This window comes from Nymphaea colorata, chromosome 4, assembly GCF_008831285.2.
Source record: "Nymphaea colorata isolate Beijing-Zhang1983 chromosome 4, ASM883128v2, whole genome shotgun sequence".
NCBI lineage: Eukaryota > Viridiplantae > Streptophyta > Magnoliopsida > Nymphaeales > Nymphaeaceae > Nymphaea > Nymphaea colorata.
In genome coordinates, this window is record NC_045141.1 from 23903737 (window position 1) to 23964684 (window position 60948).

The 60948-nt window shown below is 39.6% G+C and overlaps 4 protein-coding genes across 5 annotated transcripts; 3 read left to right on the forward strand and 1 right to left on the reverse strand.

The window, feature by feature from the left end:
- Nucleotides 1-2961: 2961 nt before the first annotated feature.
- LOC116252850 (protein NRT1/ PTR FAMILY 6.3-like) lies at nt 2962-6336 on the forward strand. Its single transcript, XM_031627439.2, has 4 exons — nt 2962-3174; nt 3290-3507; nt 4070-4641; nt 5121-6336. The coding sequence occupies exons 1-4, from the start codon at nt 3051-3053 to the stop codon at nt 6001-6003; spliced, it is 1797 nt and encodes a 598-aa protein (XP_031483299.1). The 5' UTR covers nt 2962-3050; the 3' UTR covers nt 6004-6336.
- A 15761-nt stretch (nt 6337-22097) lies between these two features.
- On the forward strand, nt 22098-25870 carry LOC116253037 (protein NRT1/ PTR FAMILY 6.3-like). The gene is made up of 4 exons (XM_031627758.1): nt 22098-22387; nt 22515-22732; nt 23321-23895; nt 24650-25870. Exons 1-4 carry the CDS (start codon nt 22267-22269, stop codon nt 25527-25529), a joined length of 1794 nt encoding a protein of 597 aa, XP_031483618.1. The 5' UTR covers nt 22098-22266; the 3' UTR covers nt 25530-25870.
- Nucleotides 25871-35838: 9968 nt separating this feature from the next.
- Nucleotides 35839-40323, forward strand: LOC116253139 (kinetochore protein SPC25 homolog). Of its 2 annotated transcripts, none has more exons than XM_050077508.1 (9): nt 35839-36050; nt 36201-36266; nt 36752-36898; nt 37423-37536; nt 37626-37715; nt 37834-37956; nt 38695-38945; nt 39454-39515; nt 40088-40323. In XM_050077508.1, the coding sequence occupies exons 1-8, from the start codon at nt 35906-35908 to the stop codon at nt 39472-39474; spliced, it is 957 nt and encodes a 318-aa protein (XP_049933465.1). In that variant the 5' UTR covers nt 35839-35905; the 3' UTR covers nt 39475-39515; nt 40088-40323. The 2 variants fall into 2 exon arrangements, with proteins under 2 accessions (XP_049933465.1, XP_031483777.1); XM_031627917.2 differs by having other exon boundaries at nt 40103-40323.
- Nucleotides 40324-44733: 4410 nt separating this feature from the next.
- On the reverse strand, nt 44734-58597 carry LOC116252663 (histone-lysine N-methyltransferase TRX1-like). The gene is made up of 25 exons (XM_031627081.2): nt 57839-58597; nt 57300-57351; nt 57125-57199; nt 56660-56870; nt 56190-56313; nt 55841-55945; nt 55460-55653; nt 55184-55276; nt 54922-55019; nt 53354-53521; nt 52268-52411; nt 51991-52038; nt 51665-51782; nt 51510-51575; nt 51287-51348; nt 51102-51158; nt 49630-49698; nt 49328-49520; nt 48838-49122; nt 47565-47626; nt 47397-47474; nt 47005-47100; nt 46696-46799; nt 46490-46631; nt 44734-45199 (listed from the first exon to the last, which is right to left on the reverse strand). The coding sequence occupies exons 1-24, from the start codon at nt 58399-58401 to the stop codon at nt 46547-46549; spliced, it is 3150 nt and encodes a 1049-aa protein (XP_031482941.1). The 5' UTR covers nt 58402-58597; the 3' UTR covers nt 44734-45199; nt 46490-46546.
- Between the last annotated feature and the right edge of the window lie 2351 nt (nt 58598-60948).

Genomic DNA, 60948 nt, shown 5'->3' on the forward strand with positions numbered 1-60948 from the left:
GTCAGCAAAGAGTGGACAATCGTGACGCAAGGATGTTGGCTACACCTTTAGCGTGAAAAGCAAAATGTCATTCAATTTGTTGGTAGGTGGATTGGCCATATGGAGCGGCCTCGTTGGGCTAGTTACTTGATTGACTGGATCTCCTTCTAGAAATATATATGCAGATTAGGGTTTACGTCTCTCTCTCTCTCTCTCTCTCTCTCTCTCTCTATATATATATATATATATATATATTATTCAGTGTTCCACCACCAGAGCTTTCGTGACACTTGGTGCATAACGAGGGGAGTCTGCTCTAGCACACCACCCAGCCGTTGTGCTCCCTTCCTTTTAGACCACCGAAACCGTTTTCTTCCCAACCACGCCGCCGCAGATTTGCTTTTGAACGGTTTCGAAAGATCGGATGAAAAATAACTGAGAGTATTATTTTTGAACGAAAAAGTTGAAAGAACAATAAATCAAGCGTGTCAAAGCATGCAACTTCATCCTCAAAACTGTAGTCATTGACATTGCTATGTTTCGACCGTGTAGTGTGTGGCAAACATTGTCAACTAACTTATTGGCATCCCAAAACTGCTTGAAAACCAATAAAAAGCGGGCCTCCAAATAACTTGTAGTGTCCCTAATTCCATAAATTTGAAAACAACGGCTCCACCAACGCAAATAATTAACTCGTGCCGCAATTTTTATGCCTTGCCAATTTCAAATAATAGACACACACACATACACATATATATATATATATATATATAACGTTCGTCAACCATCATAGTTTATGAGATTACGAACTTACAACTTACAAAAAATGCACTATTCAGTAGCGGAAACGAAAAAGAAATGGTGTCATTTGAAGCCCAGTTCGTTCAATCACCCATTAGATCATATGTGCAGTACCAAAAAAACAGTTGGGATTCCCAAGTCATTGTGCAAATGCATTTACTGGATTCCAACTCTTATAAAATATATTTTCCTTTTCATGTAGACCAACCAAGAGTTGCTGTCCTAAACAGTAGGTGTCGTCAAGCCCCAACTGTACCTAGCTTCCTCCTATTCACAACTTATCTCATACTATTGAATTACAACTTTTGTTGTGAGAGATAAAACGTTTAAGTTCATCCTGCCATATTTATTGGAGATCAAATGCCAAATGTGGGAAGGAAATATTTCTCCTTACTCATCCTTTCAAAAACACGCTTGTCCTTCCGACGGGTGTAATGATTTAATATGATTTAACTTTCATTCAAACGCGCTACTTAAGTAAACCTCTTATTAAATGAAAGAAATTGAAGCATTGAGCACCGGAAGTTTGGGACTGCTTGTTCCACTTTCTTTTGGACTTTCCGGAACGCCGTAGGTGGGTACACCAAATCCGGTTATCTTCCAGGTGTAGCTATTTTTATTTACAGTGGCAGCATGTTTATTCAACAGTACATTCGCGATCGTCAAAGTTTGACGCAACCGATCCATCAAGATATTTCTCCTCCTTCCACGAACCCCAGTCGGTTTCTCTTCTTCCGAAATGGCACCACCTGGCTCCCTCTAAATCTCATCGACGTTGAAGCTGCTTGCTCCGCCGAATCAGATTGTGAGTCAGCAAGAACGATACTCTCTCCGTGTAAATTATTCAAAAACTAACAGTAATGAAAGTAGTTAAAAGATCGAGCCCTCGCATTTTTCATTCGTAAAACGTTGGTTTCACTTATACTGTAAAAAATATCATTTCAGGGAGCGCCTCCCTGTCTATAAGACGAAAGGGAACGGCCTAGACGGAGGAGCACCATTATTGGTGGTGGAACTGGTGGAGGAGAGGCGGCCCTCGGTTGACTGGTGGGAAACACGTCGGTGCCCTTCGTCTGAACCGGGAAACGGCCAAAACAACGAATGACACAACGAGGGACGGAGGAGTCGGGTCTCACTCGATATGACCGGAATCTGGTGATATCGTTCGAGGGAAGCCCAAGTGTCGGCGGCGATGGAAGAGGACGAAGGGTTGACGTCTCCCCCCACGGGGACGGACGCGTGGATGGTCCTCATCCTGATTCGGCTCACCACGCGGGATCGGTCCACCGTCCCCGCTCCCTGCGGGCCGTCCATCTCCGAGATGCACGGCTCTCGGATGTATCCGTGAAAATGATTGACCCTTGGTTGGGCGATCCGCGTACGCAAGTCCTTGAAATCGAAAGAGAGAGGAGATGAGGCTTTGGAGAAGGAAAAGGACCAATCATTATATTAGTTCTATAAGGCCGTTCGAAACAAGCGAGGTTCAGGGTTCAAATCTCACTGCGCTCAGGCGGCTCGATCCGCTCTAGCTTCCACTCAACCACATGCGGACTTTCGAGCCAACTGTGATCGAATAGAAAGTTTAGTGAGCTTTCCTTTGGTAAACGTTGATTAGCCATGTAATGTTTGATGATCCTTCATTTCATTTTATGCACATGTCGTGCCCCGAACACAGACACTTGGCACACATCCGATGGATTAGTGTATGGTCTGCGCGGGCTGCCGATAGAACGACACGTGCATAGTTTTCGTTGGTGGGTAGCACAAACCCCACATAATTTTTGATACAACAAAAAAGTGGATCGGGGATCCGGTGATTGCCAAGGCCCGATCAGGTGATATCCAGCCAACCTATCCTGGCCCCTTATCATGCAAGTTCGATTCAGAACCTCACGATTAAGAAACAAAAAAAAAAAAGTTGGGTATTTTCATGAGTCCAGTTTGAAGGCCATGACCTAACCTGCTCTTTGGCGTTGTGTCTGATGTGGAGGAAAGTTGGATCACTTGAAGGATGTGATTTGATAGAATCCGCCATTGCCCAAGCCTATATGCATCCCATAATCCGTTTATCAAAAGATTAACTCCAAACCCAACAATTTAAAATATTAATATTATAACATATCACTGTCGCTGGTTCCCCTATATAAGGAGCCGCCCGACACTCCCCTCGACTCACCCCTTTCTCGCATCCGAGGCAGGAGAGAAGTTGCTGTTTTACCTTCCCTCCCCACCCCGCCCTCACCAAACCAGAAGAGGGGGGAAAAAAAAAAATGGCGCCATCTGAACATGATGATGATGGTAGCAATAGGGTAGTGAGCGACGCATGGGATTACAGAGGTAATCCTGCTACAACCGAACGAACTGGAGGATGGTTCAGTGCTGCTTCAATTCTAGGCATGACTCTCTCTCTCTTCTCTTTCACCTTATTTCTTTTCTTGCTGCTATGGGCAAGAGAGACACTGTTGATTGAGGAACATGGGTTGATGGTGTTTGTGATTAATCTCAACAGGTGTGGAACTCACCGAAAGGCTTACAACACTAGGAATTGCAGTGAATCTAGTGACGTACTTGACCGGCGTCATGCATCTGGGAAGTGCCCGGTCGGCCAATATGGTCACCAACTTCTTGGGCACATCCTTCCTGCTGTGCCTTTTTGGTGGTTTCATTGCCGACACCTACTTGGGCAGATACCTCACCATTGCCATCTTCACAACTGTTCAAGCCACGGTACTTAAAGGCCTCCGCTTCTTCGTCCCTTTCTGCTCTTAGGATTCGGGTTCAACAGCTTTCGTGTTGTTTTCCTCAAAAGCAAACTGGTTTCCATTTTCTCACCTGTTGTTAATGGCGATCCGTGCACAGTTTGAGATAAAATTGGTCAAATGAAAACGAGGAGGAAGGGGATTTTCAATCATAAGTGGCTTATTGAGCTATAATGGGTTTTGGCAGTCACGCTTGGTAGTTCTGCATTCTAATTTTAAAAGGACACTGCACATGCCATTCATTGTTTTGGAGCAATTCGTTGTTTCGGAACACATGCGTTTCAGTTATTTTATTGATATATTCCTTTTCTTTCAATAAATTCTTGACCGATTAACCCAAGGAAAACACATTTCTTTCCTCCTTTTTTTGAATTTTCTGTTTGGTGAACTGAGCTTGGTCAGATTCGTGTCAAAGTCATGCCAAGAGATGCATCAGAGACTGGCTTTTTTGGCCGTCTTCTTAATTTCAAGGCCTTGTTTTTCTTCTTCTCTTTCTCCACCATGCTTAAGATTCTTTCTCTGTTTCTCAGGGAGTGACCGTTCTTACCGTGTCGACCATGGTGCCGGGATTGAGGCCACCACACTGCACTACGGTTGACTCATGCATCAAGGCAAACGGCACACAGCTCTCTGTTCTGTACCTTGCTCTTTACCTCACTGCCCTGGGCACCGGAGGCCTCAAGTCTAGCGTCTCCGGCTTGGGCTCCGACCAATTCGACGAGTCGTCGCCCAGGGAGAAAAGCAAGATGATCTCCTTCTTCAGTTGGTTCTTCTTCCTCATCAACATCGGCTCCCTTGCTGCAGTCACAGTGCTCGTGTACATACAGGACAACCTCGGGAGAAAATGGGGCTATGGCATCTGTGCCTGCGCCATCCTGGTTGCACTGATCCTGTTTCTTAGCGGAACGAGGAAATACCGCTTCAAGAAGCTAGCAGGAAGTCCCATAACTCGGGTTGCCAGGGTCATCTCCACGGCATGGAGGAACAGGCACAGAGATCTGCCTTCTGATCCCACGCTTCTTTACCAGGGCGATATGACCTGTGTCAACGGCGATGCTTACAAGAGAACAATCACCACTGTGGCACATACCAAACGGTTCAGGTATAAAATGCTCGTCCACCTCTTTCCTTATGAGGTTTTACTAATTGAACAGTCTTAAAATAATTCACACACGGACCAGAGAATCGCTTTATTATTCTTAAATGGCAGGTCTAAGTTAAACTCGATAAGGATAAGTATCTTCTTTTTTCTTTTTCCTTTTTTTAATGGACAAGGTCCAGAAGGACCATACTGCAGAGCAGGCCTGTTTAAAGGGCCAAACAATTTGTTAGATATAGCTGCTCATTTCAAATTAGATACCACCAATTTTCTATTGTGAGCCGAGAAGAGCTCCATCCTTCTCTGTTGAACTTCCAAGTTTTACTTGGGTATATTCAACCTGCTTAAATTTATGATTAGTACCGTCCCCATCAAATTAATAGCAACACATGAAAAGAGTAGCTGGCAGAGCAATTTGATGTTAATAATTGTACCAAGCGAGGGGTTTGGTAACAGAACTGTTATGGTGGCGCCCCGTGCAGGTTTCTTGATAAGGCCGCCATTATTGTAGATGATCACGGCATGGACCCTGAGAAGAAGAGCGAGAGGAACATAATTTCACTGGCACAGGTCGAGGAAGTGAAACTGGTGTTGAGCATGATGCCCATATGGGCCACAACCATAATTTTTTGGACAGCTTACGCTCAAATGACGACGTTTTCTGTGCAACAAGCCACAACTATGGACAGGCGCCTGGTCGGATCCTTCCAAATCCCCGCCGCGTCTCTCACCGTCTTCTTCGTCGGAAGCGTGCTCGTAGTCGTTCCGATCTACGACCGCGCCGTGGTCCCGATCGCCCGGCGGTTCACGGGCCGGCGAGAGGGGATCACTACCCTCCAAAGGATCGGAGTCGGCCTGGTTCTGAGCATCTTGGCCATGGTTGCCTCGGCTCTGACCGAGATAAAGAGGCTAAGTGTGGCCCACGCCACTCCTAGCCCAAGCGGCACCGTGCCTCTGAGCGTCTTCTGGCTGGTGCCTCAGTTCTTCCTGGTGGGTGCGGGAGAGGCCTTCACCTACATCGGGCAGCTTGACTTTTTCCTGAGGGAGTGCCCTGCGGCGATGAAGACCATGAGCACAGGGATGTTCCTTAGCACCCTGTCCCTTGGCTTCTTCTTCAGCTCCGCCCTTGTCGCCATTGTCCATATGGTGACTTCAGGACACGGGACAAGTGGGTGGATAACGGACAACCTGAACAAGGGGAAGCTCTATAACTTTTACTGGCTCCTGGCCGCCCTCAGTGTGCTGAACTTTGCCGTCTACCTCTACTGTGCTAAATGGTACGTGTACAAGGAGCAGAGGATCTCCACGACCAATCTTGAGGAAGAAGAGAAGGTGATTGAGTTGGAAGCTTGTTGCCAAGCGTAAGAGGCAAAAGGCGAAAGAATCGTCTGTTATGTGAAGCACCATTGTGATGACTCATGAGAGGTGAAATAGGTTGAATCTCATCTTGTCTTAGTGTGTGAGGGTCCCAATAGCAGACAAGGCCGAAGGTCGAGTAGTTTGTGGAAAGGGGCTTTTTTTTTTCTTCTTCTTCTTCTCCTTTTTAGTGTTCCAAATTGCTCAACACTCGTGGAAAGGTGTTTTCAATTTTTCTTCTTTTTTTGGGAAAATATAGTATATGGCAAATTGTACATTATGTAGAAGGTTTTGTGGCATTTTCCTTGTCATAAGAATAAATGCTTTGTCTTCTTATTGTCAGAGAGAGATACCCATACTCCTTAATGAAGCCAGGCAAGAGAAAGGCTGTCACAGCTAATTGAACTATTACGCTTCTTAACCTATATGGTTCATTATTGCCTTGAGTCAGCAGAAGGTGCGGGCTATAAATGAATATTGGACAGAACGACAAAGACGAGAACCTCCAACTAAAAGGAGAAACCATGATAACGGGAAGAAAGAAAAAAAAAAAAATCCGCAACTGAACCTTGGAAACAAGGATGAAAGCTATATGAACATATATATAATAAAAGAACACGACTATTCTTCTATTCAATACCCTTAAAAGTAATTAATGGTCGACTGTATTTTAAGTTGACAGTCTCTATAACAGCAGAAAATCAGCATTCATTGGCCAATTGAAACTGGTGCATTACGCGTTATAGGTGCTCTAATGAGCGTGCACCGAGAAGCGATAGGGACGACTCGATGTAATTTGTAAAGCCCCCACCTTCAAAAGTAAAAAAAAAAAAGTTACAATGGAGTGGTTTTTTCTCATCACAAGATGAGCATGGGTTAATTGAACTTGGCAGGACTTCTGCTGTGGCTCGAACCTGGAAGGAGAAGTACTGTAGGGAAGGGAAGGAGATTTTTGATAGAGAAGGACGAGAAGGTAGACGAGGGCATGGTAAATATGCGAAAAGGGCTGTAGGGAGGGAGGGTTTTTAATAGCGAAGGACGAGAAGGCAGAAGAGGGCATGGTAAATATGCATCTTCCCCTCCGGCAGCCCTGACACGTCCGGCAACCTCGATGTTCTCCTTGTTGTGGGAAAAGCCGGCAGACCGGACCTGCCATTCTCGTCCACTGGTGCCGTCCACCGACCACCGTCCCCAGCTACTGGCGTTACATCACCAGCCAGCTGCATGCTAACTGGCCTACGCGGCTTCGACATCGCTACGTACGTCACTGAAGTCTCCCCTTCTTCTGTGTAATTTTCATATGGTAAACTTTTGGTTGGGGCCATAGCCGCTGCCGAACCCCCACACCTTAACCGCAATTTGTCCCTTCTTTATACCTATTACATTTATCATACATTCATGTCCTCCTCCTCATACCTTCTGATAAGTTTTCCAGGGTTTTACCGCACTTAACAGTGAGTTCTGTAAATGATTTAGCCCTTGTCTTGCTTTTGTAATATCATTTCTTATTGTAATGGCAAATTAGGCACTAATGATCCCTTATCAACTATGAAAATCAGTAAGCCTTTCTGAGGTTCTCTATTATTGGTCTATTTAATAGTTTTATTTCCATGATGGAGGTTTGCTTAGCTTGCTGGGCAGGTCACGTATATGTTTATTTTAATTGTCTATCAATCCACTACAAGATTTGCCAAATTAATCTTGTGTCTGTGAATACACTACTAGAGTTTGGTCACGCACCTAGCACAAGATTCACCATATCTTTCGTATAATTGTTCCTTTTGAGATTGAACCAAGCAAGATATTCGCGCTAAAATTCACTCCAAGAAGAACTTCGAGGCAATTAAGCTTTGGAATAAATCCTTGCAATGTGTGTTACAGTCATGTTTAACTCGCTTGCCGAAGCGTATGGCGTCTAGCAGCAGGTGATAATGCATGTTTTTTTTTTCCTCCCCATATTTGAGAGTTTATGAATAATATTCTATCTAAATCAAGGCCACAAATACCTAAGCCCAATTGTCTAGCACTCTCTAAAACGTGAAACAAAAGCAAGTTTAAATTTATGGAACAAAGTACATGACAAGCCAGGCTACCTGATCAGCCTTGAAGTGTTACCTTACATTATTTATCTAAATCTTCATTATTTATTTATGTGACAAAATGTCCTTCACTTCTTAATATGGAGCCCTTTGAAAGCAAGACTAGGGATAATTACTTTGTGCCGACTTGCCACTAGAATGATTGGGAACCCTAACAAGAGACGGGCTTATCTGCAAATTAGCATATAACAGGGGCTATCTTGAAATTTTTATATTGGAACATTTTCGGCTAAACTTTGTTACAAAATAAATCCGCACCACCACCACAGCAGATGTTTTTCAGGTCAGTGAAGAAATTTCACCACCAATAAAGTTTCCTTTCCTTTTTTTGATTCCTTCAAGGTTCAGGGCTGCTTTTAGTATTTTAGGATAGCATCTCTCTATGCTTTAACTTGTATAACGGTGCTTTTATTTGCAATATAGATAGATAGATAGTAGACATCAATGGTGCTTTTATTTGCAATATAGATAGATAAATAGTAGACACCAATGGTGCTTTTACTGGCAAGATAGATAGGTAGTAGACACTAATGAAATTTGAAATGTATGACAAAAGCAGTTGACCTTGCTTCCTGAAACTAAGGAGGGAAGTCTAAGAACTTTACTCCTTCTAAGATATTCCAGGTATTTCGTACGTGGGTAAGATAATATCTTATTACCTATTGATATTCATTAAGTCGGAATCTAGAAATATATAATTGAATCTTAGTAGATGCAGTTTCGTAATTAAATCTGAAAACCAGAGACTAGAATCTGATTAAGATCTGACCCGATCACAGTGGTCAGATTTGGATCAGCTAAATAATATCACAGCCAAGAAGAGGAAACAACCCCCAAATGTGAGTCCAATCCTTCTTGCGCCCCGAAAGGGAGGCACTGTGGGCATGATGCATTGTGTGCCCTTCCATTATTGCGCCTAGCATGATTTGCTCCAACCTCAGAACTCCATATTTAAAAAATCACAAAGGTACAACGACTCAACAAGTTGGCCTTGTTTTCCTATGTCAAGGGGGCTGCATTGAGTCGGTTGTTAAAGATCCCCTGGGTGAGCTTCCTCGTTTTATCTAATCGAAGATGCGGATTGAAATCATTTTAAAACTTACGCATGAAGAGAAAGAGATGGATCGGTTGATTGATTTTCACTTTTTCTTCTTTCTTTTTTTTTTTTCCTTTGGCGCGTTTGACAAAGATTGACCAGTGGGGAGAACAAAGCTTCTTCAATTTTCATGGAGGGAGGGGCCGTGGATTGTTTAATGGCTGAGCGCCATGGGAGCAAAAAGTTTAAGGGGACCCTCACGTGGTGTTGCAGAGAAAGATCACGGGCTCTGCATTGGCCTTTGACTTATTTATTGTTGCTGTTCCTTCTGTTGCAGATACTTTCTCTGCTGCGCAGAACTGCGCCACCGTAACTCTGCTTGCCTCTTCCAAAAGATGCTAGCCAGCCGCATCAAGCTCAGATAGAATTAAGAACTCCCCGTGTCTCCTTGTATATCTGATTGTGTTCGACTGGATGGTAAGCGTGCCTACCGAATCTATTGTTTGTCCTTTTCTTCTTCTTCTTTGATGAATCTGGCAAGCCACTGCCATATAGCTTTCTTCGTTTCTTGATAACTTTGAACTGTATTGATGTTGTGATTCTTATTCCATTAAAAAATTAGGAACCCACTTCTTTTTTCAGAGAAAAAAAAAAACATCAGAAGCCATGGCTAATTAAATTAGTTCTCCTCAGATTTGTCTGAATGGTTTGTGGATCGGCAAAAACCGCTACTCTATACATTCATTTTCAAAAAATAAATTTGAATAGTATATTTACAAAATTACGAATAAAATGTATTAAGATACTTAAAATAATAATACCGAAGAATCGAATGCGTTATGTGGCTCATTTGTATTGAGGGTGTATAGGGTTTTGAGAGGACAGAATAGCAGCTGAAAAAATGAACTTGTAGCAAAAACTGCATCAGGGACGCCGATTTAACCTGTATCTTGCCTTCCCAATAATAAAAAATCTTTTGTGAAAGACCAAGTTTTTCAGAAGACCAGGAGGAGTTGGTGTGGCTGGTGGGACAGGCCTTTGCTTTTGAGAGGCTGGGTTGTTTTTATTCCATGGGCCCAGTGGCGGAGTCAAGGGGGTCCGCATGGGCCTTGGTTCCACTTCAAATTCTTTTAAAAAAGTTTACTTGTTTTGTATAAAAATTTTGAAAAATGATATTTCAGTGCATGTAAAAATTTAGAAACTTTAATTCGGTCTCGGTCGTTAAACATTTCATTTCTAATTTCACCCTTACATGAGCACAAATTCTCATAGACACCAGTATTCACCTAAACTGTTCTTTGAGAATGCTGAAACAAAGTGTTCTGTGTTCTTTTGCCTAGTGCAGTAGGGGCAGGGAAGGCCTATATGAATTGGCTGTCAACTTTGGAATGGGTTGACTGGAGGAACCCTTCCACTTGACATTGAAGGAGTCGAGTTTGACATAGGAGTAGGTCAGGAGCTAGGGAGGGCCTGCCCATACTGGACTCAGATCTCCTAGCGACCACTTTCATGTCAAGGCGGAGCATGGGCCCATTTTAGCCCATACTTAGTCCCCGATGCCCACATCATCAGATCTATGTAAAGGTAAAGCAAAATCATCTGAACCCACAAGAGACCCTTTGTGTTTCTGGTTTTGCATCTGTGTGCGTGTGTGTGTGCGCGTGCCTGTGTTTGCACACGTGCGCATGTCTTGACAGGTTAAATGTACATCCCCAGTTCGCTGGGTCCGGCCTCGATCAGTGGCGCAGACTTGTAAACATGGATCATGCATCTCATTTAAAAGGTCCAGTTATGCACTGTCCAGCACATTGATGGCCTAATTCACATGTTTGATGTGGTTGTGGCCACCAAGTTAAAAAATCTCCCTCATTAAGTTATGATCTAATCTTTAGTGTTGATCATTCACAAAAAAACCATTAAAAACTCAGACTTAGACATTTTTCCAAGTAACAAGTATCCAAGTACTTGGATACAATTTCACTGAAATGTTAACTCTATCGCTTTTGCAACCACTTGTTCTTTCGCTTCTTGTTTGCGGAGTGGGATATTATTCCGCTCACCTGACTGGACGTGGCCCTTGTAAGTGGAAGGATTCAGCTTACAGGATAAGGACAACGGTTGCTTGAAAATATCACCAGGTTGATGGCAGGTCACGAGTTCGAAACAGTGGTGGAGCCAAGATTTTTCTTCCGTGGGGCACTTGCATTGACGACACAACTTTGGTGTGGCCATTGCATAAACTTTTAGAGTCATAACAATGTGAATTTAACACAATATAAAGAATTTTTTTATGGACAGGCGTGGGCCCACCCCAAACAACAAGTAGCTCCACTACTGGTTCTAAACCCACGAAGTATTCACCTCTCAACTTCACTTTCCCTTTCTCAATAATGGATGGGAAAACTACAGCCCTGGATGCTTTTTAGGGTGTCTGTTTCATTGTAGAAATAAGATCTGCAGTAGGATCTGAAATCAGTGTATTTCAGGTCTGTCCTCATCCCCATTCAATATATATATATATATATATATATATATAATTAAGATTCATGCTGCTAAGATCATCTTTTGTTTAAGTCAAAGATCTTTCAATGCACACTTTTTAGTGCAGCATGAGATTTGAGATCTGAAGCTATTGAACACTACCTCAAGCGCAACAATAGGACCTCTTGGTCGTGTTTGAAAGGGCCAAATCTCAAACCTAAACACCAGGAAACGCATGTGTCCAAGAGGAGTGGATTATAATACTCCAAGTATATATGCGAAGAAAGGTTCACAAACACGGAAAAATTTTGAGATCTGCATACTTGTATGTAATACAACTATTTGCTAGGGTCTTCAGTTTTCTAGTTGGGAACCAAAGTGAGCTATAAATTGAGTTGAGATATGGCCAACCAGAGGGCAGGCCAGTTTTTTCTTTAGAGTTGGGTCATCAATCTTGGGATCAAAGCCTAAGTTCAAAAAGTAAAACTTGAGGTCTTGTATACTAAGACGCATGTTTAAGAAGAACCTAAAAAAAACATTGGCATGGGCGCCATCTCTTGAATGGCCCCAAAGGTTCAAAATGGATACTGAATGCCTACCAAGCCCGGCCCCAACTGTTAGACCATCCCCTCGGGATTGGCATGTATGCGATGAATATGCCCATTATCTCTTATGCACATGAAGCAAAGAATGCGTGTTCCTTTTAGTTTTCATTGCGTGTTCTCAACATTTTATGCACCAAACTATAGATTATATGTTGCTGATCATATTTTGGATGCATTATGAGGTCCTGATGAAGGGAATCCTCTAAAGACAGGACTGCCCAGTGGGCCAGCGAGTGGGTCTTGCCTTTACATCAAAGCTCCGTCGGTGATGATATGTAATTGAACTCAAATGTACATTGTGAGCGTCGATCATCACGTCCGTATCGGTCCCTGAATATTGGCCAATTGATGCGAGTCATACTTAATTGTTTGAATGTGGAGAAAAGAAAGAAAGTTTATCTTTTTAAGGGTGTCGGCCCGATATTATTGGGCCAATTCGATGTGTATCGACCAATACGAATCGATGATGACAAAAGTTTAATAATTTCATTTCGCAATCATTAATCGTAAGAAGAAAAAGAAAACTACATATTTTATCGAGGGAGGGAAAAGAAACAGGAGTCACAAGATATAGACCTTATTGAGTCCCGATCGGACCCTGCTTGCCTTGCCCGATCCAAAATGGGCGTTTAAATGAACCGGACCACTCTTTTGGGGACCCGATTCATGAATGCCCGAAATTTTTTCTTTTTCTTTTTCTGTATACGCAACAATTTCCATCACTCGCTGTTTTGTGTCGACCAGAGGGTCAATTGCAAATTCTCAAAATAGAAGCACATGGTTTACGAATTTTTCAAAAAAAATTACAACTTTTTTAGTAAATGAGTCTCACTATATCTTCACTTCTTTGAGGTTGTGTTTGATGGCTTTCGATCTAAGATCCAAAAACCACCCTGAATGAAACTTTTGTCATGTAACAAAGATTCTGATAAGGAGCATGTGGCCACCAAGCATGATTGCCATTGGCCGCTACCTTTATCCTCTCTTATAAAAACACTGCCCATGTGCGCCCTCTTGCCCGCACTCAGATATGCTGTATATATATATATATATATATATATATATATATAGCATGCCACTATTGGAGGGGACCCTGTTCAGTAAATATCTTTCATGATCAGTATTAATTTCATATGCTTGACCATGATATGAATTCAACCAAGGTTCAACATTATTATGGAGTCGGTGTACATATAGACTCAAAGGTCAATAGTGCCATATTGTGTTAATGTACCAAACACGATAAATTTAATTAGGAAAATAGTTTGGTTTCTTGGGATACATAATGCAGAAGCACTTAGGGAAAGAACGCTCCTCTAGCAAACATTGAATGGTCTATAGACAGGCTCCTCTCACACCTAGCTTGCCCTATTACTCCACACTTGCGCCCAACCTTAGTGGGTGGCAACAGCCTGGTTCCAGCCACGACTTGTGTTGTGTTCTCTTTTGGAAAATAAAATGGTGGTACTCTTGCTTCTGATAGATACGCCGCCTGTACCTATTCCGGCGAGCCCAAACTCATGAGCTCCAGAATTTGTGGCCCCCCAGTTCAAGGCTTTAAGCTCCAAATGATCTGACCGGGCACCGGGTCGTCGGAGGCTCGAACCTCATGGGCATCCAAATTCCGGCCACCCGGCACAGCAAAAGTATTTAATTTATTCATATGCAAACAGTTTAAGAAAGAAAGAAAGAACCCGAAAATTAAAATGTGTTGCTACATCGTTACCGGCGAACCAGAAATAATTTCCAAAACCCCCCAAGTTGACTCCAAAATTTATTCATATGCCTACTGCCCGCATCAGGCCACAGGAGGAAAGCGATCGGAATTTGGCTGTTCCATCTTCCATGCAGGGGCCGACATAATTTTGTTCGTCTTCTTCTAATTGTCAAACGAAGATGGTGGTCGCATGTGAAACCTGATTGCTGCACGATAATTACAAGCATTCTTTAATTACCCGTTTGGATGCACCTTAAGATCACGCTGGAATCCCGTTTTTTCTTTCAAAATCGGTCGAGAAAAAGCTGTTTGGGCCCTGAAATCAGGTTTCTGCCGTGACGTTAGCACGCATTATCTAATCTTGATTAGATGCATGATTCTACTCTATGACGAAGATTGCAATCTATCGATAAGAGATTGGTATTGATGGATAAAGAAGACTTTCGAAGGAGATAAATGAACATGCATGCAAGCGTCAGAAATTTATATAAAACTACCAACAAGATAAGAAATAAGAGTTTTGATTCAAAAAGCATCCACAGAAATGGAGCCCGTTATCCCGCTTCTGTACATATGTATAATCTGTTGATGTTGCTGATCTTCCATTGACATTTATGACGCTTTTTCTTTTTTACTTTTAGTTTCGTACAATTTTCTTCCAATTGTTAATTGGTGTGAACTCCTTAACTAAGCGTCCTTCCTTTTAAGATCAGTTTGCATTTGGATCAGTCAAATCACAAAATTTGGGGAAGAGATCCAACTTAGATCAAGTTCTGTGCAACTAAAGAGAAGTTTAAAACCTCAAGTGCACGAGAAACAGAGAAATCAAATTTTGAGATAATCCAAGCGACCAAAGAAAATTAAAAGCATACAAACTATAAACCAAACTGTTCGATCAAATTCAAGATAGACAGAAAACAAGAACAGTCGGGAATGAGTGATGTCAATATATCCAATTTAGGTCGAATATTAGACTGAACTGTTTCAAAAAAATCGGACATGAAAAAAAAAAGAAATTAATATTCAATTAAAAAATCGGATCAAAACTGGACTTAAGAAATGACATCTCATCGCATTTGGATTTGGATTCAGATATAAATAAATATCTTATCTGATTCGGATACTGCTTTGGATCAGATTTATCTTTAAACAAATATCCTTTATATAATGTTCTTATTTTGAAATCAGTCAAATTCGGTTCAAAATTCAGATTTAGATATGAATGTAAATTGGATGTGGATCATATTCAGATTGTGAAATCGCATTCAGATTCGAAATCTGATTGGGATACGATTTTTATTTGTTCATATTATAACCCGAATTTGAAATATCTGAAAAAGCAAATACGGCTAAAGATATATTCGATTCGAATCTAATCCGTGACATCCCTAATTTGGAAACCAACTCGTTAGACTACCAACAATTTTTCGCACGCTTTTCTGCATCTCTTTCAAGGATGCGCACTTGATCTCCAACAAATCTATCTATCTGAATCCGTGGAGCCCTTTATTAGGTTTTATGTTCCACATCTAACTAATTCAACGATTTTGCTTTTCTTTTTGTTAAAGAGAACCAAGAGAGAACCATGCACGAAGCAGCATATCACCGTCGGGGAGGTTTTGCCTTAGTCCAGCATCTGGAAACCAGTAAAATATTCCAAAGCATGCAGTTTCTCGAAACGAAGAGACACTACTAAGCATGTCATTTATTAAGGCCGATTTCCCTTCATAACAGTTGTAACTTTCAGCTTGATTATTGGAGTATATTCTTCATTTTATATACAGGAACCCACTCGCGTGCAGCTTCGCGCACTAAAAGGGAAGAAAGGACAAGCAGTAATCACTTCGACAAGTGAAAAGCAAGATAGATTGGAACCTTATCTGAACTATCGATGGTGATTCCTTTAAAAGGTACATCATCTCATCGATTAGTTTATGATTATGAACTACCGGTTCTCCTTTAACTACAGTTTAAGGTAGAACCAGGGGCGGTGGCAAGTGTAGGCATGGTGTGGGCAATTGCCCACACAGGCTCATAAAAAAATATATTTATTGTCATATTGAAACGTCATTGCATTGTAGTTTTTCTCATTTACTTAAAAGCGCCCTTAAAAATTTTAAATTATGCAACTAGTCTCACGTAACCAGAATTTTCTGGGTCCTTCCCTGGTAAAAACTTCCCCAGAAAATATCTTCATTTCGCTTTGTGGTCTTGAAACAATTGTACGTTCGCAATTGCGAAGAACATGTGATAATGGAACTTTTTTGTTGTTTTGTGTTATTTGTAGCTCTATGATGTGCTCTTCTTTGTGCGTCATTTATTTTTTATTCTCCCGCAGCCGGAGAACACTTTCTCATGTTTGGTCTCATTTGCATTTCCTCAACCTTTTTTCCCCACCTTGTTGTTACAAGTTAACATCAAGTTGGGTGCCTGTCCGGGGGCATGCAAGACTCATGAGAGACCAGACCAATGGAGGTTAGGATCGGATGATACAGCACAAGTTTGGTCTTCATAATTTGCGAAGTCTAGTGAGGAGATCTAGAATCAAATTTCACAAGTTGATCAAAGTTGTTCTTCGATGCCTTCAACGGACTTGGATCATGTTGATCGAACAAAGCCAAAACAAGCATGAACTAAGTTCGTATCGGATTGATCAAACTGATGGTTTGAGTCGATTGCTATTGTGTATTGGATAATTTAATGGGTCTTTTTAAAAGCTTTCCTGCATGTGATCTGGATATTTCACTAGGTGGACCAATTTAGAGCTCCAAGTTAAAAGGATGTCTACAGTTCAGTACCTGTCAAGATCGTTTTCTACCACCTGGTTCGAGCAGGGGCCTGGATCTTTATGACGATTTGACATGCCTAAATTAGTGACTTATGTGAAGTCCCTGATTTGGTAGAGATGACATCGATCCACTTTGGACTTTGGACTTTCAGAAGTTGAAAAAAATGGGTGGTTTGGGTTATGAAACTTTGGTTGGAAAATTACATACCTGGTTGATTTCGAGTATGAAAAGTCTTGGTTAGGTAAGAATTTTTGCTAGCTGCTATATACTGGAGCAGGTGGGTTTCGGGTTGCTTGAAGTGCATCTGCTGGCGTCAGGTCCTCCAAATCTGGTATGAATAGATTAAATGTGTAGAGGGAGCAGCTTTGCATGTTCAAACTGTTTTTCACAGGCTCGGTGTGCAGAGGCTTAAAGGGGAAAGTGGAATGAATTGAGTCGGTTTTAGTGTGAACCAGGTTGTGTCCAAACAGATTTTCTCAAATGGAAGGCACAATAACCAGCAAGTGGGACTCTCCGGCCACCCTTGTCTGGTGGGCAGTTGCCGGACTAAGCCCTGATAGCAGCCGGAAAATGCGTTCCCGGGAAGCTGCCATGGTCTTCAAACATGGTGTGCAGCCATTGGGCACAGGCGGCCAGCACAACCAAAGGATGGCTTGACTTAGTTTGGGTACTTGTCATGCTTCACAATTATTTGGTTGAATTTTCTGTAGTGCAGGAGTCCTTATTGAAACCTAAAACCTGTGAAATTTCTATAAAACTAGACATCCAACTGTAATTATTAGCTATGAAACGAAAGCATTTTGAAAAAATAGTGCCAAAATTAAACTGTTATGAAAAGTGGAAGCAAAATCAAGAAATTAACCTGGAAAAGAAGATTCCAACTGACTAATGTTCTAGATTTTCCAACCATTTATTGGCGTCAATTTCTAATATCCTTAACAAATTTATGATTCGTTCATGAAAAACAGTTCAATTATGAAAACTTTTCCTATTCTAGTTGTTCTCAGGAATGACCGTCTCAGAAATCCCAAGTGAAAGGAACTCATATATTTTCATACGCTTTCAAGTCACTTTAATTGAAGATTTTTTTTTTTTCCTTTCGCTAATCGAACTTCCAAGCACCGCATTATTGTCTTATCAACAGCCTTAAATGTCTTCGTTATTCCTTGGAATTGCTATACTTTCACTTTACTATATCCTTTATCATTTTCATATTTATGCCAACGTGTGCGCCTTTCTTCTAGATGTAGAGTTTCCTGTTGAGCCTCAGATCATGAAGAAAGCAACTCCAAAAAGTCGATCAACCAGGCTTTATGAACAATTAATTTCCAAGAAGACGTGAGATACTGTTTTAGGGCTCCACCAACTCTATATGGATCCAGGAAATCAGGCACAATAGCGGACCCTGTAAACTACCCCAACCATCGATTGTCTGCCCAACGATTAAAAGGAAAGAGTGCAGAAGCTGTCTGGGTGCAAGCACGAAGCTAGTGATGGAATTTCAATGCTGCAATCTACAAAGAACTTCATAATACAAGTACTTTTGTTTTCTCCTTTTCAATAATGAACAACTTTAGTCCACTTAAGCAGACAGCCTCCTACACGGTAAGCCATGGGTGTGAACACAATACAGAGTAACGACATCAACTGATCTTAGACCGGATGCATGTTTGAATAACACACACATATATATATATATATCAAAGAGAGAGAGAGAGAGAGATTAATAAGTGGTAGATTACTTGGATGTTAGACATAAATACTGAACAATCTCAGCTTTCAAACTTTTTCAAATTAGGGGTTCAAGGAAAAACAATGAGAAAAAAGTGCAAACTACTAACAGTGGATGATAAAATTGCCCATCACATTTTTCTTTTTGTTTTTTCTCAACAATCTTTGAAAAGATAAATAACTGACTTTGTTCCTCATCTGTCTAGCATATAAATATCTAGTACCTATTAATCTCTCTCTTTCTCTCTCTCTCTCTCTCTCTCTCTCTCTCTCTCTCTATATATATATATATATATATATATATATATATATATATATATATATATATATATATATATATATATATATATATATAGACACACACACATTTAACCACAGATTAGGTGGGTTTGACCATGATCCCTTCACATCAAGGCCAATTTGAAACCACTTGATGGTGATAAATACTTGTTTACAAAAAACCAATATAGCTATAAGAGTAATCCTGAGGTTTGTCACGTAACAAAGATTCAAAAGCTGCATCACCAGAAAGTAGAGTCGCACGGCAGCCCCGCTTAGCAGTAAACCTAACTTCTCTGACTCGTCACAACAACCCAATTAGATGCTGTGCTTCTTTACCTTTCTTTCCTTTTCACCAAAGCCAAAAGAAAATCTCTTTCAATCTTTTAGAGATACAATTCAAAAGATGAATCTTACTTTCGCCGAACAAAACGTGAGCCTAACAAGCTCTTCGTACGTTCTTCTTTTGATCATACGCATGGTTGTGAAACTTGCTCAGTTGACTCACTCGGCAATTCAATGACTGCCGCGATGTGGAAAGCAGGTGGAAACAATTAGTTGGTGAAAGTCGTTTTCATCACAGATCATGGTTCAATCCATGAAGTATAATTTACAGAAAGCAAATGACGATTCGCTCCTTTAAAGGAAGATAATAGATCGGGTGTTATATATAATTTTCTTATGTACAATACATATACAAACTCACCCTCACCCACCCACACACACACACACACACACACATCGTGAAACAATATGCAAACGATCATGAGTGGTAAACTTTTCCGGTTGCCACTTCAAAACTAATGCTATAATGGAAATGGCGATCACAACGTGGGCCAAAAGATCGATGTGAGAGCAAAGAAAACGAGATTAGAGGGTACTTTTCATCATCTTCTCTGTTGGAGAGAGTCAGAGAAATTACTTTTATCAGCATACCGCTAGTCCTGGGGTGCCCTTGAATGCCCAGTTCAACTTCATCTTCTCATTCATATTAACTTTTAGGCTTGTCGCCTCAGCTGACTAAACAAATTCTTTATATATATATATATGTATATAAGGGCGGCCGGAGCACTACCAGTGGTGGAGGAGACGGAGAGAGTGGTGACTGGTGAGGAAGGTGCCAGTGGCTCTGGCTGCCTTTTGAAGTGGGGAACAACCAGCCACCAAGCAGATGTTCCCTCCCAGCTGCCCATTCCCGCATTTAATATCACAAAATCCTCGTGATATTGACGGTCAAAGACACGTGTATCCCTTGTCCTCCCCCGCTTTTCCGGCGGTCAGTGGGGCGGGAGGAAGACGGGGCCACTGGGGTTTTCTCACGAGGACCTGCCGTTGGAAAGGAGAAAAGCACGCACCGGCGTCATCTCGCCGATAAGCAGCGGTCGACGACCACGCCACGTATAGGTTCCAGAACGAGCGTCAGCCAGTTGCAGAGATACCCAACGTTGACTAGAACCCGCCCGGAAAAGGAAATCTACGATTCTTAGTGATGCCCAGGGGTCTAGTTGGTACCACCTGATCCCGGACCCATGTTGGATTTGACGTGAATGGAAGAGGTTTGATCAAGTTGAAGAAAGGAGTGACCATGGTTTACGAACAAATCTGGACACAGTTGTGATCTACTTGTCGCTAATTAATGTAAAAGGCAAAAGGTTGCAGATTCTTTTCAGCAATTGATTTGGCTTAGACATGTCTTTCTTTGGGTTCTATTTAGTTGGAGGAAGATCCTGGACTCTTGTCTACCATTTGTCGGGCTTTTTGCCTGATTTCTAAAAAATTATTTTGCTTGCCTTTTTCGCCGAATAGATGTGTGAATTTTGATCCTGACATTAGTTGAGTTCCTAGAAAGTTATTTTCATGGTTGTAGTAAGAAAGTAAAAAACGTAAGTTATGTAAAAGAAGCTCCTCCGGCCATTCTCTGGTCGCTAAGAAACCGAGCAGATTCAGAAAAATAGGAAAGGAAAGAAGGGGTCGTCATTTTCTGACCACCCACTAAGTTGTAAAGGGGACTGAGTTGGCCTCGCCAAGCACTGTCCGCCCTAAGCGGTGCCTGTCTAAACTGTCTTCTCGGGTCGCAATGATCAACGAGTACTTGCTATTTTGAAGAGAAGAAAAAGTTGCACCTGGTTTCCCCCATTTCCTGTCACTTGAGAAAAGATAGAAAACAGAACAAAGTGGCCCATGATATGCTTTTCGTAAAATCATGGGGACCATGATCACTGCCGGAGGTGAATTCCATCCTCAAAAGCAACGGTTAACGGCCGGTGTTCAGATCTTTCTTTCTAGTCAGTCTATCTGTCTATGCCCCGCCTGAGGGGGCGTCGCCCTTAATCTGTATTTTCTTTTCCTGCTGCAACTTCTCATCTTTCCCCTGTTTCCATCTCTGTCTCTGCTAATCTGGTTCTGCTGTTGGTTGCTGTGATACGAAGCACGGCATCTCTTTCTCTCTCTCATATTACAAACTTCTTCTCTATTGAAGAAGCAATGTTTTTGAAGCCTTTGATAATTTGTTTTAGCCAAACTCTGCATGTTAATTTGGTGTTGCAGCCAAAACCAAACTCCAAGCGTCCTTTCGCGTGTCATCCAATTCCCTCCATCTTTACCTTTCAGAAAATTCATACTTGGTTTCAACCAAATCCGGACTGCACCAAAGAATTCATTCATCACTGCCCCCTTCCTCCAAATCAATCTCTGAATCAATATTTATTTAACGAAACACATCGTAATTAACTCTGCATCTTAAAGAAGAATACTGCCATCGATCTCTATTTTTCCATTTATGAATTAGAAATCAACATACACGTAGTAGTCGAAATATGTTCGATAGATATTGGAACAATCAATCTATCTATTCGTCTGCTTCATTTGATTGAAGCAACAGGAGAGGAAGAGTGTTTGGATGAGGAATATCTCTCCCTCATCCTGGGACCATGTAAAAATCCAGTCGACATGAAAAATAATTTATTTTTAGCAACAATGAAAAATGTGAAAATTAAAAAAAAAAAAAAAAAAAGAAGAAGAAGAGTCCAGCTGGAAGGGACACCCCGGCTCAATGAGCATCACAAAAACCTGGTTATAATGCGTATCAACACAAAGGCGTCCAGCTTTGTGGTCCCCAGGAGCCTCCTATTCCCAACCATTGCCCAGAAAGTTTGTGGCCGTGGACCCCACATTTAGAAAGCCCCCGAACGCCATTGGTTACTCAAGCTCATTTGCTCTCACGTCACCGCTCTTCAAAAATTTCTCCTTCCCTTCTTTTTCTTTTATTCTTCTCTTCTTTGCTTTTAATATCGCATAATTTTTAGTAAGTATGATGTAATTGACTCAGGTGGTTGTCGCTTCCCTATATATGGGGGAGCCCAACCTCCCCTTGCAATTCGCTACTAAGCCAAACCCCAAGCCTCCTTCTTTCTTCCAAACCGAGGAAGAGAAACTCTTGTTTCTCTCTCTCTCTCTCCCTTTATTTTCCTCTGTTTCTCTCTTTCTCTCTCCCCTCCCCTCGAAGAACACAGAAAAATATTGAGGGAGGGAGAAGATGGCATCATCTGATCATGAGAACGAAAACAATGGAGTCGTCGAGGATGCATGGGATTACAAAGGCCAACCTGCTAAGCCTTCCCATTCTGGAGGCTGGTTGTGCGCTGCTGCCATCCTAGGCATTTCTCTCTCTCTCTCTCTTTCTCTTTATATAAAGTATTGGGTGTTGTTTTTCCAACATGTTGAAGAAATCAGGGGAAAGTTTTGAGATATGAACATGCATGGCGTTGGTGGTGTTTGAAACAGGGGTGGAGCTGACTGAGAGGCTAACGACGCTAGGGATTGGGGTGAACCTGGTGACGTACCTCACAGGGGTGATGCACCTGGGAAATGCAGAGTCGGCCAACATCGTGACCAACTTCATGGGCGCCTCCTTCATGCTCTGCCTCTTCGGCGGTTTCATCGCCGACACCTTCTTGGGCCGATACCTCACCATTGCCATCTTCACCACCGTTCAGGCCATGGTAGTTACACAGAGACCCACCTCCTCCTCCTCCTCCTCCTCTCCGTTTCCCTTCATTTTTACTTTCTTTCTTCTTGAGAAATTGTGATTCAAGTGATCGATTGTTATCGAGGCGCTCACTGGAGGCACGCCGCCTCTTCGGAAATGAGCCAATGATGGCGTACATGGTGTCAACAATACGCACGAAACTTGCTGGACCAAAAGGTAGAGGTCATATAGAAAAGGGAGACAAAGTAAAAGGCTATCAGTCTCCAAAAAACGAGAGCTCTGTACATGTGGCTTGGTGGGTCCAAATTTAAGACCTTGAACGTTGAAGGAGGTCAAGAGTTCCACACCGAGAGCGCGTCTTTTCGCCAAATCTAAGTGGTCGGTTCCATTTCCCTAAGAGCAGGGAAAAGAAAAAAAAATGGAAACTGCGTATATATTTGTTCATGAAATGGCTTGCATCTAACCAAAATAATTTTTTTTTTATAATGAACATACAGGTGAAAGAAAAAAGCCTTACTCAAAAGGCCTTTCTTTATGTTCTGATTCCAAGCCTCGGATTCCCTGTTTTCCTGGGCTTCAAATTTTCTTCTCTCTTTTCCAGGGTGTGACCATTCTTACAATAAGTACCATCGTACCCAGCCTCCGGCCGCCACCTTGCTCTCCAGAGGGCACATGCGTGCAGGCAAGCGGGAAACAGCTCTCCCTTCTCTACGTTGCCCTCTACCTCACCGCCCTCGGCACAGGAGGCCTGAAATCCAGCGTCTCTGGCTTCGGCACCGATCAATTTGACGAGTCGTCGCCGACGGAGAAGTCTAAGATGATCTCCTTCTTCAGTTGGTTCTTCTTCTTCATCAGCATCGGTTCCCTAGCCGCAGTCACCGTGCTTGTGTACGTGCAAGACAACTTCGGAAGGAAATGGGGCTACGGGGTATGCGCTTGTGCCATCCTCGCGGCACTGCTGCTGTTCGTAAGTGGAACGAGAATTTATCGCTTCAAGAAGCTCGCCGGGAGTCCCATTACTCAGGTCGCTAGAGTCATCGCCACAGCGTGGACGAATAGAAACAGAGATCTACCTTCAGACCCCTCTCTCCTTTATCAGGGAGAATTAGAACCTGAAACTGATGATACCTGCAAAAGAAGAACTGTCACCACCTTGTCACATTCCAAACAGTTCAGGTATATGACCTTCATCCAGTGTTCTTTTCATGATATTTTAGTCATTTTTCCAGAATTTAAACCACGTGATGCTGTTATGTGGGCCAGAAGATTTATAACAGGACTGGATTTGCCGAAGGACTAGAACAAAATGTCACCAAACTTTCTATACATTAAGATGACTTTTTTAGAAGTACTCAATTACTGGATAAGCCTACGAAGTTACTAGTCAATGCCCGGTGGACATTCGGACTCATGTTACCGAGAACAAGCTGCCAAAATGACATGTCCTGTGATATTCGTTCTATAGGTAGTGAGATAAATGACTAGAACGGTGCAGGCAGCCATAGAAAGTAGGTGAGTTACATGGTATTAACACATAAACTAGATCCTGCCTGCTTGTTACTTGGAGATGAGATGGAAGCAACTTTTGTGTTGATTTTACCTCGATACATTCACGGTTTTGGCGTTGACGGCATTTCAATTTTCTCATTAATTTGATGTGAACCAACTACCTTTTGTTTTATTACAAGACGATTACAGGCCCTTGATTGGGAAATGAGACTGAGAAAGGAAAGGTAGAGGACCAAGACAGGCGTGAAAGTGTTTTGTAGTCATAAGGGTAGTTGGGCCCATGGTTTATGCACCTGATGTGATGTTACCAGTGTCACATTCATCCTTAGCGCGTCCTTGGATATGGACCATATGGTTAGGTAATATAATGGGCATATTGAATTCTGATGATTTCTTGATCGCATTCCGATCTCTGATGCAGGTTTCTTGATAAGGCGGCAATTGTTGTAGACAACCCTGATGTAGAAACGGGAAAAGGGCGCATGAACTTACCTACACTGACACAAGTTGAAGAGGTGAAGATGGTAGTCAGCATGATGCCCATCTGGGCCACGACCATAATGTTTTGGACGGTCTATGCACAGATGACAACATTGTCGGTGCAACAAGCCACAACAATGGACAGACACGTCGGGAAATCCTTCGAAATCCCTCCGGCGTCGCTAACCGTTTTCTTCGTGGGAAGCATACTGCTAACCGTGCCCATTTACGACCGGATAGTCGTTCCCGTCGCTCGGAGATTCACCGGCAGGAAAGAGGGGATGACTACCCTCCAAAGGATTTCAGTTGGCCTAGTTTTATCCATCTTTGCCATGGTCGCTGCGGCTCTGGCCGAGATAAAGAGGCTTACAGTGGCCCATGCCAACCCCAACCCGGAGGGGTTAGTGCCCTTGAGTGTGTTCTGGCTGGTGCCTCAATTTTTTCTTGTGGGTGCAGGGGAGGCCTTTACCTACATTGGGCAGCTGGATTTTTTCCTAAGAGAGTGCCCTAATGGGATGAAGACCATAAGCACGGGGTTGTTCCTTACCACCCTCTCCCTTGGTTTCTTCGTCAGCTCAGCCCTTGTCGCCATAGTTGCTAAGATCACATCAGGAGATGGTACAAGCGGGTGGATACCTGATGACCTGAGCAAGGGGAAGCTCTATAACTTCTACTGGCTGCTAGCGGCCCTGAGCGTGCTCAACTTAGTCTTCTACCTGTTAAGCGCAAAGGGGTACGTGTACAAAGAGCAGAGAGTGTCGACTACCAGCGTTGATGAGGAAGAGAGTGCAATAGAGATGGAAACTTGCGGACAGGCATAGAGGAAAGAAGAAGAAGAGCATATATCTCTAATGTCAAAGGGGTGAAATTTTTTGTGTTTCATCTTCAACATAGGATCGGGAGACCGGCAAGGGTTCTTCTGAACTAGCCCGAGCACAAAAACGTCGCGTAGTGTGTTGAAAGCTTGTATGTTAGCTCCGGAGTGTCTATATACCAGAATTATGTTTCCTGGTGATAGATGTTTTGAGCTCTTTGGGGATCTGTGCCTTTCCATGCACACATACACGCGCACATAGTGACTGTGGTTCATTATTGTCTTCTGATATTCATAATGCAAAGGGCTAAGAGAGATAATGACTTGTCACTGCAAATTGGAATATTATATGTTCATTCCATCCCAAACCGTTCATACGTGTGTGTGAGAGAGAGAGAGATAATGAGGTCATTTTTAGTCAAGGTAGGATGGGTATTCAATGTCTTCTTTCTCATGATAAACTGTAGTTGGTATCAAGGAAATGAATGGGGTGCAAGTTTGTGAGATGCTGTCGAATATATATGACTGGTTTTTTCCCTACTCAAACAAGCGCCGAGCTTTCCCCTGGATAAGTAGGTTAGTTTCTCATTGTCTAGTATCCTTCATGAGACAATTAGTTACTTCCCACAGACTTACTCACCTCTTTCTGTTCAGTTTTGCAAGCTATTTTACTAGTAGAGAAATTGCGTTAAAATTTGCCATTCATAAGAAATGGCAACAATGATACTAAATTTGTATATTGCGGTTGATGCCCTTCTTGATATGGAATATGCTAAGGATATATAAAGCTGAAAAGGTGCTACGTAGAAAAATAATTAAAATCCGGAGCATCCAGGGCAAATACTTCTCCTCTTTATGACTCTATGACTATGGATAGAAGTATTGCCTGTGTGCATGCGCAGGTGTGTGTGTGTGTGAGAGAGAGAGAGAGAGAGAGAGAGAGAGAAAATGGAACTTATCATATTAATTGTAGCCTTTCGTGGGGGCCGTATTGAATCTTTTCATACCCTTCAGAATCTTTCACTAGGAAGGCCGGGGCAGAAAAATATTGCTGAATTTTACATTTTAACTCCCAATCTTTTATCCCTGATCTCAATACAGGCCCCCGTTTTTTAGAAACTGCCAAGAAAGTCTAGCCTCAAACACTTAAAAATGGTGATAGCGATTTCTTTCCCTACAGTAAAATGCATTTCCAGTTTTAAAGAAAAGTTGAAGCACTAAGAGATTTAAACCATCCAAAGTGCTCCCACATGGACCTGAGTACATGCCCCTCACAGTTTTCATTCAGTTGTGAATCGGTCATGAGTCGCCTAACCAAGCCCTTGGGTCCCGGCAACAAAATCTGCTCATTTATTGTCAAGTTATCACTTAGTGTCTAAGCAGGTTATATGTTATGGTCCAGAATCATGTGTTATCGGTTAAAAATGATCCGAACACCCCTGCCAACTAATTGAAAAACTTGTCCCTGTAAGCTTGAAAGTAGTATGGGTCCAAAAAAAAAAAAAATACCTTGATGATATGTTAGTCGTATAACACTGAAAGCGCTCTCTTCATCCATTAACCCAAAGAAAATTTTGGCTTCCTAATGATGCCACTTAACCAAAGAAAGTTTGGCTCCAAAACAGTGACAAATATGAAAACTAGAGATGCACGTGCATTGTACGCCACTAAAGAAAAGGATAGATGTACTTCACGGCCTGCCAAAACGAAATTCACAGAAAATGGTAATTGGGAACAAAATTTGGAAAATATTAATCCAGAAAATTTAGTCGAATTTTTGCCAAAAGTAAGTGGAAAAGTGAATTAATAACATTATTGATGTTAAGTTAGCAATTAAACAAAATGTTTAAATAGTAAAAAAAAAAGGTTAATGTTCATTATACATCTCAATCTATGCAATTGGATAAGAAGTTTTTTATTCTACCACCCAACATGAGTGTTAAAGCCTTTACTTTTCATCTCATTCCTAAGGTAACATCGATACATCAATCCATGCAATTGATGCAGATGGAATCAAAATTCCCTCAAACGTATCGTCCAAATAAAAACCACCATCTACTGGACACCAGCTTCTATCAAGAAAAAAGGGCCGGAAACTTGCATCCAAAAGATTTCGGCAAAACCAAAAAAACAAAAAAAGTTTAGTGGTCCTTGTCGAGAACAAGGAGCAAAACACTCGGACTTGAAGTGCACTTCTCCAAACTTACATGCTCGTGTGTTTTCGGTCACTCGATGCCGGAGACGATGACAAGAGATCTACGTGGGAAGGGGATGGAAACAAATGAAGGAAAAAGGAAACGGCCGACACCGCGGCGAAGCCTGTTTGGCTAGCTAGCTAGGCTTGTGGACAGACCGGATTTTGATTCACGAGAGATTGTGGCCGTGCGAATAGTATGGCACGGGGAGAAATTCAAGCATACATCTTGACAAGAGTCAAGAGATAGTGAGATTGTATCTCTGGTTCACGCCTCTAGCCTGCACATGCAGTCATTTGGCGTTAGTGGCAGATCAGCACAAAGGCGAATAAGTTAAAGGAAGTCGACATGGCTCTGCAGTATTAATGCGTCACGGGTCTGCCACTGTACTCTGGTTGTCCCTTGCGTACAAACATGCATGGCTAATGGCTTTGCCTGCAATCTTGGGAGGACTCCATCCATGACTCTTCCCAATGTCAAAGGGATACTCCATCTCCATGGAGATTCTGCAACAAAGTTTGACAGCGAAATGTGGTTTTCCCCTCATTCAAGGCCAAGATGTGGAATCTATGGTTTATGATCTCTTTTTTTTTAGTGATCGAAAATCGAAGCTGCACGCATGAATGCCCTTAAATATAATGCATATTTTTTATAGTTTTTATAATAAGTTTCATGGTGTATTGGTTTGGTTTCAATGCCGAATCTGTCCATTGGAATCAAATCAGCTAAAAATGAGTCAGATCCATGAAAGTAAATAGACTATATAAGTCGAGCTAGAAGCATATTAATTCAGAAACGAGCCTGCTGGACCTGTTGTTATGTACTCTTGTTATGGTTCAGTAGCTACCGGTTCATTCTTGTGATGTTTTGGAAATGCTTCCAATTTTAAGTTTCTTCTTGTTGTATATATATTTGTCGGATTTGCCTGAAGTATAGAACTTCCAATTCATCGGACTCGCTGGCACTAAATTCGATCTGGCTGATTCTGTGGATCATGAATCAAGAAGGGATTCAAGGACATCAACAAAAAATAATAAACTAAACAATCAAGTCTTGTTGTACTGGTTTAGTTTTGGAAGAATCTGCCGACCTGCCTTAGAAACATGCTTGGCTACGCGGTTTGTGTCAGATGATGAATGGATCAATGGATCAGAAAGCGCAGAAGTTTAAGTACCCTGACCTGGAGAGTTGGAGTCTTCTGATTGCAGTCACTTTCAAGCCAGCTAGATCTGGAAGGACATTTTTCCAGTCAGTAAGTTCAGAAATTCTTCTGTTTGCTAAGTTCTTCCTCTAGCTAAAATCCAATATCTCATTGACCCTTCACTATTTGTTTATTATTTTTCTAAATGTCTGTGTGCGATCTTTTCTTCTTCTTCTTTTTCCTTATCTTCACTTATCTGGTATATAAGCTTAAATTCTTCGGCCATCTTGAGCTCTGTCCAATCATCGCCATCTGAAGCCAGTGCTTAATGCATCCTAGTTTAGATTTCTGGCTCTCCCACTGCTTGCATGAGGCATGAATGCAGTCACCTTGAACCTATATTTAGTTTGAATATTTGAGGAAGAAAATGTGTGCATCCAAACAAGGTCCGGCTGAGGTGGATGCATGCAATTCTGCGGAATATCCAAATGCATATGAAACAAAGGACATTTGTTTGCACTTTCTCTTGCTCGATAATAGCATCGTGAAAAGGATTTTTGGGAAACGTCCATGTTTCTGGATGATGCGCGTATGACTCGTCTCCATGGTTTCTATTCTTCTTATTCCAACTCGCTGTACGTGTTTTATAGCAGTCAACTCTTCTTGGATTATGTGTGTGAGAACATAATGTAATGTGGATAGTTGACCCCGTGCAATCCGAACAAAATCTGATTTTGTTCATCTGTCCATTGCACCATAGGACAGCCTTGGCTTAGATATTCCTTCTTTTTTTTTTAATTAAATTTGTCAACTAAATTTTTTTTCTTTCAATGAAGTATTAGTGCATGATTTTTCGTGCGCCAATACAGTGAATGACTAGAAATAGCTTTAGTTAATACTAAAAAAGAAAACTTTTTTTAAAGATGAAATTAAAAATGAAGAAAAATAAAAAGACTATGGAGAACATTTATTTTTAATAAATTATCAAAATGTCCTTCTCTCTTTAGTCATAGATAACTTTCTCTCATGGTTTTAGTGTGACGGAATAACTTCTTTAAGTTTCTCTTTCTTTCATTTAACAGCATATGTTTCCTTACATAATCTAGGTGGTTAAATGAAAACACTCAAAATTTAAGCATGTTTTTGCTATTTCATCAAAACATGACAACGTTTTTTTTAAATTAATTTTCAAAAATTTCTTTCTCTACGCGTATGGTATTAAGAAGCTGAGTGTAATTATGGCTGTAATGAGGAAAAGATAAATTAATGTGTCATCCAAGTGAAAATGTTAGTCGCGAAAAGTAAAACTTAAAGAGTAAAAAGAAACATTTTTAATGTTGATTGAATTTTTTAAAAAAAAAATTACTTGGGAAAATCACTGAGTGCTAAGAAACGTAGTATCTCGCCTGGTGTAAAACCCCTGAACATATTCCTTTGCCCCTAATGTCATAATATACGTCGGCGAAGGCAAGAGACTAGCGTTTATGAATGTCAAATCAGCGTTAGACCGTTTATTGGCTCACTTATTAATAACGATTTATGGTGATTTTAGTAATAATTTTTAATTTTTAACCATTCATCAACATCTAACATATATGGTATATTAAAATTCTTCGTACATGAAAAAAGATATCAATATGAAGCAAGTGTCTCTAATTACTGTTTAATTTACAAGCTAAATTCAAGTCCTAAATTTTTCTTCAAGGCAAATTATAACAGTTTTTATTTTCATTTGGTTCATCAGTTAAACTAGGTTAAGGCCAAAATGCAAGGGCCCTCTCTCTCTATTGGGGACTCAAATTTTGACTTCTAGCTCTGCCGCTCGCATCAGGCGTCATGTGTCATGCATGCAGTCACCTCAAAGCTCTTGTATTTAATCGAATATTTGAAGACGAAAGAACAAGAAAATGTGTGCATCCAAACAAGGTCCGAGCTGTGCTGGATGGCTAAAATTTTGCTAAATATCCAAATGCATACGAAACAAAGAACATTGTTCGTGCTTCTCTTGCTCAATAATAGCATTGCATTGTGAAAAGTTTATGGGAAACGACCATATTTCTGGATGACAAGCGCCTGTGACTTGTCTCGATCATTTCTATTGTTCTTATTCCAATCTGCAGTGCATGTATGTGGTGGGATATAGCAGTCAACTCTTCTTGGATTATATAACGTATAAGAACATAATGCAGTGTGGATGGTTGACCCCAAGCAAGCAATCCGAAGTGCTCGTCGACAAATTCTGATTTTGCTCATCTGTCCCTTATACCATTAGACAGCCTTTACTTAAATATTTCGATTCTTTTTTATTAAATTTATTTTCTTTCAATGAAGTACGTAAACAGTTCACTTGTGGAGACAGTTATATAATTACCATGCTAAGCCCTACGGATTTGTGTTGGTGAAAGGGGCAATCACCTGATGCCATGTATTCCAATGTGTTGTGCAGCATCAGGTGGTTGTGTCTCCATACCATCGCAGCTGAAAGGACGTAAAACTCAAGCTTCCTTCTTTGCCATGGAGGAGGTATCCTTTATAAAAGTTTAAGATTTTCTGTCAACAACATAAGCTCTGGTTTAAATGCAACAAAACAACTTCTTTAAGTTTCTCTTTCTTCCATTTAGCAGTGCATCTTTCCTTGCATCATTCAGGCGGTGGTTAAATGAAACACTCAAAATTTAAGCTTGTTTTTTATGTTTCATCAAAACTTGAGCTTGCTTTTGTAAGATTAATTTTCAAAATTTTATTTCCCAATCCATGTGACTTCAAGAAGCTGCGAAGTAAGTATGGTTGTAATGAGAAAAAGAAAACTGAATTTGTCATCCAAGTGAAACCGTTAGTCGTCTTAATTGGGCAGGTCTAAAAATGCCAATTGAGTTGGAAAAGTAAAAACATAAAAGAGAGAAACAGGAAACATTTTTAACGTCCATTGAATTTTTTTTAAAAAAAAAACTACTTAAGGAAATCACCCAGTGCTAAGAAAAACAGTAGTTCAACTGGTGGAGGAGAAACCCTAAACCTATTTCTCTGCCCCTAATGTCAAAACAGATGTCGGCAAGAGCAAGAGAGCAGGGTCTATACAAGTTAAACTAGCGACCAGCCATATGTCGGCAAATGAAAGAGAGTAGAGTCTATAGAAGTTAAACCAGTGGCGGGCCACCAAGTGTTTGATTTGGTTGACTAATATGTGTACGTCATTTTGTTTGTACTTCTCTTCAGACTTTTAGTGCTAACCCTAACTTGGCTGCTTAGCTCCACCATAGTGTTCACGGAGCGCGTGGGCTGTGGATTTTAGCTGTGGAAAATTATGTCTGGATCTTTGTTTGGAACGACGTGAATGTAGAGGAACATGCAATCTAGACCGAAACTGTCAATATTGATGGTCGTTATATTTACAGTTTGTTCATGAAATGTGAAAAGGAAAAAATGAAAAAGCTTTGTCAAGATATTCGTCTTAGAGTTGGCCATTGCTCATCCTAGAGCGCATTTGGCTCCAGACACAACTGGCTGACTCCATCAAGGCCTTGGCCCACCATACAGTCGGCTCCAAACACATCTGTTCGTTGACTCCATCAATGGGCAATGGCCTTGGCCCAGAGTGAAAAGTTGCAGTGTCCATCAGCATCATCAGCAGTAGCTTTTCTTCGTTTCTCCAATATAGCAGCCAGCATGTTCAAAGGAAAAGCTGACTGGAATATTCCCCCTTTTCTTTCTTTCTTTTCAAAGGAACAGGGATTGAAGTGAACACATCATTCATTGTCCAAATTGACGTTTTCTGCAACTGGGCACTCTTTGGTCCTGCTCCTCTTGGCCCCTTCTTTCTAAGTTCTGCAAGAATGAATCAACTGTTGTTTGTTCTTCTCCATCTTTTCCACCTCTGCCTTTTTGCTCTGGTTTATGTTTTTGTGTGGTTGGCCAAATGAAAGGAGGTCGGAAACTGGGTGATTTAATGAGGTCAAAAGTTTGTAAGTAAGTCGGACCCGAGACAGCTAAATACATTAGTTTTTTGCATCAAATTTATTATAATAAAAGATGGCAAAATCTTCAAATCAAATCCGACCCACTAATTTGCAATCCCAGTGGGATTTGTTATCAGTGCAATTTCCTCAATTTGGTCTATAGTACTTGAGGCAAGCTAAAGTGGACTTCCATTAACAAGTTTAGTTTAAGTGGGTCCCATCAGCTGCTAGATCAGGGCTCCGGCCGCTCGAGCCCGAGGGGCAGAGCATAATTAGTCGAGCTGGTGCCAGTGAAAACATATGTTGGGAGGTTGGGTTCTCGTCAGTGACGGAGCTAGAAAAATTTTCTAGAGGGGCACTGATTCGCAGTCGTCATGCATAAAGGGGCACTTACATATATATCAAAGTAAATATTTGAAAATGTTGATGTAAAATAAACATTAATGCTCACACGTGCCTGTATGTGGTTTCGCTACTGGTTCCTGTGAATACCATGCTTCTGTTTCAATAAGGAGAAAGTGTGGTACTAGTTGACATACATTGGACTTGATGCAGCCTCAAACCTGGGGTAAGGAGAAGGAGAGCTTCAGCTTTCATCTAAAAGTATTCTTCTGACTAGCGGCAGAGACACTTATACGCTGGTGTGGGCAGTTGCCCACACCAACCTCTCAATTTTCCTTTATTTACACATTAAGGTCTTCAAATATTTATTCTGTTACATATGTGAGTGTCCCTTCAAATATGAAAAGTTGTGAATCAATGCTCCTCAAAAAAAAAAATTCTGGCTCCGGCACTACCTCCAACCCCAGTGACAAGAGCTACTGATTGTGCAATGCTTTTGTAAAGGAGGAAGAGGAAAAGATGAGAAAACTATTTGATATTTGATTTTCATAATAATTTCTCTCTTATATTTATATAGTGTTATGAAACATACATAAAATTTTAATTTGTCTTGAAATTGTGCCTAACCTGCTGCAATTGGCTGTCACGGATCTGAAGGAAGTTTCAGGCCAAAGGAAGCGGTTGTTGGCTGTCACGGATCTGAAGGAAGTTTCAGGCCAAAGGAAGCGGTTGTGATATTTTAGGATTTGTGATCTTCCAGAGCATGTCACTGAAGGAATTTACCTTTTAAAGATAGACACCCTGTGACGGTGATATTTAGGTTCCACTGCTGCTCTCATGAGCATTTTTTCTTTCTGATTCTTTCAAAAAAATAGAGGGCCTTTTATCAAATAGTATGTCTAAGGAAGAACATTATCAGAATGTTGACATATTGGTGGTGTGTGTCTCTCAGCAAAAACTATCATAATTAATGGCAGCTGCTGAACATATTACCTTGGAGAAGTACTCGATATCAAACGAATGCAAAAAAGAAAAGTTCAATTTTTTGATACACTTAAAGAAGATTGTATGTGGGCATGTGTGTGTGGGCAGAAAAATCGTTTTTGTCAATACTAAAGTAAAATCTTGAAAGATGGCAGTCATCTCTAATTGAGTTCCGAACTTTGCTTTTAATTTAATGCACACCTTTTGTTCGTAATATCAGAAAAGCTTTCCCTGTCCGAATCTTTGCTAACTGGTAGAAGTGAGCTTTTATCATTGACCTGCTTAAGTTTAGAACTATTTTTACTAAAGCCGCCGAATGGAAAGAGATGAACAACCACAGAATTTCATATTTTCCGAAGTAACAAAGTTCAACTGCGAGCGAGAGAGGGATGGAATGTCTCAAATGTTCTCGTTTTTACGTGGTGTGTGTGTGTGTGTAGGGATATGAACAAGTCGGAGTTAGTTGATTACTGACACGAATCTAAATCTATTAAAGAAAACGAAATCTGATCAGTATGAGATTCAGCTGAAGTTTGACTGAATCTGAACTCAAAACTCCGAGTCAATCAAATTTCAGGCGAATCTCGGATTGGTTAAGTAGTACCTCTGCATCAAGTCTGACTTACTCAGACCGATATTGTATGTATGTATATGTGTTTTCACGTAAAAACTATAATATGTTTTTTGGAATACATATTTGTATAATATATGTTCAATAAAATATAAATACTGATTCTTGTTTTAAAATCTAACTGTCGAACGTTGGATCCTTCTGATAAGAGTAAGGGTTGTAAAACGTAATATTCTTCTTATCAAACGCTCTCTAACTAAAATATATAGCGTTAAAGTTGAAAAACAAAGTAACCCTTTCAGCTACCAAGTTTGGTCCATATTTGACAGCATTGCTTGGTTGGTTCACGTTAATATTTAGTTGGTTCCATATTATGACCCACCTGCCTTCCATTAGGCGACTGAATGAGTTCCACCTTAGTAAACCAAAGTTCAAATCACAATTTGGTCAAGTAGATTTAGGTCCAGACTTGAACTTCAATCAACTAGAAAAAATGGTGGTCAATCCAGATCCAGATCCAAATATGAAAACATCAACCTGAGAGTGAGTGCATTTGAACTGCCTCATTTTGTTGTTAAATCCTCCTCCAGGACCAAGAAAACTTCATTTCTACTTGTTTACGTTTTAAGCATCTATTCTCCGATCTGGTCCACGACCCTGAGGGTTGTTGCCAAATCCCTCCTTGAGCCAGAATGATCCAACAACATTTTTTGGCGATCCAAAACATAAGTTCTTCACAATTTACAAAGAACAATTCAAATTACAAGTTCTCTTGTCATGTTCGGACCGGAACTCCTAATCCAATCAAACGATTCGCTATCTTTTGCCCATAAAGTATTTTTATTCATTAGTAAGTTGAACCAATTGTAGATCAAGTCTCTAGGTCCAACCTCAGATCCAATTGGCCAAGTCCATCCACATATCAATCAAGAAGACCCGTATTCAGCCCCTGCTTTTGGTTTTGGATCCAAAACCCAAACTCCCTCGAACGTTCACAATCACATCCAGGATAAGTCGGGATATTTCGTTTTTTGTTTGGGATAATCCTGGTTTTCCCGAGCAAGTGGGACATCCTCTTTTGAAAATTTAACACGTACCGCTTAAATCAGACGCGCGGGAAACTCGAAGCCTCTCTCTTTCTCTCTCCTCCGAGAATTCGCCCAAACCCCTCGTCCTCCAGAAAGACTGAGGAAAATGCAGAGGAAAATGAGAGAGATGCGCTTGAATGTCCTGAGGCAGATCCGCAGCCAAGAGCAGAAGATCGCCGCTGCAAACGATCTCGTCTCCCGATCATTGGATCCGAACAAGCGAACGGTCGAGATCACCGTTCAACGACATGGCAAGCCCCGTTACCCTCCATCGCTCAATCCTAGGGTTTTTTCTTCTCCTTTTGATTTTTGGCTAGTTTTGTTTCTTTGCGTTTACCGTTCAGTCTTTTTGCTTTGCTTCCTTTGGTCCGGTTCTCGGTTGTGAAGGCGCGGTTTTGCAGTTGAATTAGGCAAACTCAGGGAACAGTTGAGAGAATTGGAGGATGAGCTGGCCACATGCACAGCAGGTACCTGATTACCCTGATGTGCCTTTTGGATCTTTACTCGATATAGGGAAGGTGATTCTATTTGATTCTGACGTTTCTTTTGGAGTATTTCTTTTTTTTTTCATATTCTAATTCAAATATTGCTAATTAGTCTGGGATTTCGGATACTTTTAGTTTGGAAAACCACACCACTACGTGTGTTCCTTCTGCTGTTTATTTCAGCCGATAGTGTTCATTTGTAAGTTTGTGTTTGGATTCCCTCTTTGTACAATTCGTTTCTTAGGTTGTTCTTTTAGGGATCTATTCGTTGAGTCATATTGCAGAAAAGGAAGATTCCCCAAGCAGTTCCAACTAGGTGCTTGGATGTCACAATTTCCTAGAGAAGTTGTTGAGTTCTGAAAGCCCTTTGGTTATTGTAATTATAGTTCATCTTCAACAAAATTTGTGTTATTTCATGGGCTAGATCCTAACCCAGGGCAGTGTAATCTCCGAATTTTTGTTGCTAGCCAACAATGCCAACATTGAGAAGCAGAGGCGTACTACAAAATCTATTTCTACTACAAGGGCTCGGTACGAGGAGCTGAAAAATGTTGTGGAGGAGCAGAAGAGCAAGAACGAAGAATATGAGGCTATATTATCCAAAGAACTGGAAGGTACTGCTTAAAGAAAGTCTTTTTTTTTTTTAGCATCATCGTCCTACTTGAGTTTGTTAAAAACTTAAAACATCTTGTCCCTGAACCACTTCTTCACGTCGCCACTTCTTATTTGAAATGGTATGAAAATTTACTCTTTCCTGGGAAAATTAACGGAAGTCCAATGCTTAGTATGGAAGAATTTATATTTGCTTATGGCAGCATTCTGATGTTATCAATTATCATGAAGTGCATTTCATTAGTGTAGGCATTCATTCTGATCCCTGTGCTACTGTCAAGCTCAACATCACTTAGTTCATGAATGCGTGAATTGGGAGTACTTGCAAACTTGCAGTGCATAACTTATAAAACAGAGGGAGACTTTCCATGCAACTGTAGTGCCTGGGTTGTACTCGTGCACTTTCCTTGTTTTTGTATGTCTGGGTTAAATATCCATCTTAACATGCGACTGGACATTTAGCACCTTGACTGCCTAGTTAATTGGATTTTGCCATAATTAACAACTTTTTGTGATTCTCCCAAAGCCTTGAAAGCATTGGAGGAAAAGAATAATGAAATCCAGACGTACAGGAAAGGACAAGAAGAGGTCATTACATGGTACAAAACAGTTCTTGGCATTAGAATCGTGACTTGCAATGGTAATCGAGAAGCTAATTGTGTAATGCTTCTGTATTGTGTGGTTCATACTCCATGGTTTTAAAGGACTTATTTGCATGTCTTTCTCAAGGTATCAAATTCATATTCACCAACATTGATGCAGAGGCTCCAGATAAGGAGTTCTCTTTTACTATCAAATACTCTCAGGGTGCCTACACATGTAAGTGGTAACTCGTACAACTGATGCCATCAGAAGAGTAGTCTCCTTTATTTTGATAGTTTTTTCATCTTCATTTTTCTTTGTGTGTTCCCTTTTTTTGTTTAATTATTATAAGCAGTAATGGATTCCAATCCATATGTGGAGGACACTGAAAATTTGATTCATGAGCTGAACCAGACAAATGGCCTATTCAAATTTGTGAGATTAATGAGAGAGAAGTTCCAGGCAGCTGCATTATCAGGTACAGTTTAAATAATGTATCCCTTCCTTATGTTATTTCCTGGGGGTCTTAAAATCAACTTATGGATGCTTTTTCTTTTTAGGTGTAATATAATTTGATTATGGTGTAAGTAAATATCAAAGCTTTGTGCAGTTCAAAGTGAAATTGGTGTTTCTTTGTTCTGCTGTATGTTCTGCATGGAGTTTTAATCTTGAGAAACCATGATATTCATGATCTTTTTGAAGAAAATAAGGCTTTGATTGGCCCAAAGTCTTTGTATATGGATGGCGGTCACACAAATAGGTCTTGGAATCTAGCTTGATGAGCAGGCATATCAGAATGTACTTGCACCTTTCATAAATAACGTGTATTAGTTGGATATGTTGCTTCTTGCTATAACTCTTTATAAAAGGACTGTAACTCTTTTCTCATCAAAGGATCTTCTTCCTTGCTGGTAACATTTTGCCACACACTTGTCAAGTTGGTGGGAAAAGTTAAATGATTTGGTTGGATTTGCAGAGTCTTGGTCTCTTTAGTGCTCATTGCCTCAAAAACATGTTGGAGTTATCACACTTCACTTTGCAAGTGCTTTCATGGCTCCAATGCATTATCAGCAGAAAAATAAGTTCTTTTCGATTTGATTCATTAAATATATTTAATATTTTCAGCAATTGATCTTATAACAATATGTTATTGCATTAAAAATCTCTCTTTCTCTCTCTCTCTCTCTCATTTTATCTTCTATTGCTTATTTCCCAGGAAATGTATGTGAACCTGCTTCTGTTCCCCAAGAATCTGTTTCAGTTACTAGCTTGGCTCCTGCATCCTCCTTTTCCTTTTCAATGGAGGATAACAGTGGCCCTCTCCTGCAGCAATCAGAGCATACCTCATCCTTCTTCCGATTAAATGATGAAGTAGAGAAGAAAAATCTCCTAGTAGTTTCAAAGTTAGCTACTCCATTATCCAATTCAAAATCACCTTCCACTGCTCGTAGGTCTTCCCGTCTTCAGGTATTCAGTTTACCTTTCTGCCTACTTAGAAAAGAAAAAACATCCATTTGAAAGTTTGCTTGTTAATAGCTTCTACATACTCCGGTGACATGCTTGAATAAGGTGAATGGCTTGTTAAGTTCATAGTTGTGTTATTGCATCTTCCTGGCCATCTTCCACTGTTTCATTTGTTTTTCAAGAGAAAGGCTGTGTTGCCTCAAGGGGCGTAGTGCTACCAGGTAGTAGGGGCGACTCACACTTAAGGGGTCCGAGGTTCAAATCCTGTGGTTGCTTTTATGCTCCGGTGTGTTCATTCTCTGGGCTGCAAATGGTAGCAAGCCTGACACGATGTACCATAGCCCCTAGGTCCACCCAGGCCTATAGCCTTGAGGCTGAGGGTTTCATGCCAAAGGCAGTTTTCTCTAAGTAGACATTTGGGGGAAAAGAAAAACGAAGGATTGATGACTGTGTTTAACTTTTTTATCAACCAAGTGATTCAACATTTTGATCAGTCCAGTTGGTCATGCAGGAAAGGGTTCATTACAGGTGAGCTTCAGTTTGCAACCAGATCACTTAAATGCCCAATTGCAGGTATACTGTTGCCTGAATTTTTTTTCTTGCATCTTATATTTAAGCACATCAACAAACCTAAACATTTTTGCAAAATGGAACAATTTTACTTACATTGCTATATCTACAAGTGGGTAATTGTTAAGTAGAAACACCGCAATGTTCACAGGTCTTGGATTCTACAAGTATCCATAAAATGGTTATATTGCCTACAACTAAGCCAGTGGTAGCCATTACTCATTACAATCGCAAATAGGTTCTTGGGAATTCTCAAGTCTAATTGAGATCATGCAGATCTGTCGATTTAGAACATGACTACTAATATGATAACAAGAAGCTAGTTACTTGGTTTAATCCTTCTGTGAGGTGCAACCAGAAAATTCTCTGCCCGTTTTCTCATATATTAATCAAAGCTAGTTACTTGGTAACATATCACCATTTTGTACATCGTTTTCTCATATCACCATTTTCTGCCCAGAAAATTCTCTGCCCGTTTTCTCATATACTGATATGATAACAAGAAGCTAGTTACTTGGTTTATCTTGGAACAGGAATTCTCTGCCCGTTTTCTCATATATTAATCAAAGGCTTAGTTTATGATCCTGCAGAAAATGGTGATACATTGCTGGCTTCACCAAGGATTATCAACTTCTATTCACAAGACAAGGATACATTACAGTTGCACACCATGCTTTGTAAATTGTGAATAGTGTGACCTGTCTACATGCAATGAAACAGTGAATTTTTTGTACAATTAGCAAAAAGTTGAATGCACAATGTAACATTATTTCGTACAAATTATAATCATTTCACCCCTTTACTTTTCCTATCCCGTGGACACTCCAAGTTTTTCCAAAATTTGAGCACGTGGTTGATTATTTTCCTAGACGCCAAAAGCAATGAACTGGGATAAACTGTTTTTCAAGAACTAAGAATCTCCTAAATCCTAACAACGTTTGTTTCATATACCTATATTCTCTCTCTGCCCTTTTCCTTTCCAGTTCCTTGAACATTCCAAGTTACCCAATATTTCAGCACAAGGCTGGTAACCAGCATAGGTATACGCGGACTGTTTGAAGCCATAGATCTGTTTTCATTCAAAATGTGGACATCCCTAGACCCAAAACAAAATGAACTGGAAGTTAACTGCTTTTAAAGAATTAACAATTCTCTTAAATCATCCGTGTTTGTGGGACGTTTGCACGTACCCCAGGTGACGAGGCGCAATGGATAGAATTGGTGTACAACTATCACAACAGAAGCCCTTTGCTGCAAATTGGTTTGTAATGAACGTGGCAATTTGGTGAACGGAGGTTTAAAGATCAATTAATTACTAGCTGTTGAATTCTTTTCCGTCAGACCTAACACTCGAATAAGGACCGTTAACAACCCTGGGAATTAAGCTTTTTGTGTGTTGCGACCAGTAGTAAGTCATCAGTGTTCCCTGTGACTTCGACCTTCATCTTCAACCTATCCTTTTATAGACTAATTACCCTATTCAGTTTCTTTTTTTTTTCTCCCGGACCCTACTCATATTGCAGCTTGCATGGCATGCAGCAGTCTAAGTTCTTGTTCTGCAGTTTGCTTCCACAACATAGATACGAGGCTGACATTCGAAAGCAAGCATTGGTGCAACTTCTTGGTATCTTGTCCATCTTGTAGCGTATTTTACCAAAATATATTATCATCATTCTGCTGTGAAATGCAACTGAGTCAAACAAAAAAAATATCTAGTTCCCTGATTACAGGTCCCTGTCAAGCAAAACTTTGTTATGAATTGGTGATAAGTGTAACACAGCATGAGTGGTTAAGTTGCAACATGGAACTAAAGAAAAGAACAAATAAAATAAACAAGACGAGAACAAAAGCCCAGTCCTCAGAAGTGCATCTCTTCAATCAAGCTTTGGCTACCCTAGTGTGGATTCTTTATATTTATCCTCAATTTTCCTAATCATACACAAAGTCAGGCACAAAAGGAATCTTCATAGTGATAAAAGAAAGACCTGATTTCCCCAACTCAATCCATTATTTCTTCTAGTGCTACTTGATACAGAAGCTTCAAGATAACAATTGACACTACTTTAGGTTGATAACATCAGCAGAGACACAAAGGCAAGCACCATTTACTCTTCCACCTCAGAAATAAAACAAGAAACTTTTTGTTTTGCGTTGAACGTTAATCCATAATATTGATTGAAGAACAACCACGTTTCTGAAGTAAGAAAATACTCTCAATGACTGACCACTTCTTACATCCACTGAACAGATTGGCATGGACAATAAACTGCTCAACCAGCACAACCACGAGATGCCTGAAACATGGGTGATTGCCCCCGTGCGTTACAAAAGACAGCCTACATTGTCTTCCACCTAACCAAGTAGGCAACCTGGTTTGGGACTTTAATAGTTCAGCTATAGCAATGTAAAGAATAAATCTTCTACGAAGTATCGCTGCATAATCGTCTGACCTGTTTTTTCATAGACTAATTTCAGAACCTTAACTATGTAAGATTCATTTGCATATGTGAATAACAATAACTTGGTTACATTTTTAAAGGGCTCAAGTTCCCAAATACTTTGAGCTAGCACAGGGAAGTTTGTTACCTTTAGACATTTAATACAGCAGTTTCTCTGCCCAAGGTTATCGTGCATCTCTATTCTAAAACACGTTTTCTAGAATCCTAGCCCAAAAACAAAAATGATATCAGTTCTTTGTTTTGTAATCTTGTCTACAAGGAAAACAATTGTCATTAGTATAGTATAGATACTTAGTTTCACGTGTTGGAACGACAGTGACTAAGGGCAAGACAAATATATATGCCAGTTTGCCAAATTAATCCAAGAAGAAAGACGAATTATTGTGCTATACAACTATTATATGTCTAAGAAAGTAAAGGAGGGCTACGCAATCTCAACCAATAAGAAAACAATGATTTTCAACTCATCAAAAACCACTAAAATACTAATTTCATTTAAAAATCACCTGATCTCCAAACTATCGACTCCTCGAACTAGCCTTGTAAGCATAACTTGACATCATTGCCCATCTGCACAGGAAAGTGGGTTTGTTCACATCAAGCAGTCTTTTAAGGTGAAAGGAAGAAAAGATGCACCAGAAAATTTGTATGGGGAAAAAGGCCTACAAATCGTAAATATTGGATGAAAACGACTAGGGAAAAAATTAATTAAGCACCTTCCAGTTAGTTGTTGATATCAGCAGTCAAGTTGAAGTAGAGGCAAAAAATGATAACAAAGGGGTTTTTCACTATCGAACAATAAAGGTCCTTCGAACAATCATTATAATAAAACTTATCATGATTATAAATATTTGGATAGTGCACTCTTAGAAAGTAAACCTGACCAAAGTATTAAATCAAGATGCACTAAATATGTTCATTTAGACTATTTCCTATTTCTTATTTTGGAACCACTACGACAGAACATTCTGTTCTCCAGTTCCAGGGAATTCTAGAAACGATGAAGCCAAAGACATCAGCTCCTTTCTTTTTTTCCATTTAAGCTATACAATAGAAAAAATTTCAATATAAACATTCTTTTTAGCATGACTGAGGTAAAGAACTTTTATAATTTGTAATTTATACTTTGTTGATCATAATGATTTAGTTTACCATATGCGTGATCTGCTCAATAATTTTATTTTACCATGTTAGATAGGCACTTGAACTAAGATGCTTATAGTTTGTAATTCGTAAGTACATGAAGTGGAATCGGAGGCTGCTGGGGGTTAGGCTCCCTTCAGTTATTCACAAAAAATGTTATATACAGGAAAGAACAGGGATGTGGGGCATCAAGCTTCCAACAAGCGCAGGAAAAGGGCAGGATAACAACACACTACTGCCCTACATATTAACCATGACCACAAAACGCAAACAGATCAGTTGAAACACAGATGCAATCAAATGACCCGCAAAAAGAAAAAGATCTTATGGTCAGCACCAAAAAATGGGACCTTAACCAGTGTCAACACTTCCATCTAAGACTCCAAAACTGCACATGACTTTCCCCGCTTCTACTGAAGGTAGCTTGTCCAAAATCTGCACGCTAGTCATACAGTCTTCCAGTCTGCTCCATTTACTAGGAATTGGTCTGCGCCCTTCTATCATCCTTTTCAGTCTACGCTCCCAACCTGCATTTTAGATATAAAGCACCTACCACATGTAGAGAGATTACTTACAGCATTCAGTCGGGAAAGACATTGCATCCTGCCTTTATCATGTTGAACAGAATTGTCTGAATGGTTCCTCCGTACTCAATGGCCTCTTCAATATTTACAGTATGAATTTCATTTCTGTTATCTTCTGGTACGATGTTTGAACAGCATGTGATGCCAGTCCGGATCCACATTTTAGTAAGACACCCTTCTTGCTCATTCCACTTGTTTGCAAGGACGACATCACTGGAGGAGCTCCAGATGATCTCTCCCCCTTCACCTTCCTGGTAGACACAACTTCAAATCTGTCATGAGCCACCAAATTTAGAATAATCCACAACTTCCAACAAATAACCTGGAAGCAAGGTCACTAGCATCTCCTTAGCCACTCAGGCTTAATAGGTGTGTTGTTCCAAAGTTTGAATCCTCGGATGGCACCCTGCCAGGGAACAGTCTTCCTATTGAATTTTTTGATGATCCAACCCCCAAGTGCTTCTTGCTGCAAAGCTTTTTGCTGCTTTGCAGCTAACAAGCACATGCTGGATGCTTTCAGCCTCTTCTTTGCACATATAACTGTTGGGGAAAGACAAACCAAACTCATTAAGTCTAACTTGAATGAGAAGTCTATTTTCGCACACTACATAAAACACCAGCTCCCCCTAGATGGTCCACCCCAATCCTATCTGGTTCGTAAGCAATGCCCTCTTGCCAGATGCCTCAAATAGCAGATATGGCCACTTCAAGTACATGAAGACAATAAGATCTGGTCTTCCAAGTTCAAACATATGCATGTTTATTATAGCATACAATTTTTATAAATTGCTGTACAAAGTTGATGTCATCGCTTATTAGCACCAGTATTTTTTTTAACATTCCACAATTTTTTCCTGAAATTATTGGGTTTACTTTTTTGTATTTTTTTAAGTTTCTCCAAGAAAAAAAAAATGATTTTTTATGCTATATTACGTTATGCCTTGTATTACCAGCACGAGTTACAAAATGCATTATATTCAAAAACTACCTGACATATTGAGCCAAGACAAAAAATCTCCAGCTTTAGTCAGAAAGGAATCAAAAGGCCTTTCTTCTATTCAATGAATAAATCAGTCTTTACATTTGAATTTACACATACAACAATAGAAGCTGAAGCTTTGCCTCATTAGCATTCAACATAAAGAAAAGAATAATCTCTTCATGGCTTTTGTAGTTTCCTACCCTTCCATCCTCATAATCTAGAAGTCCCCCAATTTGCTGATTTTCCTTGTTCAATAAAAGAGGGCTTGATCCCCACCCCATTCCATCTCATAGGAGGGTCATGACCCAAGATCATTAGACTAAAGGTCTCTACCCAATCAAATTTGTTATTGACATGCATCTCATTCGCCTCATGACGCAGAATTATTCATTCCATGACTGAACTTTTAGAACAAACTTTTTGATTTCAAGAACAATTCATGCCCATGAGAGACTGAACAGTGCCGCACATAAAAGATTGGTAGGTTCTCCTCATCCTGTTCCATTGGCCAGTGAAAACCTGCATTTTCAAGGGCAACGAGTTATTAAACTAAATAAAATCAACTAACCATCCAACTAAATAGCTACTATCAGAATATCGTTTTATTTGATTAAGCAGTCAATAGCAATAAAATTTACTAATTGGTACGCGTTACTCTTGTTAATTTTCATCCTCCTTCAAGAAAAGCAGCGACCAACTTTATAGGAATTGATGCATACAGCCAATGATCTTCAGTAAGATATGGTTGCACAAAAAACCGGTTTAAGATTGCAAAAAGCTTCACACCCACAGTCCTACCAACATTAAAATCCAATACTAATCGGCAAAATAATAAATTTTTTCTTGATGACCAACTTGAGTATCCCACCAGTGGTATCCAAGTACAAGATCCTTTTGCTAAGACAGTTTGATTTTAATGTCAACCTGTCTGAAATTTGTTTCATACTTCATGCGCACAATATCCAGACTCCTAAGTAGTCTATCTCATCCTCTTCTTCCTGCCATTTTTTACTCACATCATCAAATCCAGCTTCGCCCTTGTTTTCTTTTTGGCAAAATTCAAAGTAAAGTTGTGGTATGATGAATCTTTCATAGAAGCCCTAAATGGCAGTTTTCTCACATGAATGTTCCTCTTCCATTAATTGATGCTCTCGTGGTAAAAGAAAGCAGCTTTCAAGCATACTTTCATCCCACAAACTTAGGATGGTCTATCTTCAGTACCTGAGTTATCTGTTGCAATCAGCCTCCGAGTGAAATCTGCTTTTTGCGTAATTCGTGTACTCTTTTCGTATTAGAATACATATAAATTCTACTCAAAAACATATACCAAGTACCATAAGAAAAAATAAAAACATATACCAAGTACCATAAGAAAAAATAAAGGAAAAAACAAGTATCAGCCATTTTCAAGAAATATTGATTCTGCTGCTACCTGATATTCTAGCTTAAATCTCCCAAATTATCTAAAGACTCTTCTTATTATCATCAATGCAATGTTCAAAGTCATGCAAGTCAATATTACAAAGACATGGTGATGACAATTTGTCTGTGAGAACCAGACTCCTACAGAAGTCCAGGATAGCATAGGAAACCCCCTAAACCCAAAATAAACACTTTGACAAACTGTTGTGCAACATAAAAAATGAAGCGATAAACAAATTAAGCTAGATTGAATTTTAACGTCTTGTTTTCATAACTATAAAAGGTAAATAGGAAAACTATTTAATGTAGGAGGAGATATACAAGTAAAGACCATAACTTAAAGAAAGAGATCCAAGACAAGACAATTGAGGAAATGATGACTAGTACCGCATTTTCAATTCTCAGTTCCATAAGTAATACTAGTGAACCCTTTCTTGCAATTTGTTATGTTGGCTCCACATCGTTAACAACACCACGGCATCTCGGGAAACCACAGTAACAGGCAAGCCGTTCATTCATTGAAAAGAACCTGTAGAAGAAAGCAATCAATTAATAGATGGAGTGAAGAAAACAAAACTCAACTTACAAAATACCTGTAATCATATGTTAACTCTTCCCATAAGCTGATATCTCTCTTGGCGAAGATGATTATATGCTCATCGCCACACACGGTTACAACTCTTGAATAGCAATTAGGCTGCAAGTTCATAAAAAATTATATTTGAATATTTAGGAAAAGGATCACAGCAGCAGCTAATCAATAATCAACAGAAGAGAACCAAACAATAACACTCATGGATCCTTTATGACCCTAAGCTCCAGTGCTTGGCAACAGGGTCAAGTCTGCAATCCAAACAGATGTGCAAATAGTGTGTCTTGGGCATCAGAAGTGCAGGACTTACTTCACAAGAATGATTTATCAAATGGGCAATGTTACCAGCCCGTGTAGCATCGATAACACGTTCATCATCTATTCGAAACATGTAAGTGCCTGCACCCTGCAACAAAAAGGCAGGTTCACACAGTCATGGCAGAAAGTAACAAGAAAGCCAAGAATAAAAGCTTTTCTTATTATGCATTCAATATCTCAACCATTTGTGCATGAACAGGGACAAGTGCGTTTAAACAAAAAAATAAATCTAAATAGCAACAAAGTAACAAATGGTAGAAAATTCAAACAAACAATCAGAGACCTATATGCACATCTCAGTTCATCCTTCACACCAGAAGGCACTAACTGTACGTATAAAAATAACCAGATTGCAACAAAAACAGAAGAAAAAATCAGCCTCACCACCAATGAGTTATAGAAAAGATGCTCTCTTCTGTCTGCTATCTTTGGCCGCACAAGCTCCCCTATATATTCAATTACCTAAGATATGAAAATGAGAAACACAAAAATGTATAAATTGGAGTAAAAAAAAAAAAAGAACATAGTAATTTCAATTGTTTTAACATTTACCATCTCGCCGGCCTTATGTGGACGTTTTGCAAAGACACCAAAACCATGAATTCGGGATTTCCCTAGACATTGCAAGAAAACAAAACACTATTGAAGTCTTCTCCAAGTATTTTTGTTCATATGGCAAAAAAAGCCAGAAAATCAGGTAGCACAATCACCAATTTAAAAGATCATGCAGGAATAACAACATGGGAAAGAAAAAGAAGGTGAGAGGAGAAGACAAGCAGAACCATCCCACAACATCAGACTTCATGATCCAAGTATGAGGCACCATTTTGGATGACATAGCAAAATCTGGTTAGAAAGTAACAAGGCTTTGTGTTTGCTTAAAACCTGGTTTAAAAATCATTGTCACAAATATTATTCTCAGGAGAATATTGACAAGGTTTTTCTTCAGTACTTTTTGGCGAACTTGTTTTTCACAGGAAAATTTTGGGAAAAATCTTGGCAAATTAAAATCAAAAAAAGCAAAAAACTTCAAAAGTTAGAGAAAAATAAAATAAATGATACTTTAATGATCGCAAAAAAATGAAAAGATCACCAAAAAATCACAAAAATATTGTGGGGTATTCATTTTCGCCTAGATTTTCAAAATAGTAAGAGATTTTCCCAATATTTTCGCTTTACTTGTTTCCCTCATAAATATCACGAGATTTTTGAAAATTCCGTGATACCTCTGACAGTGGTACTTTAAAACCTGCTTGGTGCCAAAACCATGTTTGGCCTAAAAAAAATTAAAATAGGAAAGTAAAAATATATAGTAATTATTTTCAGGCCACCAGCCAGCAAAAAAAATTGGTCCAGCTGAGGTCACCATTATCAGGTGTACCTTGGCAAGTCATCCTTAAGAAAACTAAAATACTGCAAAACTGGTGTTCATTAGTGTGCTCTAGCCACTCAACAGAAGTGCAGGCTCATATGATCATCAGAGCAGAATCCATAATCTCATATTACAAGCAGCATAACAGAAAAAAATCTCAAAGGAATAGTGGGCTAATGGTCAAGGAACAACATGAGTTACAAACACTACAAAAGAAATTAATAAGCAAAATGATCAAATAAAGAAATTGGTCACATCAAAAAGCCACTGTGATAAGAAGAATCTTTATTTGAAAGAATAGAAAAGAATTAAGACAAACTAAAGCTTAAAATGAGATAAATGACGTCTGAGTAACAAAAAAAAAATAACAACATAAGGACCTTTAACTGATAGGCACCATATGTTAGCATCTTGAATAATAACATAAAATTTTTCGAATAAAAAAGTACTGACCAAATGCAAGTCTCTTTCTGAATGTAGCCTGCATGTACTTGTACTTTTCTGCTAGGGAAAGAAACTTCTTTGAAGTCTCCACATTCAGGTCTCCCCATTGCTGAAAATTGCTAGAGCAGCCTGTATATACATGGTTTCTGCACAATGATGCATCACCCATCAGCCCACTTCTCTGAAAGCCACTAACTAGATATGGCCTGTTCTCAACAAATAACTGCTTCAAAGATGCAGAAGCAAGTGCCTCAGGTTCTTTATGACCCCTTCTACCAAGAAAATTATATGGTTCTGCAATTAGGGGAAAAACAAAAGAATCAGGATAGCATTAGTAACGAATCAAAAAAATAAGAAGCCAAGATGGGCTAGCAGCAGCAGCAGATATGCCATATCCCTTTAAAAATCAATATAACATAAGCATGTAAGTATAAGTGGGACCAAAGAATGATGCTATGTGCTGTGTACAACAAAAATAAAATCAGTTTTATCAGCATACCACTGCGAGCGCAGCCTGAAGTAGTAATCTGGTAATCTGAACGGCCTTCAAGTGCCCCATTTGTTTGATTTTCAACAGGAAAGCATTTATTAGATGGTTTCCGATGCTTCTTGCAGAATGAAAGTAAACGAACAAACTGATTGTCATCCTCATAAACAGATATAAGTTTATGTATATTCTCCTCATCTTCAAGCTACATGACATGCAACAGAAGGTCACAAAGGTGGACGTCTCACCAGAAAGAGAAAATGAAAGATGAAAAGCATTTTAAAGCAAAATGGAACGAAGCAGTGAGCAGCTACCTCCACACAAAGACCAGCAGCACGGGCACAAAGTGGGTGATAAGCAACTCTGCATGTCTTATGTGAACACTGTAAATGGGAAGCAAGTAATTAAAAGAAACAGCAAACAATGTGATGTAAGACAACAACAGAAAGCCCCTAAGATTATAGAATCAGAAGCTAAAGGATGCATTTATTAATAAACTTAATTATGTTAAAATTTCATTACCAAAAGCAAAAAGGATTGTGCTACCAAAATAAATAATGCCAAAACCTTCAGTATCAGTTATCAGGTCTTGAGCATCAAATAATATACCAAATCCAAAAAACACATTATTTTCGAAAAAAACACGTTATTTTTGAAAAAAACGCGAGAAAATGAAATGCCGTTTAAAACTTTAAAAAAGTGCCTTTTTTTAACGTGGAAAACAAAAAAAAATGTTCCGCGTTTTTTTTCTTTTTTTTAATGCAAAACAGTTTTTTTTTTCATTTGTGATAGCAGCGTACCAAATGGTACCAATACAATTTTTAAAATTGATAAATAAAGGCACAACAGAACTAGACATCAATTACAACAGGCACCAAAAGCTCCACAGCATCATCAAACATTTTACTCCTTGAACCTATTGTTTAATCTCTAGTCATACTGTGGGCTCGACCTTCGGTAAAAAAAATCAGGCTTTCTCCTTTTCCTTGTTTGTGTGGGCAAACTGGGGCTAGAGACCAACCAGACCCCTAAACATTCGGTAAAACTACCATTATAAATTTCTAGCAAGACTCTGGGTGCAGCATTCATCCACTTTCAAGCCCAAATGTATGAGGGAATATGTGCACAATAACCAACTTTTGACAAAGGAATTGGTTAACCAAAAATCCCCAGTCTAATAATCCATTTGATGCCTCGCAAGAATCAGTAATGAGCCTTCACCAACTATAGGTGGAAAAATTAGAAACGCCTGTTCAAAAAGGAATTTTATGAAACAGGAAACACAAAGAAATAGATACTTTAGACCATCACATGACAGGAGTGGCAAAATATGTGGATGCAAGTTTGCCCATTTTGCAGAAAAACTAACGTGAGTGTGGCAAGTGTACCTGTTCAGGGATGTGCATGCTATGCGTCCACACATAAGGTTGATAAAATGTGTAATAAATAAATATGAAGATTCTGTAACTTTAATTATGAAAGACCGAGCAACTTAAAAGGTCTGACATATAAACCACTTTTCAAAGTCAAAATACAGGTTGTGATCCACATTCTTATATAATAATTTTACATGTCTCACCTTTAAACCATCAATCAAAATAACTCCAAATTACTACACATAGCTCTCAAAACAGTCTCCATCAAACAAAAAAACAAAGAAAAAAAAAAGGAAAAAGGAGAGACTTAGAGGCTAAATTTCAATGTCAGACATATGGATAGAGTGTAACCAGCTAGACCTGCACCTTCACAAAGCAAGTTCAAAACCCAAATAGAATACTCAAGTTACCTGGATGCATGCGCCATAAGGGACACAGCAAATGCTACACAAGAGCTTCCATCGATCCTATGTATTCATACATCATGAATTCAAGAACTGTTAAATCTTCCATGGATCAGATCTTCACTAGTCAATATCACAGAGTAATAATTAAGTATATAAATAAACATTCAAAAAAGAAAACAATAACATACTTTACTTATCTTACTTAACCCATCAATTGGCTCCATTCTATGGATATCCACAAGAAAAGTTTCTGTTAAAGTTGGAAAATAAACATTCAGAATTTCGACATGCAGATAAATCAAGTAACCAAGAAAATGTTTCAGTTTAGAAAATTAAAATAAAAAAATCAAAACTTGTGTCACAAAAACATAAGCAAGAGATGAAATATGCATTATAGTGTTAACAACTAACCAGGTATCCACATAGCACAAGCAAGATGAGCCCAGCGACCATCTGTGGTTTTTTTCATTGCACCGCCTGATAGCATGCAGCTTGCATCAGCAAATTAGGAAATAAAGAAGAACATCAGAGTCTGAAGCTTAGAGCTTCATCTATTGGATGCATACCAACAACAGGACATAGGCAGCAGAGTGGTGATGGCACAGGGGCACCTGGACGACATAAGTTGCACAGCCAAAGCTTTTCACTCAAAGGTTCCACTTCACCATAACACCGTGCATGTACCTGAGAAATAATTAACAAATCAACGCCATAACCAGAAAGAAAGGAAAGAAAATCTGACCTGATGATGCAAGGTATCAGCATAAAAAGAACATAAAATGATAAATACAATATTAACAAGAAAAAATAATATATCAAAACACTAATACAACTTAAAGAAAAATCAAGACATACAAACAATATTGAAGGAGATCAGGAATGGAAATCTTACCACCATCAAACATTTATCACATTGCAAAAACAAATTGTCTTCATACTCCTGAAACAACCACCAAAAAGCACAGAATATAATGCCAACAGGGACCATGGTATAAGAGAAAGCCAAAAAAAAATTCAAAATCGCCAGCAAAAATATCACAATGCCTAGATCATATTCTTGTTTTAGAGTGATCAAATATCATGGATAAAAAGCATGCTCATATAATCAAACATTCCAATCAAACTGTGCCTAGAAATTTTGAAGTCAGAAAGAAAATGAGCTACTGTACCTCATCCATGTGGCAGACATTACACTTTTCAAGATCTTTCAGGTCAACATTAACTGGCTGATAACCAGTAGGAAAGCCACTGTGATTTTCACCATCCAGTTTACATAAGACATATTTTGTTAATGAGCCGCTATTTGGTAAACCCTGTATGTCACACAAAGAGGCAGCATGAACAAAGTGCAGATCAAAGATTTGAGTCATTTGACATGTGACTTTTGACACCTAATGGTTTAAGGAAGCTTAGAAATGCAAACAATAATAATTGCAAGCCAATAAGTTTTGCAATCTAATTGACAATAATTGTATAAAAAGTCTTAGTTCCCCTTTTTGTAGTTAGGCCAAAGCAAAACATATGAAACCAAAGAAAATATAGCAGCAGCAGTCGTCCCAACATTTGGGATCTGCTAAGAAACAAGAGTGAAAAAAAGCCATCCAAATAAAAAAAAATCCACTTTGGTTGTGTTGTACTTCTATTGTCAATGTAAAATTCACATTTCTTCTCCATCAATTTTGCCAGTCCCATTTGTCTTCCGTTTTAAAAAAGTATGGATAGAAGAAGTATTAAGTGTCATATGTTTTCAAGCTAAAAATAGAATATGATGACACCAAAATGTTACAGCAATAGTTTTGCTTTTATTTTCAGCTAAACCTAATATATCAGATTTCAAATCTGATAACACAATGTTATGTAGTAAAAATTGCATGGAATGCATGCCAACCGTGTTCTTCTATGTAATATTACATGATGTATGCATAATGGAAGGCCGTTATTATCACCATGCATCTTGTTTGCCCCAAAGATTGTAACTGAATGTGCTAGAAAAGAAATAAAAGAATCAGACACCAAGCATTGGTCTTCCCATGCCACGGCCTAAAAAAATTTTACATGGCAAGTAGTTGGTAAAAGCAAAATTCTCCAAGAGAAAACATTTTTTTTAACAATTGAACAATAACCAGGAACTAGCTGTCCTTGCAATGAAATCACCAGAACATGACCTTTTCCTGTGTGTGCATGGGGTAGGTGGGGTATACTCAAACCATCCAGATCAAAGGAGAGATTTGAACCTTCTGTTCTAACACTCTCACCTCTATGAGTTTCCGAACCTTCTTGATGGAAAAACCAAACATATAGGAACCAGATTTCCATTTATTTTTCTTTCCCGCATTAAGATCATAACTGTCAGGCGAAAAAGGTGTCTTTTTTATGCGGCCATAGACCTTCCTCCAGCAAACAGCAGGGGAGCGTCCATTAATCTGGAAGCAGCAATAAAGATCATGATATCAACTCAACCTGTATCTTTTCATATGCAAGCATGAAGAAACCATAAGTAATTTATAGCTATTTTTACGTATCCATGACAACAGAACAACAGGAGGACCAAGCTGAATATTCACCTGGCTTTCAGATGAGATACCATACCTTGACTTCCAAACTTTTCAAAAGTTAACAGCCATCATCGGGTTGAAAGTTAAAACTCTAAGCAGACAAAACCATAACAAAGACTGCCCAAGGGCCAAGAGGGATATCAAGGGAATGTCAAGTCTATAGCAAGGTTATCAAAAAACTAAAATCATTGTCACAAATATCATTCTCCGGCTTTTATTGGAACCACCAAAGAATAATACATTAATTTCAAAAAATGGTAAAAACGTGTTCAACCCTGATATTTGTGTTTTGGCGTTTCTTCAAAGCCTTGCTATTTAACTTTTTTTTTTTTCAAAACATTGCAATTTATAGACATTTTTCACATTTCCCATATTTTAGTTTTTTTGACACGATATTTTGGAGAAAAACAGTGATAGCTGTGGCAATAATTGTTGAGAATAACTAGAAACTCATCTGGATTCAAAATACAACAACCTGATGAAATGCAGCTTCACATAATTATAGATAAAATTGATATGTGTAGCATGCCAAAAAGATTTCCTATGATCACTACCATGAAAACAGTAGCAGATGATGAAAAATCTTTCAATAAATTATTGGCATTCTATACTATCCATGTTAAAAAAAAAAAAAAGCTTCAAACGTTTTTCAGTGCAAATCATTCTGTCGACTTTCCAGACCATCAAATCCACAAGTCCAAAGCAACAGCACCTCACTCAAGAAGTTTCTGGCAATAAAGCTATGCATCATGCACCAACTAAGTAGTCAAAAGCAAGCCTCAGTGAATCCCTAGATGACACAGCATGCGAGCAGACCAACCAAAACCCTTGGATTATTACTCCGTACCTCCAATTTTTTGGGGGTTTTGTGTAACATGTTGAAGGAGGTGGGGCATATGAAAGCAACATATGAAGATAACCATGCATGCATACACACAAACCAAATGTACATGTCGTACATGCAGACTTAGAAACTTTGAACACAGCCTTAAACCTACCTGATACTAATTGTTAGACTAAATATGTTACATAAAGTAGTTCTCAGTCACTAACATGCACAAATGCACCAACTAAAAGCAACTGTAAAAGAATCTCCCAGGGAACATCTTCACTGAAAGATGGACAGCTTATCATAGGTATCAATAGTATCATGCTACATGATTGGCAAGGACCATCAACTGCTTAAAACACAATCACAGAAACAAATCCCTGAAAATATTCTACGAGTCCAACTCTCTGAAAACATTCTTGAGGGATTAAGAACTAACCTGTTCTCCACTGGCCAACGTGACCCTAAATAAAGGCAAAGCCTTTGATCTTGGATTTCTCAAGACTTCCATCTTATACTCACTAATCTTTCTTGGATCTGCAATTCATACAACAAGTGGAACAACATTCAGGACGAAAAGTTGAAAACCTAGTCCATTGCCCATCAACTAAGTGATTAGAAGGATCGAGTCACAGAAAGTTTCAAGCAGCACATCAACATCCAAAATCAAAATAAAAAAGGAGCAAGGACAAACACACAACCTGTTGTTGATGTGAACTTTCTTATGGCACAGTATCCCACCGGCCAAATATAATGCTCTGAATGGAAATACTCAGAATCCTTCACAATCTTTCCTGTGCAATGCTCGAAAGACAAAACAGTGGTAAGAATATACATAAGCAAACGATTACTAAAACAAAGATAAAATCCACAGAAACATACTGAAAGTCTAAAACACATATATGCATGTAAGCATAAAGAAATGTGGCCTCATTCTTAGACAGATCAAAAAAGATATAGTCAATCAGAGTGCTCACCTAAGCTAGTTACTCGAAGATCCCCAATTTCAAATGGACAAACATTATGATATTCAGCACTTTGATCTCTTTCATCAGATAAAAGATCTGAACTGTTACTTTCATTCTTCTCCTCAGCAACAATGGTCCAGGCATTGTCAACACTTGCCTGCAAACATGCAATTCTTTCAGGGAGTTCCCTTTCCTTAAGGTACCTAAAAAGATTGAGAAATCCCATATCAAGTTTGAATCTTTGCATGATAGAATCTGACCATGCGTGTGAATGTGTGCTTGTGTGTAACAGACAGATTAATAAAGTTAACTGACTGCACCAAGAGAAGTGATGGAAGAGTAATAAATAGTAGACATAAATTAATTTAATGAAAAACATTTGCAACTGACCTCCTTGTTTCTTCTAAACCTTCAATAAATCTTGCATGCTTGCACTTCAAATGAAAGGAGGAAAGCAAGCCTTTGTAAAATGGGATTATTTGTTTCATTTTAATCCTGAGAATTGACAAAAAAATGAAGGGAAAAAACAATTAAACTGAGACCAGCAAGCATAATATTAAACCAACAATTAGATAAAAAGAAACAAGTTTCAAAATCATCCACTAGAAGTTTGTATAACATAAAGGAGTGAAAAAACATGCTTGTACCTATAAAACCGGTACATATATGAAAATTCCCCTTAGAACAATTAATCATGATAAGGTATAAAAATCAACTGTTCTCCAACATCAAAGCAAACCTTGCATAGTCATAAGTACCAAAAAACTGTACTGGAAGTGATGTCTCTCTTGAAGCATGCTCTAGACCTTGGCATCTTGCTGCATGGGTTTCATTCATCACAATTGCTGGCCACATAGCATGCCCTGCAAAATAGAGAGAAGACCATGTTTTATAAAATGCTAAATAGCATGCCATGTGACACCGTAAAACAGAGAGATGACCAGATATATTATATTTGCTCTGCATAAATCAATTTCATGTTGGTGTCCAGATAGAGAATGTACAAGCTAAACGATATAATAACCCAAAAAAAAAAAAAAGACTACGCCCAAAGAGTCCAAAAAACGAAAGCCCATATGGTGGATTACGAGAACTAAATACAAACTACAATGTTGCAATTGAAACTAGGTTTTGGATGAAATAGACCAGGCGTGTTGCCATTTGCTGCACTTTGTTATGATGTTTAGATCTTCAAAAGGTTACACAAACCTGTAATTTTTGCCCACACAAGCTCTCCATGGACAAAATCCCCACAATCATCAGAAATGGCTGCTAGCATCATCAGCTCATCATAATTTGGAGCTCTTCCTGGTGTACAACTTTTTAGCTTCAGTTGGGTTATTTCCTTGTGTGAAAGATAAAATTTTATTTGCTCGTTTTCAAGGTTGATCCACTCGTCATCACCATCATCGTACTTAACCTGCAGAAGAAAATACCAACAAAGAAAAAGAAGGTAAATAGCATTTAGTCTACTAACAACTTCCCCAACGAAAGTCTAGAACAAAAAACTGAAAATTAGTTGACAAATCCCTCTAAATTTTCCCACATACATTTCCCTGTAACTTTTGTTCACAAACTAATCAGAAAAGCTTAAAAAATAGACATGCATTTTTGACTTGGAATAGCATCAAGAATACAGTTAACAACAGAACATAACAGAAACATATTAATTACATGATGCTGTTTCTTGTCTGGATCGAACCGGCAAACCGAACCAATGTACCAATCATAATCCAACGGCCAGTACACCTGGAATTACCCAAGCTCAATTAGTTTAGTTCAATAAAAACCATCCTTTTCAATTCTACAAACAGCATTGTGTATAACATATTACTGAAGGGCAACTTACCTTGCATTTGCGCCCAATTACAGCATCTGGTTCAATACATTTCATGTTAACCCTACGCGGAATACGCAACAGCTCTTAGCATACAGGAGTCCAGCCAAAAAAAAAAAAACGATGGCAGACGAAAAAGAAGTGAAACAACCGATGTAAGACCAAACTTAGTGCACATAAAATAGTAAAGGAAACAAAGATAAACTGAAATAACAAGTGCAATAAGAAAACTAGTATATATAATTAACATGTGGATCACGCAAAGAAGGCAACAATGACGTAGACAGAACCAGTAGAGTAAAATTAACCAAGACGGGAAAAAAACTGGCCATAGGCTATGGTCGCTGCAGATGACATGCCGGGATTCCTTTCTTTACGTTGTTTCTTTTTTCACTTCCACCGGGAGAAAATGCACAAGAATTGGCAAAACATTGGTCTCCAACAACAAAGGCATAGGGAAAAAAACCCATCATGGACGCCCATAACCCATAACCACGGATGCTGCCACAATATTGCGTTGAAGAAGAAAACAGAAACGCAGGAAAACTTACCGAACCCATCTTCGTCCAGAAGAAGCAGACTTCAAGCCTTTCCTCCCGCCGTCCAGCTCATTACCCCGCTGTAACCGAGTGTTCTTCTCCAAGCCATCCCGAGGATCCACGACTTTCCGAACACGGCTCTCCCTCCCGGAACTCGCACTGAAACCCCAACCCAAGCCCGCACCTGCGCCCAAATTCCGAAGCTCCCTGCGCTTCTTCTTCCCAGCCATAGAACCACAATCCCATTCCTCCTCCTCCTGGCCCTCTCTCCCAATTCGGTCCATCAAAGAGTCAAAGAACGAGGGTCTCTCGTCATCCGACGACCGAGGACGCTTCCGTCTCCTGCAATAAACACGGATCGGCATCGTCGGCCGGGATTTCGACTCGGACAAGTCCCCGCCACCGGCGGCATCGACGAACACAACGAGCTTCCGAGCCTTGACCTTCTTGGACATGACGGTGGAGGATCCGCTAGGGTTAATGCAACCGGGCGAGTCGAAGTAAGTGTCGTCGAGATGCTGCGCGTCATCGGAGTAATCCTCTCCGTCCATTGCCTTCTTGACGATCATCGCCATGAAGGCTCTAGGGTTTTCCTCCACAGAGGGAGATGCAGAGAGCGCAAGCACGAAGGAGAGAGAGAGACGAAGAAGAGGATTCCCCTCCCAATTCTAAAGGGGAAATGAGAGGAAAGACCACAGCCGGTGTTGAGGGAGAGTACAAATATATGGAGAGAGAGAGAGAGAGTATAAGACGCGAAAGTCTTGGAGGGAGCCCCCTTTTCCCTTCGGAGCATCGACCGGTTTCCCGCCCTCCGTTCCAAGGCCTTTCCTTTCGTTTTTCCCTTTGCTTTTCCTTGTTAAAGAAAATTTCCGCTTGCCGCTCACCTTTTAGCTGTAATTGTAAAAAGAGTCTAACCTTTTCTTGCACCGCCTTAATATGTTTTCTTATAGCTCCTCTTGGCTACCATTGTAGGTGAAATTGGAACAGGCAACCATCGATTTGTATAAAGAAAACACTCTACGTGTTACATTATCAGTCTCCTTCTTCAAACTTTTCCTTTTCGATGTGAAAAAATTAGACGAGCAACGTAAGCAAGAAGCGAAGCTACGTTGATTATTTCCTTTAGTTCTATAGCTCTGCAAATCGTTGTTTTTTGGCAACCAATAGAGAACATAGCCAGGTTGAATTAGAATGTATAACACTTATTTTCTCGTTTAATCAATTGTAGTAAGACTTGGAGTCCAAATAAAACTGCATGTTCATCATAACATCCTCCTCTTTCATACGTTTCAAATCAACAATTTGTGCACTCTTTTGGAGTTACGCCCAAAGTTAGGTGTGAGGACTGAAATTATATATATGCTCGTGTTTCCTTTTTGATATGTTGGGTGTAGCCGTAGGGCCGTGTGGTGTAGACCTTGACCTTGGTCTCGACGTCGCTTGCTTTCGTGACGCCGCTCTTGTTCCGGAGGAGCTGGCGCGTTTTTACCGTATTGGGGTGGAGATGATTATGTAGGACAATATTATTGTAAGACGTGTAATGCGGCAGTTACCAGTCGGCTCTACGATGCGTATGAAAGAATCAAGAAATTTGATTTTTCAATATCAACTGTAAACTCACAAATTTTAAAAAATATAAAGTATACAATAAGAAAAAAAATACAAACGAATATTTATTTGTGGGAAAAATGTCTATTTGCAAATATGTGCCACCCACGATAGCGGGAGTCTTTTAAGCTTTCTCAAATTTGAAATTTCTATTTTCATGCAACAATCATAGATTTTTTTTAAAGGAAAAATAAAATGTACAGGTTCTTAATTCTTTCTTAACAAAGGGAGGGGAACCACACCTCCTAGCGGTGTTTGGACCATAATTTTTTTTGTTTGTTTTTTAAACGTGCCTTCTCTACCAGACTTATTATTTTAATCAAAAGAAATTTATGTGACCTTAAGTTCAAAACCAATACCTTCTAAACGCCTTTTTCTTATGCTGTTATAGTAAATTGCACATCTTATCGTTCTCGTGCAATGTATAGACATGCTGAGGGGAGAACATCACATGATCACAAGTTAGTTATGCATAAATGCATGCTACAATTGGGTAGAGGTAGGTTGTTTAGCAGTAAGACTTGTATTTTTTTGAATCTGCCTCAATCTTTATGACAGATTCTTGTTTTTGCGGGCAAAAAACCCTATAAAAAGAAATGGCTGATCTTATTGCATGTTCAAGGAACGTCTTTGCTAAAGTGCCAATAAAAGGTTGCTGGTAGATAGGCTCGCTACCATTTATTCCGACCAGGGTTTGAAAAAGGTTGGCAAACAAAACCTTAATGCCCTTTTTGAAGAAAAATCAGAAAATCAAAAAACAAAGGGAACAATATGAGCAAAGGGAAATCATCCTACATCATTGCATCCATCTCCCTCTCCAAATTCGCATATCATTTTTCCCTCCAAAGTTGGGAGCTGTTGCAGTAAGGTGATCTTCCTAAGCTCCACCAGATTTTCCAAATGGCTAAAGATCAACTCCCAGAACTGCTTCGGCCATTTGGGATTAGGGGAAATTCTCCTCTATACATGAAATTCAGTGTCAAAATGGTTCGAGTTTTCCCAGACCTTCTTGCCAACATGCCCCAAAAGCTCCTCGTCATTTGACATCTAAATGTGACATGGTGATTGTTTTCCTTTGCTCTGTTATCAGAAGAAACATCTGTCAGCTGACTCTGAAGTGATTATTCATCTGATCCCATTTTAAATTTCAAACTTGCAACCAAATCACAATTTGATTCTTCCTATTGGTAGTATACAATGTCATGCTGGCAAGTCAGGAATGCAGGGAGGTGTTGAACATGCATGCCAATGCAGGGAAATCATGCAGGGATTTCCCTGAACAACATGTGGGAAGTTGCATACGCAGTAATTCATTTATTTGCATATTGGTGGCCCTCAACTAATTACTTTATTTATATATTGGTGATCTTTATTGATTTATTTATTTCTATATGGTGCTCCAATATTTCATTGAATGATCGAATGTTTTTTTTTTAAATTAGTGCTCATCAGCCTTTTTTTTTTTTGGCTCAGTCCGCCATTATGACAGTGCCTGAGGTGCCCGGCATGCCACT

Coding starts and splice junctions, on each gene's coding strand:
- LOC116252850 (XM_031627439.2), top strand. CDS start 3,051: ATGGCGCCATCTGAACATGATGATGATGGTAGCAATAGGGTAGTGAGC. Junction 3,508..4,069: donor TCACAACTGTTCAAGCCACG/GTACTTAAAGGC, acceptor TCTGTTTCTCAG/GGAGTGACCGTTCTTACCGT. Junction 4,642..5,120: donor GCACATACCAAACGGTTCAG/GTATAAAATGCT, acceptor CGCCCCGTGCAG/GTTTCTTGATAAGGCCGCCA.
- LOC116253037 (XM_031627758.1), top strand. CDS start 22,267: ATGGCATCATCTGATCATGAGAACGAAAACAATGGAGTCGTCGAGGAT. Junction 22,388..22,514: donor GTGCGCTGCTGCCATCCTAG/GCATTTCTCTCT, acceptor TGTTTGAAACAG/GGGTGGAGCTGACTGAGAGG. Junction 22,733..23,320: donor TCACCACCGTTCAGGCCATG/GTAGTTACACAG, acceptor TCTCTTTTCCAG/GGTGTGACCATTCTTACAAT.
- LOC116253139 (XM_050077508.1), top strand. CDS start 35,906: ATGCAGAGGAAAATGAGAGAGATGCGCTTGAATGTCCTGAGGCAGATC. Junction 36,267..36,751: donor GCTGGCCACATGCACAGCAG/GTACCTGATTAC, acceptor TTTTGTTGCTAG/CCAACAATGCCAACATTGAG. Junction 37,716..37,833: donor CTCTCAGGGTGCCTACACAT/GTAAGTGGTAAC, acceptor TATTATAAGCAG/TAATGGATTCCAATCCATAT.
- LOC116252663 (XM_031627081.2), bottom strand. CDS start 58,401: ATGGCGATGATCGTCAAGAAGGCAATGGACGGAGAGGATTACTCCGAT. Junction 52,039..52,267: donor ATGTCTGCCACATGGATGAG/GTACAGTAGCTC, acceptor TGGTTGTTTCAG/GAGTATGAAGACAATTTGTT. Junction 51,783..51,990: donor GTGATAAATGTTTGATGGTG/GTAAGATTTCCA, acceptor ATTATTTCTCAG/GTACATGCACGGTGTTATGG.